A 57913-nucleotide genomic window follows, 5' to 3' on the forward strand; every position below is an offset into this window, starting at 1 on the left:
AGAATTGAAGAGTGTGGCACCAAACTCATTGTTCACATTTGTAGAGCCCTTGCTATGTGCCATGGACTGTATTAAACACCTTACACCCATGTCTGATTAAGTCCTTACAACAAAACCCCATGCAGTACAAATATCACTGTTATGTCCATTCTACAGATAAGGCAACCGAGGCTTGGAAAGGTTGGTTAGCTTGGGCATGGTCAAGACAACTAGTAACAGGGGAGAGAAAGGATTCATCTCCAGATCTGTTTGATGCACAGCCTGATCTCCCCACTCAGAGCTTCCAGTGTTATTTGTATCAAACATACATCCAAAGTGGTGGGAGCAGTCACCCAAACAGACTCTTTCTGTCTGACCGGATCCCCTCTGCCGGAGGCCCACTCTTTGGCGACCACCACAAAGGCATCCTCTTGAGGAACCCTCCCTTGAAGTCCCCTCTGGCAGAGCCTCCCCCTCTCTTGAGACCCCTCGACATTTTGTCTGAGTCTCTCCTCTGGCCCATTCTCTCTCTCAGGTGTGTCACGTGAGTGTGTACATGCGGTGGGGCAAACAGACCTGAGTGCAAATCTTCACTTTGTCACCCACTTACCGTGTGCCTGTGGGTGAGATACTCAGCCTCCCTGAGGCTCAGATGCCTCATCCTAAAGATAGCAGTGACATCTCCCCCATGGAGTTGTGGGGAGATACAAGGAGTTAGCCCAGGTACAGGGCTTAGCACAGGGCGTAGCACATAGCCAGGGTTCAATAATGTTTGCTATTATTACAATTATTATTATTATTTTAAAAATAAATTTATTTTATTTTTGGCTGTGTTGGGTCTTCGCTGCTGTGCGTGGGCTTTCTCTAGTTGCGGCGAGCGGCGGCTACTCTTTAGTTGTGGTGCGCGGGCTTCTCATTGCGGTGGCTTCTCTTGTTGTGGAGCATGGGCTCTAGGCGCACGGGCTTCAGTAGTTGTGGCACGTGGGCTCAGTAGTTGTGGCGCACGGGCTTAGCTCCTCCGTGGCATGTGGGATCTTCCTGGACCAGGGCTCGAACCCGTGTCCCCTGCATTGGCAGGAGGATTCTTAACCACTGTGCCACTAGGGAAGCCCTTATTACAATTATTTTTAATGGTGAAAGTGCCCTGGCTGGCACAATGCCAGGCACACAGTTGGGCATGTAGCACATGAAAAACATTTATCTCCTCCCCCCCATAGACTGCGAGCTCCCAGAAGGGAGGGCCCATGTCCTGTTCATCTCTAGCCCTGCCAGAGTAAATCTGTTTACTATGTAGAAAGGTTTTGTACATAGTAAATCTCAGTACATATTTGCTGAATTAATGTCTTTCTAAATAATTCCCTCAATTCACAAGAAAGGCTTGCTAAAAATGCAATGAAACAAAACTCCCAGCAACAGTTAATCTGTCAACCAACAACTCCCTTTTGAGCCCCTGCTTTGGGTTAGTGCTGCAGAGCACTGGCATAGCCAGAAGAAGTCTGGGGCACAACGTAGATGCCCCAGGACAGAGGGAATAATCACGTCTGTGAGTTCCGAGTGTGACTCCAGCCGTTTACCTGGTCACCCTCATCTGGAAGGATGATGGGAATTGAGTTCTTTCCAACAAGCCTTTGCCTTTTCTCTCTGGTGCAGAGTTGAGTTAGGTGTGAGTGGACCAGGTAGAGTTGACACCCTCCAAGGCTGGTGGCTTAGAGAGGAGAAGGCAGCATCTGGATCCAGACAGAGAGGGGTTTGCTTTCCAGAGCCAGCATTTACTGGCTGTGTGACCTGGGGCAAAGGACTTGACCTTTCTGGTCTTTGGCTGCACTACAATGGGGTCAGTAACCTCCTTGAAATACCATGAAGAGCAAATGAAAAACATTACAGAACTTTGAAAACTGAAAGCTCTGTATTAATATTAATAATAGAAATATATTCAGATCATTCTTTTGTAAGATTAAATGTGTAATGAGATGATGACTTTTAAGTAATTAAATGAGATTATGTATGTAAAGCACTTGAAGGGCACCTGGTACATAGCGCTCAATATTGGATGAACTATTGTTAATACTCCAGTACGGCCCTCCTGTCTGCTGCTCCACTACCTGATGGCTATTCCCCACCATGTCCACGTGGCTCACGTCCTTCAGGTCTTTGCTCCAATGTCACATTCACAGCCAGGACTTCCTGACACCCTAATTTTCACCACAATCCCCATCCCTGCTCCCCAGCACTCCTGATACTCTCTCTCCCTATGTTTTTTTCTCCGTAGCATTTCTCATCATTTACCATACTAAATATCTAGGTTTTGGATTATTGTGTTACATTCCCCCTCTACCACCTGAATCCACCCCAATAAGAATGTAAGTTCCATCCAGGAGGGCAGGATTTTTGTTTGTTTTGTTCACTGCAGGAGCCCCGGTGCCTATTCCAAGGGGCACCAAACTTTTTCTGCAAAGGGCCAGACAGGAAATATTTTATGCTTTGCAGACCATGTCATCTCTGTCACAACTACTCAACTCTGTTGTTATAACATGAAAGCAGCCATAAAAATATGTAAACAATGAGCACAGCTGTGTTTCAACAAAACTTTATTTACAAAAACAGGCAGTGGGCCCAATTTGGCTTGTGGGCTACAGTTTGCCAAAGCCTGGCCGAAATCATTGTCTGGCACATTACAAATGCTCAGTAAAGATTTGGTGAATGAATTAATTAGTGAATAAATGAATGAATGAGCACAAGACACCTGGTACAGGGACTGGTACTCAATAAATGCTTATTCCTTCCTATTTTGTACTTAATAAATACAACAAGGTAGGCCATGATGTACTGTATTAGAGGTACAAACAAGGTGCCATGCAAGTACTGGAAGGGGGCAGAGTCCTTCTCTTGGGATGAGGGAGGACTTCAAGGGTGTCTAAAGCTGGGCTCCCCTAGAAGCAGGCCCCGAGTCAAGGATTCGAGGGCAAGCAGTTTCTTTGGGAGGTGATCTCAGGAAACACTGGTAGGAGAGTAGGGAAATGAGAGAAAGAAGGGCCAGAAATGAATACAGTGTGTGATAATGAACGGGCAGATTACAGCTATGGGCCACTGGGTCTCAATCTCACATTCCTCCAAATTATCTTATCCCCCCACCCACCCCTGTTTATGAGGTTCAGGTATTTATCCAGTTTCCATTCCCCATTGGTTGAAGGCTGCTCCCAGGGGGGTCAGCTACCCAGTGCTTCCAGCCAGGTGGAGAGTGTCAGGAGCTTGCAGTAGGATGACATTAGTGGGTACCAGGTAGGTGAGCAGAGAGGGGGCGTGGAGGGGAATGAGGTGATACTTGAGCTGGCCTTGCAAGATAAACACACACCATCTTGTTTAAGATACTGTTTTCAGGTCTTTGATGCCCACAGCTAAGCCTAATCCTAACAGGGACAGTCGCTAATAGCTGTTCCAGTAGACAGACAGACAGAGAGCATCTTCTTCCTTCCTTCCTTTCTTTCTTTCTTTCTTTGGCTGCGTTGGGTCTTCATTGATGCACGTGGGCTTTCTCTAGTTGCAGCGAGTGAGGGCTACTCTTTGTTGCCGTGCGCGGGCTTCTCATTGCGGTGGCTTCTCTTGTTGAGGAGCACAGGCTCTAGGCGCGGGCTTCAGTAGTTGTGGTGCTCGGGCTCAGTAGTTGTGGCTCGCAGGCTTAGTTGCTCAGCGGCATGTGGGATCTTCCCGGACCAGAGCTCGAACTCATGTCCCCTGCTTTGGCAGGCGGATTCTTAACCTGCGCCACCAGGGAAGTCCCCAGAGAGCATCTTCTGTCCCTTGCACCCAGCTGGAAAACTTTCTGGGAAGGACTCTGATTGGCCCAACCTGGATTACATGTCTGCATTTGCAGTCAGGGGGTGGGGTATTATGATTGGCAGCCCTCTGCCACCACTCAGAGTGGGGAAGGAGTGCTTAGTAGCCCAGGAAGGAGAGGTTCTATTCCCAGCAGGGAGGGGCACTGGGCAGATGGAACCAGTAGCTCTCCACCACAGTTGGGGTTCTTAGGTTTGTTTCTTTTACTTTGTGGATGACAAATAAAACTCACAGAGGAGCTGCAATTTAATGAAAAAATTTACATGCCAAAATAGAACAAGCCCCAGCATAGAGCTATAGACTGGTTTGGGAACATAAATGTGAAAAGTGCATTCAGATTTTTTAAGTGTGCAGTTTATAGAGCAACATATGTGATAGAAGAGAAACTAATCTAAACCCCAAATAGTTAAAAAGCCATTCGTTAGTACTCTTTAGCCTGTCTGCCATTCAAGGCAGTGTGTTGGGTGGGGGGGGCACTTCCCTGGTGGTCCAGTGGTTAAGTATCCACTTTCCAACGCAGGGGACGTGGGTTCGATCCCTGGTCAGGGAACTAAGATCCCTCATGCCGCGGGGCAACTAAGACTGCATGCCGCAACTACTGAGCATGCAAGCCACAACTAGAGAGCCCACGCGCTGCAACTAGAGAGAAGCCCGCACACCACAGCGAAGAGCCTGCACAACTAAGACCCAACGCAGCCAAAAATAAATAAATAAAATAAATATTTTTAAAAAATCAAGGCAGTGTGGAAGGAACAGAGAGGTTATTGAACCTCTCTGAGCCTCAGTTTCCTCATCTGTAAAATGGAGACAACGCTGATACGTAGCTCCTGGGCTTGTGAAGGTTAAATGAGGTGAGGCGTATGAAACATGGGCCACAGGGACTGGTCCATGGCAAGTTCTCAGTAAATAGTTTTGATGATGATAATGATGACGATTTTTTTTTTTTTTTAACCTCCCTGCGGGAATATTCACTGCTCAAATTGTTCTTCTGTGGCCATCTAGAGGCCAGCTGGAGCTTTTCCACAGCTCCACAGGAGTTTTTGCTCACCACGCTCTCCAAGAACACCCCCCTCTGCTCCTCCTCCTCATCTCCAAGCTAGAGAGGTCATAGTCCAAACAGACCCGTGGGTAGGAAAGGTACTTCAGGTAAGTGGAACAGGGTGAGAAGAGGCGGGAAGCAGGACGTGGGGGCCGGTACTACCGATGTGCAGCCTGGAGAGGCTGCCTGTGGGAGGAGCCAGGGCACGAGCGAGCAGGTGGTGTCCCTCACCCCCTCAGCAAACCTTGCCAGTAACTTCAGCCCCGCGGTGCCAGAGCCAGAGCCGGGGAGGGTTTCTTGCTGGAAGCATGCCCATGATGCTGGGGATCTGTTTCCATCTGCTCATTTTACTGCTGAGTTGTAAAGTGCTAAATGTCATTATCCTCCCCTTCCTTAAACAAGAAAAAATGTTAACAGCCTGAGAAAAGGAGATATTTCACTTCATTTGGCATCCAGCCACCACCATCTACACAGGGTGCTCCCTCGGGACCTGATTAGAGACGGGAGAAGACCTGTTCTGTTCTGCTTTCAGCTGCTGGCACCCGCTCTGTGCAGGCTCCAGGGTGGGCACTGGCAGCTAGAGGCCAGGCCAGAGCTCAGCCAGGCTGCGGGCAGAGTAGCCAGCCACCTTCGAACAATTCAAACACTGTAATAGGTGCCACAACATAAAGTGAGAATGGGAGCCAGAGCAAAGTGACTTGATCAAGGTCACCTTGCTTATTCAGGTCTGTGTTCTATGTGGCAAGGGTGAACCTGAATCAAGACATAGAAATTACATAAAAGAAGGTTTCAGCTCAATAAAAGGACAAACTCAGAAAACTTAGACTGTTAAGAAATGGATTGATTCCATCAATAGGTAGTGAGCTGCCTGTGTGCCAGAGGCATGCAAGTGGTTTAGATACTCCTTTCAGAACACTCACTGTTGAGAGGAGTTCTGATTTAGATGGAGAGGCTGGAAGAGGTGATGATTAAGGTTCTTTTCAATACTGAGATTCTAAAAACCTATAACTGAAAAATCTTACCTGTTTTCATGATCTTTAACATGCCTAGCTCATGCTGGCTAAACAGGTTTCTAGCACCTGATGTTGGCTGCTAGACACAGAGGAAGGAATGGGCAGGCAGCACAAGGTGCGATTCACTTCATTACTCCGATTATGGGGTCATTAAGGCTTTTACTCTGCAGTGCTCCCCTAAGGAGCTCCTGCTGCTTCAGCTGTGTGACAGAGAGTTTTCCTCCCAGCTGCCCAGTAGGCAGGGGTGTTCCACAGGACTCAAAGCTGTAATTGAATAAAGATCAAACCAGCCAGAGCCACGATCCTGGGGGACTGCCAGGCCTGGCCTCAGCAGTGGCTTGCTGAAGAGGTGTGGCCGAGGACACGTCCTGAGCTCCAGGGACAGCCATCCTCTCCTCCCCACTGGGCTGGGGAAAGGCCACTAACTCAGAATGAGTGTGAACAGTGGGGAGGATGGAGTAGCCAGCTCTGACAGCTTAAACCTCCGAGAGCTTCCCATTGGTCTTCCAAAGTCCCCACTGTGGCCCATGAGGTCCTGCATGACCTGCTCTGCATGCTCTAGACTGTGAGCTCCCTGAAGGCCCGGGCAGGGTCTATTCTGTTCTGCACCGTAGCCCCAGAGCTTGGCACTATGCTTGCCACTTGGCCGGTGCTCGATAAATGCTGAGTGAATGACTGGTAGGCCTGTGGTCTTCCTGGACTTAACAGAAGCGAGCTTGGCAAAGGAGGCAGCCCCAAGGGTAGAGAACACTGGCCCAAGGGGCTGGAGGTGGGGTTCAAGTTTCTATCTGTCATTGATTCATTGCTTGACCTTGGGCAAGTCCCTGCTCTCTTGCCTCAGTTTCCCTACCTGGGCCTCAGTTTCCTAGCGGCAGGTTTGGGGATTTGGTCTAAAGCTGGAGAGGAGGTGGAAAGAAAGCCCACGCTCTCCGGTTGAGCTCTAGCCTGCAAAGTTCCCTAGGTGGCAGACCTGGCCCCAACCTCAGCCCTTGTGGACCCGGTGATGGAGTCACCTGTTTGGGACTGACGTAGCCACGTCCCTGCTGTGAGTTTACTCAGTTCAACAACCAAAACTGAGCCTGTCTTATGTGCCAAGCTCAGTGCTGGGCCATGGGGCTGAATCAGACGTGGTCCTTGCTGTAAAGAGCCAGAGTTGAATGGGGACAACAGACATGGTGACATCATTATGGTGCAAGGACAAGGGAATATAAGCAGTGCAGAGGGACACAATACCTTGAGAGTGTGCACAAAACGGAGTGATCAATGAGAGCTGGAGGATTTGGCAAGACTTCCTGGAGGAGGCACCTTTGAGCCTAGCACTCGGGATAGAAATTACAGGAAAAAAGGCAGTGGAGGAACAGGATGTACAAAGGCACAGAGGTAAGGCAGTTTTCGAGCAGGGAGACTAGTACACTGTGGGGAGGGAGCAGGGTAGTGACAGGATGCGTTGGGGACCACAGGCCCAACTCTAGACCACCCATGACACATCTCCCAGGAAGGGCTGTGTCCCAGGAGACAGCACACGCGGGGCAGGTCTGGTTCAAAGCCTGGTTCTTCCCATGCTTATATGTGACCTTGTTCAGTGTCTCAATGTCCTCATCTGTAATGAGGATCATGCCGCCTACCATGCAAGGCTGGTGAGAAAACTGCATGAGTTTACATGTATGAAGTGTATTGCACACTAGAGGCAGTCCCAGAAACAGGGTTTCCTTTCTCTTGTTGGCTTCTGTCAGTACCCCTGACAGAAGCCCTAGTGGGTGTTCGTTAGTCGTTTATATGATTCTGTGAATGAGATTATCAGAAAGAAGCTACATTGAAAAGGTTTGGCAGGAGGAGGAGGCAGTGGAGGGAGAAATGCATGACCTTGAGGACAGGAAGAGAGAGGAAGGAAACAAACTGGAAAGCCTGGGGAAGGGACAAACCTCACCAACTTCCCAACTTTGCCAGTAAACCACCTTGAATTCAGTTTGTCTGTCTGGGGAAGCAGGAGAAGAAAGAGATGGGTTCCTGTCGTAGGGAAGGTCACAGGTCACAGCCATGGGTGGAGAAAGGATGGGGGAGAAGTGGACAGGGCTGTGTATGCTGCCTGCCGACCAGTCACCTCCTGGACTCTCCTGCAATGGAGATGAGAGGAAGGAAGGAGGGAAAGAAAGTCACCACCTGAAGTGGTGAGCCATGATGAGCCCTGAGGTGGAATTCAGGGGCCTTAGGGTGGCCTCACTGTCTGGATTTCACAGGTGCCTGGAACGACAGCATTATCCCAATGGATATCAGAGTGCCCCAGGTGACAGGTGACATATAAACCCTTAACACGTAAACACTTAATGCTTTAGTGTTATCAGTTTATTAGTATTTTTCCAAACCTGAAAAATGCTGAGAGTAAGTTGGAGGGACAGGCGTGGGGAGGCTAGGAAGTGTGACTTTGAGCAAGCTACTTCCCTTCCAGGGCTCTCAGTCTTCCCAGGTGCACAATAAGAGATCTGGGTGCGTGATCTCTAGGGATTGCACTTTTCGGTCTGTTCTCCATCTGTCACTGGGGACATGAGAAGCGATGCAGGGGTGCTGGCCTATCCTTGGTACAGTCTGAGCATCAGGAAAATGAACAAAGCAGTGAGTATAACTCTTTTTTTTTAAAAAAGGGGAAAAGTGCAAAATAAATCACAAACCATTAAGGGGGTCTTGCCATTGCAGTTACGCACAACCAGCATTCTTGCAGTCAGGAAAGAACTTGATCTGGAATTTTAGGTTAAATTAGCTCTTGTAAGTAAGTAGGACCACAAGAATCCAGCTTGGCCGTTCTAAGATTTGCTGGCAATCAGAGCCTAAGCCTTTGACAATAAAATTCCACGTCTAAGATTCTATGACTAGGATTTCAAGAGTGTAAAATTCCAAGATTTTCTTCACTCTTTTGTAGAAGGTTTGAGATTGGGGGCAGTTGGCACTTCCTTGGGTGGGGCCCCTACTTTCCCCCCAGAACAGAGAAGTCAAGCAAAGGTACTACTGATGGTCTTTATTTCAGGGAGTTTGAGGGCCTTTCAGACCAAGCTGGCCCAGGATGAGGCCTGCTGCAAGGCTGCTAGAGAGGCAGGAAAGAGCCCTGAGCAGCCAGGTGTAGACTACCGCCCTTCCCTTACTTGCTCCTTGGCAGCTGTGCCCTCTTCTCTAGCCACGGCTTCTCTGGAGGCAGGACCTGAGACCTACTCCAGTCAACCTAAGTAAAGGGGGCCTTATTATAAGGATAGAGCGTGGCTCACGGAATCCAAAGACAGGCTCTTGGGTAGTAGAAAGCCACCAAAATGGAGGCAATTATCTTCTGTAGCTCTTGGGAGGCTCCATATTATGTTTTCTGCATATTTGTACAATTTGGTCCTTCAATTGACAGTTTCCTAATGGCCCCTCGCGTCTGCCCCAGCTGAATCAGGCCCTTTTGCCTCCGTGGGCACGTCAAACCGTCCTAGGGTCCCAACGTTTCCATTCCAATTCCTGAAAAAGAATCTGACGGGCTCCCCTTACCCGCCAGTTTACGGCAGTGAAAGCCGGTGTGCAGCGCCCCGACCAGGTCCAATCACTTGTGGGCGGGGCCTCAACGCGGCGGGGCCTCAGGGACCTCCGAAGGAGAACGCGCGGCGGCCCCGCCATGGGCCAGCATCCTTGCCCTCGCGCTCCATCGTCTCGAAGAGCAGCCGCACCAGCGCCGGCCGTCCCTGCGCCACTAAGGCCCGGGCCAGCCCCAGCACCTCGCCCGTGTGGCCGCGCCACACGCGCTGCAGCTCCTGGCGGAGGCGCGCCGCTGGGTACTTGTCCTGGGCGCAGCGCAGCCACGCGTCCACCTCGCTGCCCAGCTCGCCGTCGCTGAGCTGCGCCTGGCTCCACTGCGCCAGCAGCGCCTCGAGCAGGCAGCCGAAGCCCTCGGTGTGGCTGGAGCCCGCGTCGTCCAGCTCCATGGCGCGCTTGAAGCAGGCCGCCGCGTTGGCCTCCTCGCCTTTGATGCGCAGGCACTTGCCGCGCAAGAGCTGCAGCTCGGGCAGCGTGGCGCCCAGCTCCGACTCACCGGCCTTGGACAGGAAGACCAGCGCCTGGTTCAGCGCCGCCTCGTCCACCGCCATCAGCTCCTGCACAGCGTCCACGCCCATGTAGTAGTAGACCTGGGGTGGGGTCTTTGGGGTGAGCCTTTCTCCCCTGCCGTCGCTGCTCACGCCCCCCCCACCCCCGTTCATTCCATTCCCACACTTGCTGTCTTAAAAATTCCACACATTCATTCCCACCCTCCCTCCCTCGACAATTATTCATCGCAAATTTTGGTGCCCCTCTCCTGGAAAAGGAGACAGTACTCTGATTCCAGTTCCAGCCCCAGTGCTCTCGGCCATATAACCTTGAGCGGGGCAATCTCTGGGCCTCAGTGTTCTCATACGTAAGATATTGTAACCTCTGGTAGTCATTCCGTGTGCACGGAAGGCACAGAAGGATACAGAATAATGGCCCACACTTTCTGAGTGCTTAGAAAGAACTGGGCCCTGTTCTGAACGCTGTAGGTGCATCATCTCCTATAATCCTCACCAATGCAGTAGGAGGCAGGTACTGTTATCAGGCCTGGGGATGCCCCGCGTTCCTCCCTGTGTCCTCAGTGCCCAGGCCTGGCCTGGCAGAGAATTAATAGGTTTTTAGTCAGCTATTGGCTACCCTAGCCAAGAGGCTACCTTACCTGGCCGATGTCCAGGTAGGTCTTGAGGCCTGGACACACCTTGACCACCTCCTCGAGGTCGGCCTTGGCGCAGGCCAGGTGGTTCCTGTCCGGCATGCCCCCGAGCCCCATCTTGCTTCGCTCCAGGTCATGCAGGTAGGCTCTGACGTGGATCTGCCCACAGAGAGTCAGCTCAGGGAAGATGCTCCAAGCAAGGACCCTTGCCCTCTTTTCTATCCTAAATAAAGTTTTTTTCTTAACAGCAACTCAGGGAGATTCTGTGGTGCAGTGGAAAGCCCCTGTGACTGGAACTCGGGAGTCCGAGGTCCTAGTCCTGTGCCAACTTGGGCTAGCCACTCCTCTTTCTGGGCCTTAGTACACTGACCCCTCTCTGTACAATGAAGGGCATTGGATGAAGTTAAGAGTCATTCATTCATTCACTCATTCATTCAACAAATATGTATTGAGTGCCCACCATACGCCAGGCCCTGTGCTAGGTACTGGGGTACAGTGGTGATAAGACAGAGGAGGTCCCTGCCCTGGCAGAACGTTCTAGTAGGGGAGATGATCATAAACAAGTACATGGTACCACTTCAAGTGGTGACAAGTGCTATGAAAAAATAAACAGGTACCACTTCAAGTGGTGACAAGTGCTATGAAAAAATAAACAGGGTGATGGGATAGAGGTGACTAGGGGAGGGGGTTGAGATGGGATGGCAGCACCGATTTTGTGAGAGACTGTGTAAGCAAGCAGTGTGGGAAGAATGGCAGGTGGCCCCAGCTTACAAGCATCAAATTACAAATGATTCCAGACCCTTGCTTTCATCACCACTTCCTCCCTTTTTCCCCACATCTATTTGGAGCATTTAGAAAATCTAGAGGTTCAGGAGGGTAGGGAAGGGGTGGAGAAGGAGGAAGTAAGGAAAAAGGGGGTCACTGTCGTTGAAGGTATTAATGCTTTATAGCCATTGGTGGGCTCTGGTTCTAAGACAGCTTCATGAGGTGGGGGTGGGGTGGGAGTGGGAAGCTCTGGCTTTGGAGCCAATTGAACTTGGCTGAATTCCAGCCCCTGCCCCTCTTTATTAACTTGACCTCTGTGAGCCTCATTTTCCACATCTGAAAAATCAGTACACTAAGATCTTCCTTGGAGAATTACCATGACAATGGAGAGAATATGTTCTAGCCAGGACCTAGCACATGGTAGGTGCTCAGTTCATTCATTCATTCTTTCAACAAATATTCATCAAGAGCCTGCTACGTTCCAGGAACTGAGGATATATAGTAGAGAGCAAAATGACAAATTCCCTGCCCTCGTGGAGCGTGTATTTCAACTGGGGGGAGAGACACTAAACATGATAAATCAGCAAACAGTGTGTTAGGAAGTGATAAGTGCTAAAAAGGAAAAACAAACAAAGACAGGAGGACATAAAGTGTTGGTGAGAAGCTGACATTTTCAAGAAGATGGCTGCTAGCAGCTCTGCCTTTTCTTCGAGCCCTCCAGGAAGTGAGGGAGGAAGCCAACTGGATATTTGGGAGAAGAGCATTCTAGGCAGAGGCCCTGAGGCAAGATCGTGCCTCAGGAGCTGCAAGGACCCCAGTGTGGCTGGGAGGGAGGGAGCTGAGCCGGGGTGGGTCAAGGTCATGGGCCAGGTAGGGCCTTAGGGTCACAGCAGGGACTGAGGCTTTTACATAGATGAGTTCCTGTCCCTTCTGTTCCTTCCTCCTCACTATGCCCTGCCTCCATCCTGGTGCCAGTCTGGTCATCTGAGTAGTAAGTGTGATCCTTGGAGCTACAGGGAGACAGCGAGCATAGGCTACAGGCCAACCTGTGATGGCGTGAGGAGAGTGAGGTTTGGATTCCTACTAACAGAATGCAGGACCCCGAGAAAGTCACTGCCTCTCTGTTGCCTCATTAGTAAAATGACACACGTTTGGCCTCTCACAGGATCTTGCGAGAATTCAATCAGGCCATGAATATGAAAGTGCTGGGTGAAATGCAGAGTGTTATAGAAAGGTGTTATTATTTACTATCAGTCATGAGTAATATCACTACTATTGATAATGACCACATCAACTGCCATGAAGGAACTGACTGTCTAGTACCTGCTGGCAAAATGATTATGTCATACAGACCAAGACCAAGGGAGCAGATTCGCCATCATGTCCCATGAAAGGTAGTGGAGAAGGGCTATCCAGCCTGGAGCAAAGTGAACTCAGAGCTCCAGCTCTTTGCCCCCAAGCAGATGGGTTCTGTAGGGGCTCCAGAAGGCAGATCTGGGACCAGTAGGGGGAAGCCAGAGGCAGGCAGCTCTCAGTTAAATGAGTAATCTGCGGAGCTCAGTGACCATAGTGGACTGCCTCAAGCGACAGTGAGCCAGTTAAAAATACACCTAATAATACTGCTCAACCACTTATGAACTCTTACTATGTGGTCAGTACTGAGTCTTACACAAGAGTCTAATTTAATTCTCATAACAACTCTGTGAGGCAGGTACAATCACCTCCAGTCTATAGAAGAAGAAACTGGGGCTCGGACTTTGGGCAAGAGTGTTCTGTCTACAGTCCCGTAGCGTGTAAGCGGTGCTGTGGGCTTTGAACCAAGGCCAGCGGTGTTGAGAGCCAGAGCTCTGATCTACGACATCAGACTTCCTCCAATATACCCTCTGCCTTTCACAAGCACCTCTCATGCTCCAGGCACCTGCTTTAGATGTTACTTCACTTAGTCTTCTGACAACCTTTTAAGATAGATGTTATTATCCATATCTTCCAGATTTGGGAATGGAGGTTTGGAGGGGTAAGTGGCTTGCCCCAAGTCTCACAGTGATGAGTGGAGAGGCCAGAATTACACCCAGGTCAGTATGACTGCCTAAGGTTCTAATCAAAGAGGAGGCTGGCAGGTTGTTGGCCAGGTCATTGCAGAAGGGATGAGAAGTGGGTGGGAAGCTCCTTCATTCTCTCACTCAACAATCTTAGAGAACACAAACTGTGAGCCTTGATGACACCTAAGCTCCCTTCCACCATGAAGGCTCCCTGACCTCCGGGCTCTGGCCACAAGGTCTTGGCCCTTGTTCTCTGATTCTGGATGGCAGGATGGGGTGGAGCTGCGGGTAGACTCACCTTGGCTCTTGTGCAGTATGCCTGCCAGTTGAGCTCCGGATCTCGTAGGATGTCCAGCGCCATGTTGCAGGTACCAATGGCCATATCCTGCTTTCCGAGGAAGTGGAAGATTTTGGCCAGGTGATTCAGGATGGGGGGTTGGTCCTTGGCAATCTCAATGGCCTGGGTAAGGGAGGAGGTAAGAACAAACCATTTGTCTGGCTGTTTGCCAGAACTGGAAACCCTTCTCTCAGTAGAGCCATATTACCCCAAAGATCTTATTCCTCATATCCACCACATCGTGGGACCCAACACTTTGGGCACAGCTCACTGGCACTCAACTCCTGAGAGCCTGACTCACTGCCATGCTCTCTGCCATGTTCACGGGACATGTCCAGGGAATCCCTCCAGATCCCAGGCAAACCCCTCTTCCTCAGACACGTTGCCGTGTGCTCCCCCATTTTCCTGGGGCAGGTAGGGGGAGGGGCCAGAATCAGCCTCTACCTCCCCCAGACTCACACGGTGTTTCTAGCTGGGCACAGCACTTCCCCCACCACCACCCCAATATTATTACTGGCAGCTGCCTGCCTTGTGTTTGTTGCTGCCCCTGAGACGGTGAACTCCTACAGGGCAGGGGCCTCATCTGTCCACCTCTGTGCCCAGCACAGAATAGGTTCCCAAGGAGGGGCAAAGGCAGTGCGTTAAATTGGACACAACTCTCGGAACACACGTGAACCAGTGTTTATGCTCTGCTCTCACTAAGATCTCTCACCAAGAAATTGCTCATTATTGACCAGCAAATGCTAGGAACGTACCCTGGGCAGAGCGTCGTGCTGACCGCAAGGGGAACGAAAATCACAGGGTCCCTGGCCTCCAGGAAAGTCTTCAAAAACTGAGCTAAGTGTGGCAACTGCCACAGAAACGAGGTGCCAAGAATAAGGCTTGAACAGCACTTTACAGTTTACAGTGAACAGTTTCATCCATTACCTCCTTTCAGTCTCTCAATATCCTAGATGGTGGACAGATCACATAATTAACAAATAAGGAGGTTCAGAGATGGAAGTGACTTGTTTTAGGGTCACAAGGCCTATGGGCAGAGCTGGCATCCAGACCCCAGCTAACCTCATCTTCTTTCCACTTTGCCCGGCGGGTGTGAAGGGACAAAGCCTGAGGGTATATCTGGGAAATCGTGACTAGCTTAGAAGACAGGCCTGGAGGAGTGGAGAAGGTCTGACTCATAGGCCAAGAGGACAAAGGAGCACTTTGGCTTTGTTTGGGATGGAGAGAAAGGTCTGGAGTAAGGGCACTTCCTGAGTAAGGCAGGGAGGTGCGGATGACACCCAGAGAAGCAGCGGGTTCCGGGAGAGGAGGCTAAGGTGTCAGGCTCAATCCAGGTTTGGAGAGCTTCTGTGGCCGGGGGCACATACCTTGCCAAAGCAGTCCAGGGGGTCGGTCCCTGAAAACCCGCAGTCATGGATGCCCATGGGGGTGATGGAGAAGGTGTCCTTCCTCTCCAGCAGCATCCCGAGGTAGCACCAGGCCAGAGCTGGGGGTGAGGCCAGGAGAGGGGTCAAAGGCAGCATCGGGGAGGCGAGAGGGAGGGGAGCCACGAGGAGGCAGGGGGCCAGCGTCACCCCAGGTGTCAGCCCCCAGGAAGACAAAGGGAGGGGAAGTGGCATGAAATCACTGTGGGCCAGCCAGGGACCGAGGGAAACAAGGGTGGGGATAGGGACGTGTGAGTGGAGAGATGAACAGTCTCAGTGCTTGTTCTGTGTTTACTGTGTCACGCAGGACACCCCGCTCTCTGACTCCAGCTCTCCCCAGCTCTGGACCTCTGGTCCCTGTGGAAAAATGACTCGACTCCCCTCCAGAACAGCCTTCCCTTCTCCCACCACAAAATGGGGATAAGAAGCTGCAATGGCAAGAACTCTTGTCTCTTACACTTTCCGTCACAGACAGGCCTGGACATGTGCACCTGGAGTGATCTGCAGGCGCCCGTTCACCTGTGCGAGGTGTGCGAGCTCCCGGAGGTGAACAAGGGAGTGGATGAGACAGAGGGTGAGGGACAGCGAAACAGTGCTAGAGGTGGGGACAGTGACAAGACTGGCAGGGCTGGTGGCGGGTGCAGGGAGGACGGGGCAGAGGCTCCTCTCCCACCCGTCCCCACGGGTCCTGCCTTGGTGGTGGGGTTCCGAGGACTTGAGGACTTGCCGGAGCAGGGCCAGCGTGCGGTTGAAGGCCGGCAACCTCTTCTGCTCCTTGCTGCCCAGCTCCAGTAAGATGCCATCTAACCTGTGGCAGAGAAGGGGACGCGGCTGGTCAGCACCCTCCCAGCCGTCCCCAGGGTGCTGCGAGTCCTCCCCAGGCCAGTGGGCAGGGAGGGGAACTCGGGGAGCCCTTGCCACGAGATGGGCTCAGCCATTTTTCCCCTGGCTTCCAGGCCCCACCTCTCCCCGTCCCTCCCCACCATCCCATCCCCAACCCGTAGCCTGACCTGATGAAGAGCGTTGCCATGGTGAAGTACCAGCCCCTTTTTTCCTCCTTCGGGATCTAGGGAAGCAGAGAATGGCTTGTGCTGCTGCTTTTGAAGCATGTGGGACATTGTTCCTAGACTCCCTTGCTTTCCCTGAACCCTGAGAAGCAGCAAATACACTCTTGGTCATAGTCCTGGCTCTGCCACTGGCTGGCTGGGTGACCTTGGGCGAGTCACTTCACTTCTGTGACCACAGAGGATTTGACAAGATGACCTGTGTGAATGCCCCGAGCAAGGTGTCCATCACAGAGCAGGCGTGGTGTCCATTCCCTTCCCTCCCGTCTTGCCTTCCAGGCTAAGCTCCCCTCCCCTTGGCTCCCCGACCTGTGCCCTGGATCCACCCCTACCGCAGGGCCCACACTCCACCAGTCACCTTCTCTCTCCCCTGCTTCTCCCCTTTGGCACCATCCCTCAGCTTCCACCTTCCTGAGAAAAGCCCCTTTGGGCATGTGAGTGAGTTCAGCTGAAGCCCAGGACCCCACCCTGAACCGTTTTCCCATTGTTTTTCTTGCCAACTTTGCTGTGCATTTAGACTGACTTGGGCACCAGATAAAATATTTATGCCGTTATTTATGGGAGTAGCTGCTCCTGCCTTGGGAAGGAATTTTAATGAAAACCAATAAAACCCCCAGTGCATATCGGCGGCTCTGCCTCAGGCTCCAGACCCTCCCTCCACATTCATTTCCTGTGGTGGACCAGGCTCCATTCTGCACTCACCACTCGCCACCCGCAGAGGCCTTCTCAGCTCAGGGCCCCTATTATCCCTCCACCCCACCCTCAGCAGCCAGGATGAAGCATTCAGTCCAGCCAGCATTTCTATGGTGTGAGGCATCTATGGTGTGAGGACCAACTATGATGTGTTGGGTGCTATGGAGCTGTGGCACTGAATGGGACCTGCACCCTGGCCCAAACGGGCTCACAACTCGGTTGGGGAGACCATAAATAATGGGGTTTGAAGGAGCACCTGCCATGTGCCAGGATCCTGACACTTATCATCTCAATCTCACAACAACCTATGAGGTAGGTGTCATCCCCATGTTACAGAGGCACATATTGAAGTTCAGAGAGGCAAAATGACTTGCCCAAGGTCACACAGCATGCAAGTGTCAGAGCTGGGATTTGAACCCCATTTGTTAGTCTCCAAAGCCCTTGCTCCCCTCATTACACTGGCTTACCCATAACGATAATATGAAGCAGGGTTTGATCAAGGCTGAGAGGGGGATGCAGACAAATGCAGCAGGATGAAGAGGCCACTTCCAGCCAGAAGACTCTGAGAAGGTCTCATAGAGGATGGGCTGTAAGGTGGGCCTTGAACAGCAGTGGTATTTGCGAGGGTGAGGTGGGGGACAAGGGCATTCCAGACCGGGGGCTCAGCACGGACACGAGTGGGCAGCTGGGGAGCATGGGGCACGGTATGACTGGGGTGTGGCGGGAGCTAATGTTGCCAAGTTAGGCTGCGACTGCTCTGGGGTGGCCTTGGATGGTTCGGAGGAAGAGAGGAAGGGGGACCTGTGAGTAGATGTCAGTGAGCAGTGTGATTGCCCGTAGGGGAGTGTCTTGAACCCTGATCCAAGCCAGGTCTGGCAGGAAAGCCAGACCAAAGACAAAATTAGAGTAGAAGCAACACCAGGGGCTATGGGAGGAGGTTTCCTACATGATCCGGGGGCCCCCAGACTCCTAGAGGAGGATGTGCTCGAGCAGGGTTCTCAGGGACAAGTAGGAGCCAACCAGGTGGATACAGTGAGAGAGGGCATCAGATGGAGGGCACATCATGTGCAAAATCTCAGAGATGAGTGAGCAGGTGTGTCAGGGGCTGCATGCAGCCCGGAGCGGCTAGAACCCCAGTTGTAAGGGGCGAGGGGATGAGCCAGCAGGGGAACATCAGGAGGGGCCCCTGAGTGTCAGGTTCAGGACCTGGAAGTCATCTGCAAGGCAATGGGGAGGCATAGAAGGGGTTAGAGGTGGGGAGTGCCAGGATCCGGTGTGTTTTTGCATCCATATCACCTTGAAGAGTTATCCTGTTACTTAGGTTGGAATACGTGTATGGGGGCTTGGCTGGGAACAGGGCTGTCTGGAGGGGAGAGCGGCGGGACCCAAGGATTAAAGGGCATCCTTGAGAGCGCAATGGAGAACACTGGCCAAAGCAAAAAGCTGGATGGGCTGCCAGATGACCTTACCTGCTGCACCTGCACGGGACCTGGGACATGGGAAGGGGACTCAGATTCATGGGGCACCTACTGTGGGCCAAGCTGGCCAAGGACCTTGACATAATGTCAGCACCTGTCTGTGTGAAGGACTAAAGGCATGTGTGCCTCAGTCTCCCTGGTTGCCTGTGGCTGTGATCTTGTGACCTCTGGCTCCATGCCTGCTTTGAGGTTGGCCAGATTGAGTCATGGTGGGGAGACACAGAACTTGCTCCCCCTTTCAGGCTCCTGACAAGGAGATGTGACCACAAGGGACAGCAGGTATCCTAGACTAGGGGAGGGCTGCAGTGCAGAGAGCAGAGGTTCGGGTGGCCAACAGGTCTGGCCACAAGAGGGGGGTGACCCTGGGTGGATGTGTTACCCCTCAGGGGCTGTGTCCTTATCTGCAAAGGGGCATTGTGAGGCGGTGACCAGCCTGGAGACCGTGCCCATAAACCTCCATAAACGTTTGCCCCCTTTCTCCTGGTTTGGGTTAGAAACGTGTAGGGTTAGGTGTGTCTAGGAGGCTGCTTTGCCCTATTTCAGTTCTAGGTGGGGCATCGAGGTCTCAGGCTCTGGAGTCCGGGGCTATCCTGCCTCACCCCACTCTCCACCTCTCCACCCCCTCACTGTGCTCCTAGGGCCTCACATGCCCCGTGGGGTCCACAGGTCCCCAGTGTTGAAGAGCAGTGTGTTGTCCTCAGGGCTCTCCCTGGTTCATAGCCACTTTCTGTTTGGTATTCAAGATGCAAGAAATTAAGTTATGTGTCCAAATCACACAGTTAGTACATGACAGAGTTGGGCCATAAACTCATGCCTTCCTAGTCCTAGCCCGAAGCCTGTCCACAGCACTCAGTTATCTTGATCCATCAATCCCCTTATTATGTCTCTGAGAACACTGAGACCACAGAGGTGAAGCAGCTTGCTCAGGGTCACACACTAGTTAGTATCAGGACTTAAAACCCAGTGGTTTCACCACCATACTGATAGTCTTGAGTAAGTCAAGCCTGGTTATGGTTTGCACTAAGTAAGCAATACTACCACCTGGTGGCAGAGTGCCTGAATTGCAGGGGCAACTCCTAAAGGTTAACTCTCCTCCTTCCCTTCTACTTGAAGACTAAAACTGATTTTCAGAGAAGTAGCTAGCTGAGTGACGTCTCTATGACAAATCCCAAATGTAGCCCCTCCTCAGATCCCACTTAAGAGTAACATTTGCAGGAGGGCTTATGGGGTTGCGAATCAGGAATGGAGTTAATGGTATAAACAAACCTAGTCTGAAGCCTCACTGTGCTTGGGTTCCAATCCTCCATCCCTGTGATGGAGCTAGTAGAGAGAGACCATTCATTTTGCTGTGCAATTCTGGTCCTAAAATGGGCTGTCTCTTTAAAAATCCTTCTAGTTGTAACTGAAGCAGCAGCCGAAGCTGTTACCAGGGGCAACCTGGCAAGCCACATATGTTAAATTAAATTAAACAGGCCTCTGACTGCCCCCTCCTCTCCTCTCTCCTGGAGAATGAAGTTGCTGTGAAACCTCTTATGGCTGCAAGGAATTCACTTCCAGAGTTGATGGCTCCCAGAGGCGATATATTTGGAGGCAGCCTGGGAGGGGCTGACAGGACCTCTGCCAGGAGAGGAATATTGACTGAGGGCCTCCCCGTGTGGGCTTTGGCAGGACACCACACCTCTTCTCTTGTTCATCCTCATCAGGACCCCGTGAGCTGGGGGTTCTGGGGTCTATGAGGGGGCACTGGCCAGAGCATGAGCCCGCGAGGCTTCAAGCTGGCAAGGCCCAGGCACCAGCACTGCCCTTAAGTAGCTGGTTAGATCCTGGTACTAGCTGAGGGTGAGAGTGAGGCACAGACTTCAGGCAAGGGGTTCTCAGGACATCTCCCAGCTCCTCCGAGGCCCTCACCGGTATTTCCCTCATTACAGAGATGGGGAAACCGAGGCTCAAAGAGGCAGAGACGTGCCTACTTCACCTGATATTTCAGGCCAGGTCTCTGACTTCAAGTGCATGTTACTCCCACAACACCTCACTGCAAGTGTTTGTACAGTGCTTACCATTTACAAAGTGAGCTCATACTGATGCCACATGATCCTCAGAAAGCCCTTTGTGGAATGTAGAGTGGGTTATCATCACCCCCCTAGTACAGATGGGAATACTGAGGTGAGAAGGCATCCTCAAAGACACACAGCCAGTGTGAAAGCCTGGACTGAAACCTGGAAATAGCTATACTAGTAATAGTGCATTTTACTGAGCACTTACTATGTGCACATAGTAAGGCACATAATTTACATGTGTTAACTCCGGGGTTACCTAGGAGGTAGGGACTACGATTATCCCAGTTTTACAGAAGAGGCACCTGTGGCCCAGAGTGGCATAGCTAGAAGGTAGCAGAGCTGGGAACCCAGCAGCTTAGCCCCAGAGTTCCTGCACCTGACTACCCCAGACGAGTGGTCCTCGAAGTAGGGTCCCCCGACCAGCAGCACCTGGGAATCTGATAGAACCACTGCACTCGAGTCTAGCACTGCAGAGAGCCAGGAGAAAATGGCAGGCCAGTGCATCTCTCTTTTTTTTTTTTTTTTTTTTTTTTTTTTGCGGTACGCGGGCCTCTCACTGCTCACTGTTGTGGCCTCTCCCGTTGCGGAGCACAGGCTCCGGACGCACAGGCAAAGTGGCCATGGCTCACGGGCCTACCCACTCCGCGGCATGTGGGATCTTCCCGGACCGGGGCATGAACCTGTGTCCCCTGCATCGGCAGGCAGATTCTCAACCACTGCGCCACCAGGGAAGCCCCTGCATCTCTTTTTAAATGAGCAAAAGGATCAGCAGTTGTGATACTCTGGAAGCCTGAAGATCCAAGCTGCTACAGCTGGGTGGGTAATTGACAAAGGTGGGTGATCTGGCAGTACCTGCAGAGAATATCAGGATTAGGATTAGACATTACAGAGCAGGTCTGTGTTAACTTGGCAGATATAAGGATGGGTCTCAGCTGGCTACTCCATTTACTTCAAAAGGTGGTCCCCACAGAAGGAAATGTTGCAGGTCTTAGCTATTTTAGAGGATTTCAATAGAAGATCTCAATATGCTAATGGTTTATGAATCTATATGTGTCTGCATAGGCTATACAGAGACTTTATTGGTTCTTAAGGAAAACGTTTGCCTTGCAGTTTGAACTCTGCCCCTGTGGACGTTGTATTCTGTGTTTCAGAGTCAGTTCCTGAGAGCTGACTGATTCTCTTTCAGGGGAGGGGGGATGAGAAGGAGGAAAGAGAATGAACATTTCTCAACCATCAGCTGTCCACTGGGCACTTTCATGCGTCATGGCACTGAATCCACCCACACAGCAGCCCGAGAAGGTGTAATGCATCCTCCTCCTTTTACAGGTGAGGAAACAGAAGCTAAGAGAAAAGCTGCCCGGCCAGCCCCACAGCCCAGGGGGAAGTGCCAGGATTCAAGTTCAGATCTGCCTCCCTCCAGTGCTCCTGTTCTTTCCACCTCATCAGGCTGACTCTGTCTGTGAAGGCTGATGCTGCAGAAATAAAAGTCACCAGGTGGCAGGCCTCAGGACTATGCTCTTCCTGCTCAACTGGAATGTCCTCTGTGATGACACAGAGCAGCCTCGGGCTCTGCACGCGGAGCTCCAGCCCCAGCCCACCTGGCTGGCCTGGCACCCCTGGGGGTCTGCCCCAGAAAGACTGGGCAGGGGTTTCTCCTCATCCAGCTCCTGCCTCAGTGGCGGTGGGGAGTAAACAGAGGGTTGAGATTGGAGTCCCACCACTGCCTCTACCTCCCCCAGGGTTCCTTGAAAGTCCGCTGGCCCAGCCTGGGCCTCAGCTTCCGCATCTATAAGCACGGATGATCGACTGGGTTTGCCTGTGTCACAGGCACATGGGTGGGAGTGATCAGTGCGACTGGGCAGGGGGGACTGGGGGGATAGGTGCTGTGCCATGGAGCTGAGTCACCTATTCAGCCCTGGCTGGGTTCCCTGCATGGTCTTTGTGGATTTTAAGAGTGGAGCAGATCGACTGCAGCTCCCCATTGTCACCCCCTTTCTGGTCCTAGATCTGTAACGCAGACGCAGACCCTGTGAGCCAGCTTTGCTTTGCACTGGTTCCATAGACTCGCAGGACTGAATAGAGCCACTTCTCTATTCCATGGTCCCTAGAGAAAACGACCCTGTCCAGTCCTGGGTACAAATCCAGCTCTGGCACCGGGTAGGTCTGAAGAAGTCCTGCATTTTCTCAGCCCCTCCCATGGGTCCGGGCTGTGTGCACCCTTAACACACTCTATCTTTCCTCCTGGGAAGAAGGCAGTTGGGTCAGATGATGCTACAGGCAACTTTGGCTCTGGGGTCCTGTATCAATAAGGAGGGGAGACCCAGTTCCCAAAATTGCCAGGTGTGGAGGGAAAGAAGCCAGCAGCAAATTCAGAAGGTGCTGTTATGCAAATGTGAGCAGCACCGAGGCCATCAGAAGGCTGGGGCTAGAGTATCAAGACAGCTGTCCCTCAGCCTGGGCTTTATGTTGGAGAGAACTGAGTTCAGTTCCAGCCAGCCACTCATGGCTGTGTGCCCTTGAGCAAGTTGCTACAGTTCTCTGAGCCTCAGTTTGCTCATCTGTAGAATGGAGTTAATAACAGTTCTGATTCCCCAGCATTTCTAGGAGGAGCAAGTGAGATAATCTGTGAAAAGCACACAAGTGCACAGTCCCTAGCTCATCGTCCAGCATCATCCAAATCAAACCACTCAGATTTGTGGAGCTGTGTGTGTGTTTGCAAGCACCATGGGAGAAGAAACCCTGCCCATGATCTCAAAAGTTGGAGATCAACTCTAAAGTCCTCAAAACACCGTGCCTGACATTCCCCAAGCTGTGGTTTCCTACCTCCCTCTGTGTGTTTATGTGTTTTCTTCTGCCAGGAGGTTCATTCCTTCCCCCACTTCTCTATTATCAAAGTCCTTCCTGTCCCTGAAATCACCCTGGCCACCACCTGAGTCCAGTGACACAGGAGGAAATGTCCACCGTCCACAGAGGGCTTGCCCACTGTCCCACAGCCAGTCGGGGCAGGGCTGAGGCAGGAACCCAAATCCTGACCCCTGGCTCCGAGTGGGGTCTTCCCTGATGTCATTGTTCTTTTCCCAAAGTTGGTTCTGGGCTGGGCTGAGGGCGAGCTCAGGAAGGGGCAGGAGGAAGTGGGAGGAAGCAGAAAGAGGGCGGGAGCTCACTTAGAAGGAGTCCTGGCAGCCCCATCAGGGGATGAGGATGAGAAGGACGCATCCATCAAAGCTCGCTGGGGCTGGACCTTCCCTCCGTGACCCCAGTTCCTCCTCCCACACCCCTGCCAGGCTGGTACCACTGTCCGCATTTCACAGAGGGAGACATGGACCCTCAGAGAGGTTACACAGCCAGCCCAGGTCACCCAGGGCGTCCCTGCAGCCTGCAGATTCCCACACCAACGCTCTGACCTCGGTCCCAGCAGTGCATCTGCCTGCACCGCGTGCCTGAGTTGTCAGGGTTTGGTGCTGGGGGACTGAGGGGAGCGGGAGAAAGGGAGGCTGGGGGAGAGAGGGGGGCATGTGGGAGGCGGAGAGCTGTTGGGAGGGCAGCTCCTTGAGGAATTCCCCAGGTCCTGGGGCTGGCCTTCCCGCTGATGGCACAGGTGTGTGTGTGTCTCTGTGTGTGTGTGTGTGTGTGTGTGTGTGTGTGTGTGTGTGTGTGTAGCTGGATCAATGGCACCCACTGTGGTGGTGTTTCCTATTACCACCCTGAGCCTGCTCTGGGCCAGGAGCAGGGGTGAAGGATCTGCATGTGTGTGTACCTGTGCGTGTGTGTGCAGGTACGTGTGTGTGTGAAGCCACACAATATTCCGGGTAAAGGGGAAGAAACTCAAATGATTGAGTTAGCTTGGGACAGAGATATTACTTGTTTAGAGAAATATAAGTTCGAGTTACTTTATTTTAGAAAAATAATGGGGATTTTAAGACTACAAAACCAAATTAAATTTAGCAACAGGCACAAACCCCTCTTGGGTGTCCAACTCCGTTCCAGACACAGGGTGGTAGGTAGAGATAGAGGGTCGCCCAAGACAGAGGGCTCACCCTCTAGGGGGCAAGACAGAAACCACTGTTACAGAGCAAAGCTGAGGGCTGTGGCGGCCAGAGGGTGGGCAAGGTGAGGGGCTGGGCCCCAACACGATCTACACTCTGCCTGGAGCCCTTCACGGTCTCTTGCTTAATCCTCACAGCAACCCTGTGAGGTGATGTTAGAATCCCACCTTGCAGATGAGGAAACTGAGGCTCAGAGATGTGAAATGACTTGTCCGTAGCCACCTGGTGATGGAGGCAGAACTTTAACCGAGTGCGTCTAACTGCAAAGTGTTTGCTCCTAATACCCAGTCAGCCTGGAGACTCCATCAAGAATCCCTCTGTGAGTGTGTGTGGAGAGGTGATGGGGATGGGGAGAAATAACGGATAAAGCAATCTGCCTCATCATATTTTTGTAACTTGGGGACGAGGAAAGGGAGGGAACGAAGGGCTGAGAGGGAAGGCACAGACACTCATCCACTCGCACACAGACATGCTGCTTATTTTGGGATTATGGGCTGAATTACTAACTTTTGTAATGTTTTCTCTTGTAACTTTAGTTAGCAGATGAGCAGCCGTCATTGGTTCTTTGGCTGCTCTTTATTCTTTGAGCTCCGGGGGCTCCTCCTTGCCTGGGACAGTCCCAGCCCCCTCAGGATGGAAAATCTCCTGGAGCTGCAGCACCAAGTGGGTCAGACTCCTGGCCGCCCACCCCCAGCTGTGCTCCTGTGGGTGGCGACCCTCTCAACTGGAGGTCCCTCAGCGGCTGCTCCACTCTCCCCACGCCTCCTTCCCTGACCCCATGCTGACTTCACCTCTGCCCTCATCCTTCCTATCCCCCCCCCACTCCCTATACACGGCAACCCTCTCTCTACTTCTCCACACTTCCACCCTAGGATTCCAGGAGGTGGCCGGTGTGGGGGGCTCCCCTCCCCATCCTGCCGGCCATCAGCTTCACACTTATTGCACCCCAATTCTCCCACCTCTACAGAAAGAGCAAAGGCTTTGGAGTCAGAGTGGCATAAACTCAACTGCCACTTACTAGCTCTGTGGTCTTGGGCAGGTTACTTAGCCTTGCTCTGCCTCAGTTCCCACATCTGTAAAATGGGATCAGGGGATTCTTGTGAGGACCAAGATGAAGTCCGCAAGGCACCCGGAGAAGAGTGTTCATGAATATTACTGTGTGAAGGTGGGCATTGTGTGAAGGAAGGTTTTCAAGGGGGAGGTGACATTTGAGCTGGGTTTTGATGGATGGAGTTTGCTTTCTAGGCAGAGGGAAAAGTTCCTGCACAGGCAGCTGTGAAACAGCACAGCATGTCTGGAGAAGTATGAGAAGTTTAGAGTCCCTGGGAAGTAAGGTTCAAGGGACGTAAGAGGAAATGCGGCTGAGAGGAGGGCAGGAACCAGACCTCAGAGACCACATCAGCAGTTCCTCAGGGCCACCACGTGCTCTTCCCCATGAAGCTTCTGGCTGCCCTCTTTCCAGGTCTCATCCCCTGCTCCAGTTCAGTTGTCACTAAAGCCCCCACCGCAGGACCTTTGCACACACCACGCCCCTGTCAGGATTGCCCTCCTCTCATTCCTGCCAGTACACTACTGCCTCTTCCAGAAGCCTCCCTCAGTCACTTGTGCTGAAGGGAAGTGTGTCCTCTCTGAAGTTCAGTTACTGTCACTCTATCCCCAGGACCTGGACTTGCTAGGTCCCTGCTGACTCCAACACGGGTCCTGATGTCCTCGAAGTGCACTTCCCTTGTCAGCCTCTGGGGGGGTCCTGTTTTTGGTTCAGAAACCATGATCTCTGGTGTACAGCACTCAGAGATGATTGTCACCTGGCACAGGCCATGTAATGAACGCCTGTGACCTCAGCCAGTCATAGGCACACCTCTGACACGCCCCTTTGGCCCCCACTCCCAGAGAGGGGGCTCAGGGAAGGCTAGTTACTGAAGGAACTAATGTTTGTTCTTCCCTTTGTCCATGAGCTTCTAAAAGGCAGGAGTTCTTAACGATAGGGCCTGGCACACAGTAGGTGCTCAATAAATGTTAAGATGCTGAGCATGTGTGTCTCAGACATGCCCCAGAATTCTCCAGTTTATGGGCACTTTTACCCCATGATTTGATTGGATAATCATAGTAAACTGAGACAGAAATCACTATTGTTTAATGTTTATAAAGCAGACACTGAGGCCAGAGATGAAAAGAGACTTGTACAAAGTCACACAGAAAAATAATAAGTGACCTGGGTGCTTGAACCCAAGCCTCCTGCTCTAACTATACAAAATCATCATTGTCATCCTGACTGCGACTATTTCTTGAGCATCTACTCTGTGCCAGGTACTTTATAAGCATGATCTCTCCTAATCCTCAGATGATGAAATGGGGGAACTCCAAATCCCCACTTTCTCCTGGGATTGCGGGGGGGAGGCTCTGACCACAGACACTCTGTGCAGACCTGGGGAGCAGCCGCTGGGCCAGGCCCAAGGACACAGCACAGGCTGCCTCCCACCTGAGACAGTCAGCTCCCTCCCTGGAACACAGGGCAGTGCCCTGCTTGACACTCTCTCCTCTGGGCGGTCACTGAAGGGGACGGTGCGGCCCCCACTGTGACCGGGCGGACCAGCAGCAGGGAGGGAGGAGTCGGCGCCCATTCCTTCCCTACGTCCAAAACTTCGCCTCCCTGCTCACCTCCTCCAGAAAGCCTTCTCCTGAGAGCAGGAAGGGACCTCAGAGACCATCCAGTCCCCCCTCCCTCACTTTCACAGATGGGGAAACCACCACCCAGACAGGAGAAGGCCCCACCGTGGGTGGCTGCAGCTGAGATGAGAACCCACAGGACTCCTGGCTCCCAGTCCAGGGCTTTTCAGGCCCTGCTCTGAGACTGTGACCATACTCAACATACACCAAGCTGGCCACGCCTTCCACTCAGGGCGGCTGGCATTCAGGACCTTGTGCTCAGGCTCTAAAACAGGAGACCTGGGTTCCTTTTGGCCCCAGGGGATAGCCACAGCTGCACACAGTTTAGGGGGGAGGAGGCTCTCCCAGGTCAGGAGAGGCAGAGGTCGTCTGTGATCCTCCTGTTTCTGTGCAGGCTCTGTTCCTCATTTTACGGATGAGGAATCCTAGGATACAAGCATCATTATTATCCCCATTTCATAGAAAGGGAAGCTCAGTCATGCTACGGACTAGTTGGAGGTGAGAGCATGGGGAATTGGGATTTGGACCTGGACTGTCTGACCCAGAGTCTACCGTCTTAACCTCCACCCTGCCCTGCTCCCCTTAAGTCAAGTCCGTGCCTCCCACCCAGCACTCCCTGAGGTCTTGACTCCACATTTCCTCTTATGGGGGAGCCACAAGCTTTGGTGGAAAAGGCTCCAAGGGGTGTGCAGAGGCTTTGTGAATGGAGCCATCCTACCCATGTGTGAAGGCTTGTTGTCATTTAACTGTCACAAATAGTCATCATTATCAGCTCAACCCTGCCTATGCTGTGCCTTCAAGGAGAAGTCATGGTACCTCTCTGAACTGTGATTTCCTCTTCTGTAACAAGAGGATAATGCCTCTACATCATTTGTCTGTCATCCAATGCAGGCAGCCTTTGGGATGGCCCCCAGTGATCCCCACTGCCTGGTATTCGTGCTCTTGTGTAACCCCCTCTCTCTGCCTGTAGGCTAGACCTACTGACTTACTTCTAATGAAGAGAATATAGCAAAAGTGATGGGATGTCCTTGTGGCAAGGACCTGAGGGAGGCCTCTGGCCAACAGCCAGTGAGCAACTGATTCTCCCAATAGCCATAAGTGTGAGCTTGGAAGCAGACCCCCACCCCACCGCCCCCAGCTGAGCAAGCCTTCAGATGAGACCACAGCCCAGAGGCACCCAGCTAAACCATGCCTGGGTTCTTGAGCACACAAACTCTGAGACAATCAGTGCTTATTGTTTCAAGCTACTAAGTCTCAGAGGATATGTGTCATACAACAATGGGTAACTAATAGACCTAGCATTTGTCTATTTAGCTCCGGGCCCTATGCTACACATACATTCACTCAAGATGCATTTACTGAGTGCCACTGTGTCCAGGCACTGGCCAGGTGTTGGCTTTACAGTGGGAAACCAGACAGATGTTGTCCCCACTCTTGAAGATCTCAAGATTGAGGTGGGGAGACAGACTTGTAAATGGACAGTGTGGGCAGTGCTGTGGGAGCCCAGGGGAGATGCCTGACCCAGCCTGGCAAAGTCAGCGGAGTGGATGCCTGAGAGCGAGGGCAACCTTCCAGGCAAGGGTAGAGCAAAGGGCATCTCCGAAAGAGGCCAAAAGAGTGGCAAGGTGGGCTGTAAGGAGACCTGGCCCACGGGGAACAAGGGGAAGTAGACGGTGGCAAAAGCCTGGCTGGAAGGGGGAACACGGCAGAGGGAAGGCAGAGAGCAAGGTCACGGAGGGTCTCCAGTGCCCACCGGAGAGCCTGGGACTTATGTGCCAGGCAGTGGGGAGTCACTGGGGGTTGTAAGCAGCTGACGGATATGGCCAGCAAGATTGAGCAACATGACACTGGCAGCAAGGGTGGAGGAGGAGGCAGAAGGGTCAGGCCGGAAGGCAGGAACCCAGGCAGGGAATGATGGAGGCTGGGCTGGCAGGGGGAGGCAGGAGAGGAGTGGATAGACGCTGGAGATATGAGGAGGCGGAGCGGACAGGATCTGGGGTCTGAGTAGATGGCTGTGGTGTGTGAGGGGGAGAGAGGAGGCAAGAATGCTGCCTGTTTCTGGCGGGATGTGGAGCTGTGCCTTATACTTAGGTGGGTGTGGACAGGTGCAGGGACAGGTACTTGCTGGGAGGAGCAAGATGAGAGGCATGAGTTGGTGTGTTGAGTTTGCAGTACTGCCAGCAAAGAAACTTACGCAAGCTAACCCGCTGGGAAGTGGGTCCACGCCCTAGTCATCCCGCAGAGAAAAGCTACAAGCCTGGTCTAGGACCCAAGGTGGGAGGGGCACGCTGGAACGGTATTCGGGAAGCCAAAGGGCCAGGGTTCGGTGAGAATTTGGAGGCCGGGGGCATCCCTGCAGACATTGGGGGCCGCGACCCCAGCCCTCCCAGCCTGGGGAGGGGTCACCCACCTGCTGCGCGTGGCCCAGCGCCTTGTCGTAGAGCTCGATGCCGGCCTCCAGCACCCGCGCCCGCTCCTCTGGTCTGGCGCAGCCCATGTCGAAGCCGTGCGCGTAGCCCTGCTCGGCCAGGCAGCGCGCGGCGCGGAGCGAGGGGTCCCCGGCGGCCCCGCGGTCCCCCGCCAGGCCCATGAGGCCGGCCAGCCTCCCGGCGCACGCCTCCTCCTCTTCCTTCTGCCCCAGCCGCCCATACACGTGGGCCAGATTGGCCCAGGCGTTGAGGTTGCCCGGGTCCTCGCGGGCCACCTCGAGGAAGCTCTCGCGGGCCTCGTCCAGCTCCTCCAGGTAGAAGGCGAAGGCGCCCAGGAGGTGGCGCACGGCGGGGCGCTGCGTGGCAGCCGCCAGCACCAGCTCCTGCCGCAGGCCGTCCCGCTGCAGCTTCAGGTCCCGGGCGTGCAGCGAGGCCGGCGAGCGCGGCTCGAAGTTCAGCTGCATCTCCAGGTGGAAGTGGCCGGGGAGGTAGTCCAGGTCGTGGATGAGGGCGTCCAGGTCCTCGGCCGCGGCCTCGGGCTCCGCCATGGCTGCCCCGCGGCTCCCCGAGCCTTGCTCCGGAGGCCGCCGTGGACGGGGGCGCCCCTCAAGCGAGCCCGGCGCGGGAGGCAAGGGTCAGCGCGCAGAGGCCCAGGGCGCAGCCACCTCCCATCCCGGGGCGCCGCCCGCCAGTGGGTGGGTCAGAGCGTCGGCTTGGGAGCGCCCTGTGGGTGTTTACGCTTTCGCTGCTCAGCGGCTTTTAGACGCCCGCATTGCACAACCAGGTGTGCCTGTTAGGTGCAGTGCCAAACGCGGGGCGTGTAACCCCCGGTGCATGGCAAAAGGAGTGCTTTTACTCTCTTTGCTCAGGAGATGAGGAAACTGAAGCTCAGACGAGGAAAAGGACTTGCCCAGGTCACAGAACTGGGTGTGCCCAAGCAGGCCTGGCACCCAGTTTGCTGAACCCCAAAAAGCCAGGCCCTTCCTCCTTGAGCACTGCTCCACCCTGTGTGAGCTCACTGAACAGGAGAGTCAGGCCTGGCCCTTCCAACCCAGCGCCCAAGCCACCCTCCTGCTGCTCTCCCACCCCTGCCACAGACCCTCAGTGTTCTCCTTCCTCTGAGTGGAGCCTGCCCCCTCCTGCAGCTCTTCCTTTGGCCATTATTTATCAGGCTTCCCACTTGGGATTTCTCTGCCTCCTCTCTGCCCTGCAGGCGGCCCCAGTGGAAAGACGGGGCTCCAGGTGCTGGTTCTAATCCCTAATAATGTGTGACCTTGAGTGAGTCGCTGCATCATTTCACACTTTATTCTTTCCTCATCTGTGACATGAGGGTGATATTCCCTCCCCAGGGCCAGAGTAGGTGTGGTGGGTAAACCTGGTAAACGTCACTCTGGATAACTATCAGCTCCCACTCAGTCTGCGTTCCCCCTGTGGCCCAGTTGGCTTGCTCTTGCCAGTCTTCCCCCAGGCCTGGCATCAGTCCCCTATCCTCCAGAAGACTGGACTGTGCTCCCTGACGCAAAGCTGCTAGTCTTCCAGGACTGGATTTTGTAGCAGGTCTGAACTTCTTTTTTAAAATATTTATTTACTTTATTTATTTATTTATTTATTTAGGCTGCGCCGGTGTTAGTTGCAGCATGCGGGATTTTTTTTTTTTTTTTTTAGTTGCAGCATGTGGACTTCTTAGTTGCAGCATGCATGCGGGATCTAGTTCCCCCACCAGGGATGGAACCCTGGCCCGCTGCATTGGGAGCACAGAGTCTTACCCATTGGACCACCAAGGAAGTCCCAGGTCTGAACTTCTCAGTCCCTCCCACCCCTCATTCCATCTGGGGCTGGGCTCCTGAGACCCTCTTGCTTTATCTTCTTGAAAAACAGACCAGCATTTTCAGAAGAGGAAATAGAGCCAATTTGTAAACTTGGAAAAAATATTTGACTTGAGCAATAAAAAGGTAAATTAAAACAACATTCTGTAGATATTTTTCACTTGTAATTTTATTTATTTATTTATTTTTGGCTGCATTGGGTCTTTGTTGCTGTGCGTGGACTTTCTCTAGTTGCGGGGAGCAGGGGTTACTCTCTTCGTTGCAGTGCATGGGCTTCTCTTGTTGCGGAGCATGGGCTCTAGGTGCGCGGGCTTCAGTAGTTGTGGCTCGTGGGCTCTAGAGCGCAGGCTCAGTAGCTGTGGAGCACGGGCTTAGTTGCTCCGCAGCATGTGGGATCTTCCCGGACCAGGGATCGAACCCGTGTCCCCTGCATTGGCAGGCGGATTCTTAACCACTGTGCCACCAGGGAAATCCCTCACCTGTAATTTTAAATGTAAAATTTAATAACTTTTAATTAAAAATTGTTACTATAAATTGCTGGTGATCATGAGATGAAACTTGGGTTCTTGACCTGCTTGGGAGGATCAGAGACAGATTCCCAGGGAGTTCGGCTTTTTTACCCCCTTTTTATTGTCATAACATATACTTTACATAAAAGTGACCATTTTAACTGTACAGTTCAGTAGCATTAAGTATGTTCACATTGTGCAACCATCACTACCATCCATCTCCAGAACTTTTTCATCTTCCCAAACTGAACCTTTGTACCCATTAAACAACTCTCCATGCCCTCCTTCCCCTTGCCCTGGCAACCATCGTTCTGGTTTCTGTCTCTGTGAATTTGACTACTTTATGTACCTCATATGAGTGGAATAATAATACAATATTTGTTCTTTTGTGTCTGGCTTATTTCACTTAGCATAATGTCAAGGTTCATCCATGTAGTAACTTGTGTCAAAATGTCCTTCCTTTTTACGGTTAAATAATATTCCATTGTATGTTTATACCACATTTTGTTTATCCATTCATTCATCAGTGGACATTTGGGTTGTTTCCACATTTTAGCTGTTGGGAACAATGCTGCTGTGAACATGGGTGTACAAATATCTGTCTGAGTCCCTGCTTTCACTGCTTTTAGCTATGTGCCCAGAAGTGGAATTGCTGGGTCATATGGTAATTCTATGTTTATTTTTTTTGAAAAACTGCCATATATGTTTTTCCACAGGAGCTGCACCATGTTATATTCCCACCAACGATACACAAGTGTTCCAATTTCTCTATATCCTTACCAACACTTGTAATTTGTTTCTGTTTTTGTTTGTTTGTTTGTTTTTATAATGGCCATCCTAATGGGTGGCTTTGGCTTTTGATCTGACTCTGAGAAGATGAGTAGGAGTTGGATGGGGAGGTTAGGTTGCTGGTGCACTTCAGCAGTAGGAAAGGCACATGAAAAGGCTAGAGCTTTGCCAGGGCCGTGTACGCCTAGGGACAGAGTAGCCCCATATGGCTGAAACTTAACAGAGCATGGGGACGAGATGGCAGCAGATGAGGACACAAGGCAGCAGCCATAGCCCCATCACAGAGGCCTGAACCCTGGTTGAGAAACTTGACTTTATTGACATAATAGACGGCTCTAGAGGATGGGTTAGAAACTCTTGCAAACTTAGTTATGAGCTTTGTTTCTGCCGTGTGATGCTCACTAGATGTGACCAGGGCAAGTTACTCTCCCTGTCTGATCCTTAGTTGCCTCTTCTGTATAATAGGGGTTGGAGAGGATTGCAATAGTACCTACAAGAGAGAGTTAATGGCTATGAACAGTAAGTTGCTGTGATGGGAAGGCTTTGGGCTGATTACAGCAGGCTGCCTTGCTGCAGAGCTGACTCACTCTGGCCTGCTCTGAGCTGCCTGGCAGCCAGAACTCCCAGCCCAATGAACCTTGGCCTATATCCTGTGGTTATTCCTCCATAAGTCCCAGAGCCAAGGCTCTCATGCTGGGAGAGAAGCAAAGCAGCCCCAGGCAGGGCTGGGCCTGAGTACACCTGAGCAGCCCTGGGGCTGGTTGCAGGGCCTCCCCAGCACGTAGGATGTGGTAGTGGACACAGTCACATGTCACTCACTCCTCAAAACAGCTCCTCCAGGAGACTGCAGTCACATGTCACAGACGAGGAAATTGAAGCTTAGCGAGGGTAACTTGCCCAAGGCCACCAGCTAGGAAGCAGCAGGGCTGGGATTCGAACATGATTCTCTTTGAAGATTTATGCATTACTGGGAAGTTGGGTTAGATTCATTTATTCGTTCACTTGTCATTCAACAAATATTTGCTGAGCATATACTATGTGCCACGTACTGCACCAGGAGTGAATGACACACAATCTCTGCCCCTGGACCTTCTGTAAGGTCCCTTTCCAAGGGCTGGGAATGACCTCTCGTGCTTCTGCTGTGTTCCAGGAGCATACCTAAATTAGCTCATTTAATCTTCACAGCAGTCTGGAGATACAGAGATTACTGGCTTTATTTTATAGGTAAGAAAGTTGAGAATCAGAGAAGGACGTGACTTGCCCAAGGTTGCATGGTTGGGAAGGGGCAAAGTCCATGCTTGGATGACCTGGGGTGGCTGTTCTGTGTGTGTTCCTGAGGCCTGACGCCTCTGACCTTCAGCTCAGCAGTGCAGGGTGGATGCTCTGCCAACCGTGACCATGTGCCTGCCAGCCTGGGACCCGTGAGTCCAGCTCATAGCTTAAATGCTATATTGGGATGTCAAAAGGATATTGGGTGGGGCCTGGAAGGAGACCCACTGTACTGGTAATCCATTTCCACCACAGGCTGGATGCAGGACCCCCCGGGAAGGTCTTGTTTCTCTCTGGTTTCAGTCTTGTCATCGTCAAATGGCATATGGCCCTTTGCCCTACCTTAGCCTAAAACCCTTGGAGGGATCAAAGGCAATCGTGGGAGATGATATTAGACAGTCTGTAGCATGACTGTGGGGCATTGGTGGGAGATAAGGGAGGATGAGAGGAGAGAGCTGATCATGCCCTGTTGGGGGCACATACCCTCAACCCCTTTCTTTACCTAGCAAGCCACACACACTCTTCAATGTTGAGTTTGGAATTCTCCTCCTCCAGGAAGCCTTCCCTGACTTACACACCCACAGTCTGGGTCAGAGGCCTCCCTATCACACTGACCTGGTCACACTGTGTAGTCATTGTTTCCCCCACTAGACTCTCCGGGAAGGGCCCATATCTGGGTCCCAGGCACCCTGCACAATGTCTGCCCAGAGTGGGTGTCCAGGTAACTGGGGGAGGAATGAGTCCTGACACCATCCCTGCAACCCTACCTCTCTCCTGACCACCTTATTCTTGCCCTCCACGCTCTGGCCCCCCTTGCCCGTTCCCTCTTTCTCCTCCTCCCCTCCCCAGAGTGGAGAAGGAATGGAATGCCCTTTGCCTAAGTCGGGCCCTTTCTGTGTGTCTCACTGGTCCCACCAGCATAAGGTGAACATCAAGAGGCCTTTGCGCTCCACCAGGCCCTGCGCGGGGCTCTGCCATAAAGCAAGAAATCGGAAACGGTTCCTCAACAAGTGACTCTAAAACCCGACCAAATGGCATCCATATTAACCACCGCGAGGGGCCATTAAATCTGCCGGGCTCAGGGAAGGATGTCCGGTAAGGCAGCAATGAAAGTGTGCATAGCCGAATGGAAAAGTCGAGGACCCTGCGGGCGCGCCTGCAGGGGCGCAGCGCGGGCAAAGACACAGCGCACAGGTCTGTGGAGATCACAGATCGCAAGGCCTGGGTTGCCGTGGCAGCGGTGGCAGCACCGGTCTGGCCTGCCGGCGGGCGCGGAAGAATCCCGCAGTCCGAGTCCCGCGAGGACCTCGCCGCGGCGGGCGGGTCAGCGCCATGGCCACCAACTGGTTCACGGGCGCTCCCTTCGGGGTTGCAGAGCCACAGGCGGGGCGGGGCGGTGGCTCGGGGGAGAGAGGGCCCACCTACGGGAGGCTGGAGCCTGGGGGAGGAGGAGTGAGGGGGTGTTAATGTGCGGGGTGGGGGTAGGTAGGGCTGGCAGTGAGGGGTGGGGGCGGGACTTTCTATACCTCTCCTGCCTGCCGCACTTCCCTGCCCAGAGTCTTTTACCACCGTTATTAAGTTATTTAAAATCATTTCAGAAGCACCTACTATGTGCTGCTCAGACAAACCGAGTGGCCTGGCTCATAGTAGGTCAATCAGCCCAAAAGTCATAGGTAGAATTTCAGCCCAGGTGTCTTCTTTCTTCATTCATAAGTATGACATATATCGTGTGTATATCATGTATATATACCACCTATGATATATGTATCATATCATAGGTGGTATATATATATATGTGATAGGTGATATATATATATGTGATAGGTGAGATATATATATATATCACCTACTATGTGCCAGGCACAGTTCTAGCATCTGGGGATAAAATAGTGAAAAAAACAGCAAAGCCCTTGCTCATGAGCTTGCCTTCATATGGAAGGGGTGGTGGGAGTGGATAATAAACAAAAAAAGAAAAAGATATAAAATGTTTGCTGGTGATAAGGGCTATGGACAAAAAGGAAGTGGGGAGGAGGAGCCTGCGAGTGCAGGGGGTGGGGCGGCTGGTGGTTGCACTGAGAAGGTGATTTTGAGTAAAGGTTCCCAGCAGGGGGTTAGGGGACCAGACAAGGGTAGAATCTAGGGAGAGGGAACCTGGAAGGACGAAGACCCTGAGGAGGCAGCAGCCCTGCTCATCCTTCATGGGCCAGCTCCAAAGTCACCTCCCGTGGGATGCCAGCTCCCCCACCGCCCAGAACTGCCCTCATCAGGGCTGGGTGCCTCTCACTGGGCATCTGTCCCTCCCAGGTTTGACGTCTCCGCTGTCTATCCCAACCAGAAGAAGGTCAGCACCTTCAGGGAGGCCCCGTACTCCAGGGTTTACTCTGTGGACGTGGTGAGTTTGCATAGCTTCCCGAGTCTCGCACGTGGTCTGGCCACTGCCCCTCCGAGTCCCTCACCGTGACAGATGAGCTGATCTGTGTAAGGGGCACACCCCCTACGTGCCCTCAGCCCACAGCTCAGAGCTTGACTCAGAGCTGGGGCCTCAATGTGTTTGATAAACGCAGGACTGTAGTGAAAACAGCATGGGTCGGATCCACAGAGACCTGGGTTCCACTTGCAGCCCTTGCACAGACTGGCTGCGGGCCCCCTCTGAAGTGTAAGGGGGCCAGTGACAGAGGACGTCATGGTTGCACCTTGAGGGCCAGGCTCGGGGCTGGGGGAGGGGCCCCCAGAGGGGTATTGCCTGTCCACTCCCAGGTCAGGGTGACAGCTTGGCGAGGACTTGCTCTGTGGGTGGACTTGTGGGTGAGGCTGGCCTCGCTCGGACTGTGCTCTGACTCAGTCCCACATAGGACCTGGGACCTACGACTGCAAGGAGACCTGCTTCAGCATCAAGAAGTTGAAGAAGAAGGTGGGCACAGGCTGCGCCAAGGCCCAGGAAGCCACCCGGCTGACGCAGCTGCCCCACTTCCAGTACCGGGCCATCCTGAAAGAGAAGCGGCAGCAGGTGAGGCCCCTGGGGCCCCACCCTGCCCTACCGCTGGTGCCAGGTCCTCCTGCCCAGTCCTGCCTGCCCCCAGGATGGCCTGCAGTGTCCTCCCAGGCCCAGGTAGAGCTCATTCTTTAAGGAACACATCATCGCCTGGGCTCCTGCCCGCGTGGACACTCCCAAGTGTAAAGTTTTCACCTCTGCTCTCTTGGAGCAGAAGGAAGAGCTAGGGCCTGGCTCCTACAACTCCAAAGACTTCTTAGAAGAGTTGCAGGAGAACCGGGCAGCACCCGGGGGCTGCTCAGCTCTGGAGAGGTTCGCTTCCGAGGACTCATTGGGGTAGGTGTGCTCATACATGGAGTGGGATCCCTCCTACCCTCTGCTCTGTCCGAAGAGCATGCAGCCTGGGTGGGGCTGGAAGCGCCCTTTCTCCTACCGTTCTTCTTCCCAGGCTTGGCCAGGCTCTCCTCTGGGACCCGACAGCCCCTCTGCTTTCCAGTGCCACAGCTTTCAGCCCACTGGCTGTCGTAGGTTTCTGCGTCTCCCCCACCAGACCAGGAGCTCCCTGCCGGCAGGGATGGGTCTGGTTCATCTTTGAGCCCCTGACACAGAGCCAGGCATACATTAGGTGCTCAACAAACTCCTCCATATCTATAGCCATCCAGCCAGCCAGCGAATAATGGTTGAGCACCCTCTAGAACCACGTACTGTTCCAGGCCCTGGGGATCCAGCAGTGATGAAGACAAGGTCCCTGCCCTCACGGAGCTGTGATCCTAGTGGTAGAAACAACGGTACAGAGAAGCAAATCGCATATAATGAGGGCCATGAGGAAAAATGAGACAGGGAGATATGGCGAACGATGAGGTGCCATTTATAGGGTAGTCAGGGAAGACCTCTGGGAGGAGGTGGCATTCGAGTGAAACCTGTGGTAGGTGAGCAATGGAGACTCACGGAATCTGTGAGTGAGGGTGGAGGAGGCAAGAGCAGAGGGGTGAGGACCAGGACATGAGGCCCTTCTGGCAAGGTGAGGGCCTCGGGTTTGATTCCAGGTGCTGTGGGAGGACAGCGGAGGGGGCTTTTGATGGGTGGGGGTACTGAGTGGCATCCAAGGCCACCAGCTAGGAAGCAGCAGGGCTGGGATTCGAACATGATTCTCTTTGAAGATTTATGCATTACTGGGAAGTTGGGTTAGATTCATTTATTCGTTCACTTGTCATTCAACAAATATTTGCTGAGCATATACTATGTGCCACGTACTGCACCAGGAGTGAATGACACACAATCTCTGCCCCTGGACCTTCTGTAAGGTCCCTTTCCAAGGGCTGGGAATGACCTCTCGTGCTTCTGCTGTGTTCCAGGAGCATACCTAAATTAGCTCATTTAATCTTCACAGCAGTCTGGAGATACAGAGATTACTGGCTTTATTTTATAGGTAAGAAAGTTGAGAATCAGAGAAGGACGTGACTTGCCCAAGGTTGCATGGTTGGGAAGGGGCAAAGTCCATGCTTGGATGACCTGGGGTGGCTGTTCTGTGTGTGTTCCTGAGGCCTGACGCCTCTGACCTTCAGCTCAGCAGTGCAGGGTGGATGCTCTGCCAACCGTGACCATGTGCCTGCCAGCCTGGGACCCGTGAGTCCAGCTCATAGCTTAAATGCTATATTGGGATGTCAAAAGGATATTGGGTGGGGCCTGGAAGGAGACCCACTGTACTGGTAATCCATTTCCACCACAGGCTGGATGCAGGACCCCCCGGGAAGGTCTTGTTTCTCTCTGGTTTCAGTCTTGTCATCGTCAAATGGCATATGGCCCTTTGCCCTACCTTAGCCTAAAACCCTTGGAGGGATCAAAGGCAATCGTGGGAGATGATATTAGACAGTCTGTAGCATGACTGTGGGGCATTGGTGGGAGATAAGGGAGGATGAGAGGAGAGAGCTGATCATGCCCTGTTGGGGGCACATACCCTCAACCCCTTTCTTTACCTAGCAAGCCACACACACTCTTCAATGTTGAGTTTGGAATTCTCCTCCTCCAGGAAGCCTTCCCTGACTTACACACCCACAGTCTGGGTCAGAGGCCTCCCTATCACACTGACCTGGTCACACTGTGTAGTCATTGTTTCCCCCACTAGACTCTCCGGGAAGGGCCCATATCTGGGTCCCAGGCACCCTGCACAATGTCTGCCCAGAGTGGGTGTCCAGGTAACTGGGGGAGGAATGAGTCCTGACACCATCCCTGCAACCCTACCTCTCTCCTGACCACCTTATTCTTGCCCTCCACGCTCTGGCCCCCCTTGCCCGTTCCCTCTTTCTCCTCCTCCCCTCCCCAGAGTGGAGAAGGAATGGAATGCCCTTTGCCTAAGTCGGGCCCTTTCTGTGTGTCTCACTGGTCCCACCAGCATAAGGTGAACATCAAGAGGCCTTTGCGCTCCACCAGGCCCTGCGCGGGGCTCTGCCATAAAGCAAGAAATCGGAAACGGTTCCTCAACAAGTGACTCTAAAACCCGACCAAATGGCATCCATATTAACCACCGCGAGGGGCCATTAAATCTGCCGGGCTCAGGGAAGGATGTCCGGTAAGGCAGCAATGAAAGTGTGCATAGCCGAATGGAAAAGTCGAGGACCCTGCGGGCGCGCCTGCAGGGGCGCAGCGCGGGCAAAGACACAGCGCACAGGTCTGTGGAGATCACAGATCGCAAGGCCTGGGTTGCCGTGGCAGCGGTGGCAGCACCGGTCTGGCCTGCCGGCGGGCGCGGAAGAATCCCGCAGTCCGAGTCCCGCGAGGACCTCGCCGCGGCGGGCGGGTCAGCGCCATGGCCACCAACTGGTTCACGGGCGCTCCCTTCGGGGTTGCAGAGCCACAGGCGGGGCGGGGCGGTGGCTCGGGGGAGAGAGGGCCCACCTACGGGAGGCTGGAGCCTGGGGGAGGAGGAGTGAGGGGGTGTTAATGTGCGGGGTGGGGGTAGGTAGGGCTGGCAGTGAGGGGTGGGGGCGGGACTTTCTATACCTCTCCTGCCTGCCGCACTTCCCTGCCCAGAGTCTTTTACCACCGTTATTAAGTTATTTAAAATCATTTCAGAAGCACCTACTATGTGCTGCTCAGACAAACCGAGTGGCCTGGCTCATAGTAGGTCAATCAGCCCAAAAGTCATAGGTAGAATTTCAGCCCAGGTGTCTTCTTTCTTCATTCATAAGTATGACATATATCGTGTGTATATCATGTATATATACCACCTATGATATATGTATCATATCATAGGTGGTATATATATATATGTGATAGGTGATATATATATATGTGATAGGTGAGATATATATATATATCACCTACTATGTGCCAGGCACAGTTCTAGCATCTGGGGATAAAATAGTGAAAAAAACAGCAAAGCCCTTGCTCATGAGCTTGCCTTCATATGGAAGGGGTGGTGGGAGTGGATAATAAACAAAAAAAGAAAAAGATATAAAATGTTTGCTGGTGATAAGGGCTATGGACAAAAAGGAAGTGGGGAGGAGGAGCCTGCGAGTGCAGGGGGTGGGGCGGCTGGTGGTTGCACTGAGAAGGTGATTTTGAGTAAAGGTTCCCAGCAGGGGGTTAGGGGACCAGACAAGGGTAGAATCTAGGGAGAGGGAACCTGGAAGGACGAAGACCCTGAGGAGGCAGCAGCCCTGCTCATCCTTCATGGGCCAGCTCCAAAGTCACCTCCCGTGGGATGCCAGCTCCCCCACCGCCCAGAACTGCCCTCATCAGGGCTGGGTGCCTCTCACTGGGCATCTGTCCCTCCCAGGTTTGACGTCTCCGCTGTCTATCCCAACCAGAAGAAGGTCAGCACCTTCAGGGAGGCCCCGTACTCCAGGGTTTACTCTGTGGACGTGGTGAGTTTGCACAGCTTCCCGAGTCTCGCACGTGGTCTGGCCACTGCCCCTCCGAGTCCCTCACCGTGACAGATGAGCTGATCTGTGTAAGGGGCACACCCCCTACGTGCCCTCAGCCCACAGCTCAGAGCTTGACTCAGAGCTGGGGCCTCAATGTGTTTGATAAACGCAGGACTGTAGTGAAAACAGCATGGGTCGGATCCACAGAGACCTGGGTTCCACTTGCAGCCCTTGCACAGACTGGCTGCGGGCCCCCTCTGAAGTGTAAGGGGGCCAGTGACAGAGGACGTCATGGTTGCACCTTGAGGGCCAGGCTCGGGGCTGGGGGAGGGGCCCCCAGAGGGGTATTGCCTGTCCACTCCCAGGTCAGGGTGACAGCTTGGCGAGGACTTGCTCTGTGGGTGGACTTGTGGGTGAGGCTGGCCTCGCTCGGACTGTGCTCTGACTCAGTCCCACATAGGACCTGGGACCTACGACTGCAAGGAGACCTGCTTCAGCATCAAGAAGTTGAAGAAGAAGGTGGGCACAGGCTGCGCCAAGGCCCAGGAAGCCACCCGGCTGACGCAGCTGCCCCACTTCCAGTACCGGGCCATCCTGAAAGAGAAGCGGCAGCAGGTGAGGCCCCTGGGGCCCCACCCTGCCCTACCGCTGGTGCCAGGTCCTCCTGCCCGGTCCTGCCTGCCCCCAGGATGGCCTGCAGTGTCCTCCCAGGCCCAGGTAGAGCTCATCCTTTAAGGAACACATCATCGCCTGGGCTCCTGCCCGCGTGGACACTCCCAAGTGTAAAGTTTTCACCTCTGCTCTCTTGGAGCAGAAGGAAGAGCTAGGGCCTGGCTCCTACAACTCCAAAGACTTCTTAGAAGAGTTGCAGGAGAACCGGGCAGCACCCGGGGGCTGCTCAGCTCTGGAGAGGTTCGCTTCCGAGGACTCATTGGGGTAGGTGTGCTCATACATGGAGTGGGATCCCTCCTACCCTCTGCTCTGTCCGAAGAGCATGCAGCCTGGGTGGGGCTGGAAGCGCCCTTTCTCCTACCGTTCTTCTTCCCAGGCTTGGCCAGGCTCTCCTCTGGGACCCTACAGCCCCTCTGCTCTGGGACCCGACAGCCCCTCTGCTTTCCAGTGCCACAGCTTTCAGCCCACTGGCTGTCGTAGGTTTCTGCGTCTCCCCCACCAGACCAGGAGCTCCCTGCCGGCAGGGATGGGTCTGGTTCATCTTTGAGCCCCTGACACAGAGCCAGGCATACATTAGGTGCTCAACAAACTCCTCCATATCTATAGCCATCCAGCCAGCCAGCGAATAATGGTTGAGCACCCTCTAGAACCACGTACTGTTCCAGGCCCTGGGGATCCAGCAGTGATGAAGACAAGGTCCCTGCCCTCACGGAGCTGTGATCCTAGTGGTAGAAACAACGGTACAGAGAAGCAAATCGCATATAATGAGGGCCATGAGGAAAAATGAGACAGGGAGATATGGCGAACGATGAGGTGCCATTTATAGGGTAGTCAGGGAAGACCTCTGAGAGGAGGTGGCATTCGAGTGAAACCTGTGGTAGGTGAGCAATGGAGACTCACGGAATCTGTGAGTGAGGGTGGAGGAGGCAAGAGCAGAGGGGTGAGGACCAGGACATGAGGCCCTTCTGGCAAGGTGAGGGCCTCGGGTTTGATTCCAGGTGCTGTGGGAGGACAGCGGAGGGGGCTTTTGATGGGTGGGGGTACTGAGTGGCATGCTTGTGGGGGAGGGGGTCGGAGGCATCCAGATGGGAGGTGACTGTGATGAGAGCTGGGGGTGGCAGGAGGGCTGCCGTGGCATCGGTGTGGGTCAGGCTGAGTGGGGTTCAGGCTCCATAGGGTCGTGCGGGCAAAGGCAGGAGTCACGCCCACAACGCTGCCGGTGCTGCCCCTCCTCCCCTGCCCCTCACGCTCTCTGGGCTGGACACTCACTCCTCAAAGTGAGGCAAAGCACTCGCCCTGTGCTTTGCTCCTGCTCTTCCCTCTACCAGAAGTGCCATTCCGCCCCCAGCGGCCCCTTCACCTAAGGCCCCCCCACTCACCCCTCAGCTCTCAGCTCCGAGGTCTGACCTGACCCCATGAGGTGCCATCTCCCTTTCGCAGGAGCCCTGATTGTGGCTGTGGGTTCAGTGTCTCTCCCCCAGTGCACAGCAGCCCCCGAGGGTGGACCACATCTGCCCGGTTGGTTCGCTGCAGAATCCCCAGGTCCTAGCAGCGCCTGGCACATAGTAGGCACGTGATAAGTCTTTGTGGACTAAGCCCACGCCTGCCTACTAAGTACTGGTTCTCCAAAACACTCTAATTTTTTATAACCACTCCAGACGAGGCCCTGGAGGCTCAGAGAGGATAAACATCTTGCCCCAGTGGGCCAAATGGGCAAACCCCAAGCCGGGGCCTTTCCTCCACACCTCACCACTGCGAAACCTTCTATGGAGCCTGGGAATTACTCCTTGCCACGTTCAGGGGACGTGCACATGCATCCTCAGGTGCAGAAGCTGTAACTGCACTGTGGGGAGAGGGGCTGCCTGGAGGCACTGAAAAATGAATGATTACCTTCAGGTCGAAAGGAATAATAGCCGACACTTAATGCAGCACTTGCCATGTGCCAGGCACTGTTCTAAGCACTTGAGTGTACTAAGTAATGTAAACCTCACCACAACCCTGTGAAGCAGGCGCTATCATCGCCACTTTACAGACAGGAAACGAGCACAGAGAGGTTAAGTGACTGCCCAAGGTCACAGAGCTACTAAACAGCAGAGGCAGGACTGAGTCCAAGGTGTCCGCACATAGCAACTGCACTTGACCCATAGGCTGGGCTCACTTGGATTGTTCCTTGACCATCTGTGGAGGACAGGATCTAATGGCAGAGCCCAGCCCCACTGCAGGCAGAGGAGTTGGGGGAACAAATCAGATGCTGTCTGTTTCCTCCTGTGCCCGGTCCCCAGCGCTGGAGCATCTGCGAGGGTTGGCTGAGCAGGGTGAAGGTCCCACGGCCTGTCCCTCCGTTCCAGCTGTCTCTTCTCCTCTCTGGTCCCCACATCTGCTCCTGCAGTAACCTCACTGGGCCCTGCGGGATTTCCCCGAGCCACTCTCCTGGGCTCAGGGCTGGACAGAAAGTTCAAGGAGGTGGCACTGCCCCAGTGGGCAGAAGGCAGCCCTGGGAGAGCTCACGTCCAAGGCCTGATTTTCTTAGCTGTCATCTTGCTCTGGGCTGGGAACCTGATGGCCTCCTCTGGCCTCGGGTCCCTCCAGGTGTCCCCCCAGTGTGGGTGGGACAGGCCTACAAATGCCACCTGTGCAGGGTGCTGACTTCTCCATGGGGGCCTCCCCAGTGCCAGTGCCAAAGCTGTGGGTGCCTGCTTTGGGTCCTGTGAATCCTTCCCCAGAGCGGATGGGCTGCTGAAGCATACCCCTGCAAAGCCAGCGCCTTCTCTGCTGGCGCTGGGCTCTGCCTCCATCCTCCTCCTAGTATGCTCTGCCCTCCCTTGGCTTTGGGGACACTGGGCTCTGTGTCCTTGGAGCTCCTCCGCCAGCCTCCCTCCACGGCTTCTCTTTCCCAGGCCCTGCCCTCCCCACCGCCCTCTGTGGGGTGTTCTCTCTTGCACAGCCAGGCTCCACGCACATGGCTTCAGATCCCCACCCCGGGGTCCTCCAGGCTCCTCAAACTCTGCATGCCCCCCTCCCGCCACGTCAGCGTCTCCCACAGGCCTGCTCTTCCTGGGCAATGGCGCCGCCCAGAAGCCAGAGCCAGAGACCCATGGGCACCTTGTTCCCCTGTAGTCACGGGGGTCTGTGCTTCTGTCTCCCATCCTCCTCCTTCCATCCCCTTGATGGGGGGATGAAGGGAGAGATGAGGCTTTGCCGACAGAGTGCCGGCACTGGGCTCCTCCTGGTCTGTGAGCTCCGGATCAGCAGCTCCACCCCTTTGTTATAACCCTGCCTTCTGAGGTCTCCCTAGACACCGTGGTGCTTATTTCTCTCCCACCTCCGGTGCCTGCACAGTGCCTGGGAAACAGTAGAAGCTCAGAAGGATCATGCATGGATTTTGAGGTTAGAACCCTTGTGCTGCCCCTTTCTGGAGGTGGGACCTTGGACACAAGGTTTGCCTCTCTGAGACTCAGTTTCCCCATCTGTTGATTGCAGGTGGCACTGGTTTGATCTCATCAGGATGTCTCTAGGACCAAGATATTAAGGCTAGTAAAGCAGCCAGCACATGATGTTGAGACCCACCTTCCTACTTTGGGGCTTTTCTCCTGAACGTACCTGGAAACCCTGGGCCCTGGAAGGAGGCAGTGTGCATTCTGGTTCCTCTGAGGGTGAACGAATCTGTTGCCTGCCACGGCCTGACTACCCACCCTCTCTGCCAGGCCTGGTTCTGGGCTGCTTCCTGGGAGGTTCCAGGGACTGGAGGTAGGCAGGGCTGAGGCATCTGTGGAGTGGCAGCGATCCCGTGTGGCTAAAAGGTGCAAAGCAGCAGAAAACCTCCTGCCGGGTCTTGACCCAACGATGGCTACCCACTCACCCACCTATACTGCAGGGTGGCTCTTCTCATTCCACCTACAAAGGCCATATTTCTGACCCTGGCAGTCGAGGCTCCAGTTGCTCATTCCAGCCACAATTCTCAACCTCTCCTACCTCTTCCTCTCCTATCCTGCCCCGCCAAGACAGCCACCCCACCCTGACTTATTAGGTGTTGGCACCCACTATGGGCTGGGCACGTGCAGGAGGCTTTATAGACGTTATTTCATATCATCCTCATTACCTTGGAAGAAAGTTCCACTATCCCTGTGCTTGAAATTTGGACCATGAGGCTAAGAAGGATTAAGTGGCATGCCCAAGGTCACTCAGCTAGGAAGCAGTGGAGTCAGGATTCGAACCCAGGACTCCAGATCCCTCCAGGTCGCTGTTCACAGCACGGTGGGAAACCCATTCACGTAAACGTAGGGCTATAACACAGGGGTGTAATGGTTGGGATTTCCGAGACCACCAAAGCAAGCAGCTGTCTGGGGTGATCAGGGAAGGAAGGCTTCATTCCCAGGAGAGATGACATTCGAACTGGCTTTGCAGGATTAGAAGAATTTTCCAAGGCCAAGAAGGCAGGAAGGGCATTTTGGGTGGCAGTAATGGCACAAGCAAGCAAAGGCCAGGAGGTTGCCAGAACGGCATAGGTTTGGGGACCAGCAAGGACCTCACTTTGGCTGAAGCATCAGGTGTAGGAAGGGAACAGTGAGGGGTAAGTTGGACAGACCAGTGGGGCCCCAGTGAAGGCTGAACTTGGAACTGAAGGTCTGAACAGTGGCAGAGGCTCAGAGGCCCACAGTGCTGTGTGTTTTGGGGGGCAGTTAACACACAAGGGCTCTGAAAATCCCGTTACCCTCTGGGGGGCATCTCTTCCTCAGGTGCACTCAGCAGCACAAGGAGTGGGACTGACGGCCTTTATGTCCCTCCCTCTCGCCCCCAGAACTACTATCCAGGCCCTGGAAATTATGGGGAGAAGGGCAACCCATACACGAAGCTGGAGGAGGGTGCCTGGAACTGGTCTCCTTCCAAGGGCCTCATGTGCAGGATGACCAACAAACCGCCCCCCTTGGCTCATCAGGTATCCCCCTACCCTGGCCGGGCCTCGCCCACCTTCCTGCGCAGACCTGGGGGGGACTCCAGGGCAGATGGGGAAACCGAGGCCCCGAGGGGGTGATGGACCTGCAGGGATTGTCCTCTGTGCTCTGTTCCAGGGGAGCAGTCTGGCACTGGGCACCTACACTTTTAAAAGTGGCATCGAGGCATACCTGCCACGATCCATGGGCACCCGCGGCCTCTATGACACTTTCTCTGGTGACCGAAGCAAGCCCCAGCCTTATGGAGATTACTCCGTGCAGGTGTGTACCCAGGCGGGCTATGCCTTCCCTGGCAGGAAAACAGGCCTCACCTATCCACAGCACCCTGTGTGCCAGGCTCTGCGCAGGACTCTTCCCCCTCCCAGCTAGGGCAGGGTAAGGCGCCCTGTGTTAGAGGAGGAGACTGAGGCTAGCCACGCAGCTGGTAGGGGCAGAGCCGTGATTGAACCCCACGGCATCTGTCTGGCTTCACCTCCAGTCCCCTCTCCTCTGTACCAGCACGAATTGCAGGGGAAGTGCAGGGGGCCACAGTGCCAGGCCTGGATGGGAGACAGGCTGCCAGGCCTGCAGGGACCTGGATGGGGCAGGCCTGGGTGTCCTGCTGTTTTGGAGACACTTCCCAGCCATCTCAGACCCAGCTAAGCTGACTGGGTTAGTGGCGGAGAACTGGAGGGCTGGGAGGGGAAGCTGAGGTAGAATTTTAGCTCGATGCCCCACTTTCCTGCACCAGTCAAATTCCTGTTGTGTGATCCCTAGCACCGTGGGCTTTGCTTTCATAGTAATTGGACTTAAGTATTTGTCTAACTGTTTATTTTGTCTCTACTGTGCCCTCACTCATGTGTGCCTTGGGCCAGGTAATCGTCTAGGTGCAGGGGAACCTGTCCCAGTGGTGCTTACTTTCTAGTAAGTGCTTACTTTCTAGTGCAGAAAGAAACACAATCGCAAGTGAAAACAATATAGAATGCTAGCAGGGAGTGGGTGCTGTGGTAAAGGCATCAGGAGCTCTAGGAAGCGGGGGTGGTGAAATGTTGAAATTCTTTGGGACCGGCTGGTAAATAGCCACTGAATGAACCCTGCAACTCGGCTCCTCCCTGGGGCTTCCCAGGCCTCCCCATGACCAGCTACTAAGGTGTCCTGCCAGCATAGCAGGGGCCTCAGACGCTCCGTAGGCCCTAGAGCCCATGCCCAGGCCACAGGATATTATTTTGTGTTATCTAAAAAATAGACATTTTAAAGAGCAGTTTTAGGTTCACAGCAAAACTGAGCAGAAAGTACAGGGTTCTCATGTTCCCTCTGTCCCCCCTACATGCCCAGGCCCCCACTATCAATAATCAGCACCAGAGGGGAACATTTCTTACAGTCAGTGAATCTACATTGACACATTATTATCACCGAAAGTCCATGGTTTACATTAGGGTTCACTCTTGGTGTTGTACATTCAATGGGTTTGGACAAATATATAATGACATGTATCCACCATTATAGTATCATACAGAGTAGTTTTGCTGCCCTAAGAATCCTGAGTGTTCCCCCGTCACACCGGTTTTTAAATATTTGGACCATCGCTCCTTCTTAGAACAGTGCCTGACTCAGTAAATGTCCACAAAACAAGCGAAATAAAGAAGAAATGGATGAAGGCAAGCTGGGCTGCAGGGCACCGCACGGAGGAGGGGCTGTTAGAGACCCCATCAGACTGACCCCACCCCTGGCTGGGGGGCTTCGTCTCTGTCGCCCAGGTCAGGGTGGACTGGCCTGGCCATGGGACAGTGGCAGGCATGGGGGAGAGTGATGCCTCATTGGACCACTGCTTGTCTCTGATTGTGGTAAGGGTCCAGAATCGCAGCTCTTGCTTTTCCTGACATAACAGATATTCTTTTTCCTCCTCTGTTTCTCAGAAAAAACGGCCCAGGGAACTGATGAACTTCAAGAGCTTCGTGGAAGAACTTAACTCATGTCACAGTAAGAAGCGTGGAGTTTTTTCAAAAGTTCCCCGCAACCCGGAAGCCCCTCCAGAAAGAATTTATTGGGCCACCCTTAGCCAGTGTCCCCCAAAACTAGTCACTGTCACCCTATGGCCTTCCTTCCTTCTTCTCTTGGAAGGGGGCTTTCCTGCGGGGGCAGGGTGGGGTGGAAGTGGCTATTTCAGCCGAAAGCTTACCCTTGGGTACCAGACTCACCTGGTTCCCAATCCTGGTCTTGTACTTACTAGTCACATTGGATCAGTGTCTGTCACTCTCTGAGCCTTGGTTTACATGCTTGTCCCATGAGCGTGACCAGGTGGCTGTGAGAGTTCAATGAGGTTAGTACTAGAGCCTATGGCATGGAGCCTGGCACCCGGGAAGTGCCCAGTGGGCATTGATCTCTGCCCCTCCCTCCCCTGCAGAGAGGATGAGGGGGAAACTGGAGCGGGACCAAGTGAGAATAAGGGGTCTGCCCGACAGAGGGCCGCACACCTGTTCTGTTTAGGGGAGTGGTGGGCTCCTTTCTGGGGGCTCGGCAGCCAGTGGTCTGAGTAGGCTCTGGACATTAGTCGACCCCCAAGCAGGTTCTGCCCCCCAGGGAGGGAACTGCTAAGGGCTTGGGAAGGTGGGCGTGTCCAGAGGAATGAAAAAGGGTACCAACAATTCCTGAATACCTGCTCTGGGGCGGGTACCTTTCAGCCCCCTGGAGGGAGGGATTGTCTTTTGCATTTCATGAAAGGAAACTGAGGCCCAGAGATAGGAAGGGATTTGCCCAGGCTCCCAGCAAGAGGGAGAAGGAGCCAAGACTGGAGCCCAGCTCATTTAGCTGCCAAGTCCGTGTGGCTTCTACTCCCCAGCCTGGGGTCTGGAGCACCTCTCTGGACCCTGCCAGACCGGGAGGGCCCTTGGGAACCTGGAAAGAGGTTTCAGGCTGATGGGTGGGCATAGAGTGGGTGGCAGGGGTCATGAGAGTACCGCAGGGCCCCTTCACCCCCAGAGGATGGGCTCCTGGTAAGTTGGGAGGTGACCAGGTACCTCCCACCATCCTTGGCTCAAGTCTCAGGGCTGCCGGGGGGGTGAGGTCAGCTGCCCGGAGCCCTCATCAGGCCTGGCCCCAGGCTGACCACCGCCAGACCTCGCCAAGCTTTCAGCCTTTGTTCCTCACCTCTTGGCCACGTCTGGTCCCAGTACGTGGCTTCCTCCGGAGAAGGAATGCAAACACATCAACCAACCACCATTCCTTCTGTCTCCCAAGCGGATAGGCATAAAGGCCTCCCAGATGATTCTGGGGACCTGAGTGAGTGGGTCTGGGTAGGGGATACACAGTGAGGAGCAGGGAACCCTCTCCTAACTCTACAGGCAGCCCCAAGTTCTCCTTCCCCGCCAGGAACTGGTGCTCTGAGAGAGCCAATCCCACCTCTTTTTTTTCTACCAGGGACTAACACCCACTCCCACTGTCTCATTTCTCTAAGGCAGTGGTTTTTCAAACTTGAGCGGGCATTAGCCTCACCTGGAGGGCTTGCCCCACGCCAGAGCTTCTGATTCAGTAAGCCTGGAGTGGGGCCTGGGAACTTGCATTTCTAATGAGTTCTCAGGTGATGCTGATACTGCTGTTCCAGGGACAAGTTTGAGAACCACTGTGCTAATGGACATCACCCAGAGCCATCCCACTCTCTTATTTTCTAGGGAAATGCTCCCTCCATTCTCTTCATATTTGTCTTGAGGCCTCAGGGGGCAGCTCGGGGAGTTGGCCCATTTCTCATCTCTGGTTGAGCAAGGACCCTCTCCTTCCCCTCCCCTCTCCTCCCCCTCGCCTCTCCTCCCCCTCCCCAGAGGCAGCCATCCCCCATATATGATGTAATCTTCGGTTTGTTGGTGTTCTTGTAAGACAGCTAAGCTCTTGCCTTCGTGTGCCTGCCTTCTTCATTCACCAGATGGCACTGGGCACCGGCTTCATTCTGTTGCTCATTCCTGTCCTTCATTTTTTAAGCCCACCTTTTACTGGGGTCTAATAACCATACAGAAAGGAGCATGAATCCTAAGTGAAGAGCTCCATGAATTGTCACAAAATGGACTCACCATGTAACCACCCCCCAGAGGGTTGAAGGGCACGTTTCCAGCACCCCAGGGCCACCCCCCAACCTCCCTCCCCATCAGGTGGTTCCTCTCCTGACTTCCAGTAGTGCAGGTTAGTTTTGTGTGGTTTTGAACAGCTGTTTGTTTTTTTAATTAATTGAGATATTTAATAGACAGTGCAAACCATAGTTTCATCTGATTATAAATGTATGAGTTATCTATCAGTTATCACAAACAGCAACAAGGACCTTAGAGCTACGTTAGAAAAATGTATAGCTGGGATTTAACTCTAACAATCTCACGTGCTCTCAAGAGAACACCATCCGTTTCAAATCAGTGTCACAAACTCCAAAAAGACCAGGGGAGTGGGAGTGAGGAGTGGGCCAGAGTGGGAATCACAGGGACCATTACACAGGCGATGGACAGAAATACAGCTCTTGAGGAAACCAAAATCAGATGCATTATTACAGCTAAGGACAAGGAAAAGCTTATGGCTTTTAAAAAACAACTCCTGGGCTTCCCTGGTGGCGCAGTGGTTGAGAATCCGCCTGCCGATGCAGGGGACACGGGTTCGTGCCCCGGTCCGGGAAGATCCCACATGCCGCGGAGCGGCTGGGCCCGTGAGCCATGGCCGCTGAGCCTGCTTGTCCGGAGCCTGTGCTCCAAAACGGGAGAGGCCACAACAATGAGAGGCCCGTGTACCGCAAAAAAAAAAAAAAAATTAATTACAATAAAAACTCTATATCAAAACCTAAGTAATATTGTCAAAGCACCCATTAGAGGAAAATTCATAGCTTTAATAGCTTTTAATATTAAATATGAAAGATTGAAACCAACAGAAGCAATTATTCGATTCTAGAAGTTTAAAAAAGTCAAAATAAATTTAAAACTAAGGCAGGAGTAAAGAATTAATGAGAACAAATCGAGTCTGGAAGGATGGAGGTGCTCTCACTGGGGTCTCACAACTCCTCCATGTTGATGTGCTATTGTCAATCCCTGCTTCGGCTGTAGGGTGTGGGCCACGACCCAGTGTGGGTGTGGATGGAAAAGTGTAGGGTCCACAGACTGCGAGGCTGCTGTAGAAAGGCAAAGAGCGATTGTCAGGGCTGTCTTGCCATCTTATACGTGAGTGCCTGCAGAGGTGGGTGTGATGGAAATAGCTCAGAGGCCCGCAGCCAAACAGGCAGGGCGGGGACCAGGGCTCTGACTCAGATCCTGTACTTCAGCCTCTCCTGCTTGGCCAGGTTTGCAGAGGCCATGGGTGTGGAACACAACTTGGCCTTGAACAATTTGCTGTCTTCAGTCCAGGCGAGGGAGGGCGTGTGTGGGAGAGTTGTAAAGTCTCCTTCTGGAATGTGTAGTGGCAGCTAATCTTTCTCACCTGTCACTGCCAAGCCTCACCTGCTTCTTCCTGCCAAACCGCTGGTTCTGGGCTTCCAGCTAGGCAGCCTGGGATTTGACTCCTGTGTGGAAAGGCAGACTTTTGCTTTCCATTATTTAGAGCTATACACATAGTAGGTGCTTCATAAATGTGGTTGATGGACCAATGGAGCAAGTTTTCCACCTGGTCACCTTTCTGGCTCTTACAGCCTGGTCTCTTTACTCCATCTGGCCACCCTCTGGCCGTGTGGACATGCTCACTTTGCACTCCAGCCAGGCCACGCTTTGGCCACACTGTGATCTGTTCTTGAAACACTCTTTTCCTAGTTTCTGTCTGGAAAATTCCTATTTATCCTCCACAACTCTGCTTAAATATGAAGGCTTCCCTGATTTTTCCAGACAATGCCTCTTTATTCTCAGCCTCTTGTGCATTCCCCGTTTGGAGCACTTTCCCTTTATATTGTAATTATTTATTCACATGCCTGTGGTCCCTACTAAACAGAACTTCTCTATTCTCAAACTCCAGTGTCTAGCTGGCACGTGTAGAAGCTCAATGCATATTTGTTAAAGGATGAGTCAGTGCTGCACGCAAGGAAACTTCCAGTTCGATCTGGCAGAAGCTTATTTTTCCTAAGTTTTTTCACTTGACATTTTTTTACAAAAAATTTAAACATACACCAAAATAGAAAGGATTTTACAGTGTACCCTTGTATATGCATCACTTAGATTCTACCATTAATGTTTTATTCTTCTTGTTTTATGACATATCTTCCTGTCTGTTAATCTATTAATCACCCATCTATTATCATCTTTCTACCCATCTATTAATTACCTTACAATCTGATAAATTTCAAAGTAAATGGCAGACATCAATACTTTCTCCTACATACTTCAGTAGGCATACTAACTTTTTAGTATTTTTAACTAAAGTCACATTCCTTGTCCAGAAATCTGAAATTGAAATCATAAGTATCCATTTTTATAATAACAATAATAATAAATTCTTATATCACTAGAGTATATTTATAATATTCAAAGTGATTTTATATGTATTTACTATATACAATAACTTTAAAAGTTAGGAAGGGCTTCCCTGGTGGCGCAGTGGTTGAGAGTCCACCTGCCGATGCAGGGGACACGGGTTCATGCCCCGGTCCAGGAAGGTCCCACATACCGCGGAGCAGCTGGTCCCGTGGGCCATGGCCGCTGAGCCTGCGCGTCCGGAGCCTGTGCTCCGCAACGGGAGAGGCCACAACAGTGGGAGGCCCGCGTACCGCAAAAAAAAAAAAGGTAGGAATTACTCTCAATGTTTTTCAGTTGAGACAACTGAAATTTGGGGAGAGAAAGGGATTTCCTAAAGCTGCTGCTAGGCAACAGCATTCATGCATGTAATCTTCAAAAATTAATTGAGAACTTGCTATGTGGCAGGCACATCTTGGGACATTGCAGAAGAGAACCAGACAGACAGCAGTTCTGTCCCAGAGTGGCTCCCACCTTTCTGGGGAAGGTACTCAACCCCCGTTCTACAGTTACAGGGCAGTGTGAGAAGGATGAGGGCAGGAGGGGCCTGGGACTTTTCTATGTCCAGAATGCTCTCCCCACTCTTTTACCCACAGCGTTCTGGAGGGCGAGACCAGGAGAGAAGGCCCTTTGAACCCAGGAAGGCTAAGGCACAGATAGCCTTCACCATGACCAGTCTTCCTGTCCTTGTCCCACCTGCTCACACCCGGTCACTCCCCTTTTACCTGCTGGGCCTCTGTGCATGCTGCTTCGGTGGGAGATTTGGAAGTTTGAACAGGAAAGGGGGACTCTTAGGAAATTCAGCACAGAGTCCCCCTTCCCCAGGGTTCCAAGCTGTGTTCTTTCCACAAGTGTTCACTTCTTTCAGGGAGGAGAAAAATTAGGACAAAGGAAAGTGCATGAACAAAGGAAAGGAAGCCAAAAAGCTCAGGACCTGTCCGGAAAACCCTAGATGGTTCGATTTGGATGATGCATGGAGTGTGTAAAGGGGAATCGCAGAGAATAAGGCAGGTGGGATTGGTTAGGTCAGTCCTTAGAGGCCTTGATTGTGAAGCTAAGCTGCTCAGACTTTATCTGACCTGTGAGAAGCCACAGAAGGATTTTTGTAAAAGTTAGGTTTATAATAGTAAAACTTACAGCCAGTAAAATTCACCCTTTTTAGGTGTATAGCTCTATGAGATTTTTTTTTCCAGTTCTGTGAGTTTTGAAAAATGTATATAGTCATGTAATTAATCACCCAAACAAGCAAGATAAAGGATATTACCATCACCCCTAAAAGTTTCCTTGTGCCATTTGTAGGCCCCAGCCCCTGGCAGCTACTGATGTGATTACCAGCCCTATAGTTTTGCCTTTTCCAGAATGTCATATAAATGGAATCATGCTGTATGTAGAATCTTGTTTCTTTCATTTTGCATGGTGTTCTTGAGCTTCATCCATACTGTTGCTTATATTAGCAGTTTGTTCCTTTCTAATGCTGACTTGTGTTCTCTTGAACGGATATACCACAGTTTATCCACTTGCAAGGAGAGGGACATTTGGGTTGTTTCCAGTCTGGGCAATTTTGAATAAAGCTGCTATAAGCAGTCCCATATAGGTCTTCATGTAGACATATGCTTTCATTCTTCTTTGGTAAATATCTAGAGTAGGATTTCTAGGTCACTTGATAAATGTATGTATAACTTTATAAGAAACTGCCAAACTATTTTCTGAAAAGGTTCTATTCCCAGTAATAATGTATGTGAGATCTAATTGCTTTACATCCTTGTCAACATTTGGTATTATAAGGCTTTTTTTCCTTCCAAATTTAGCCATCCTAGTAGGGGTATTTCCTTGTGGTTTGAATTTGCATTTCTCTAATGACAAGATGTTGGGCATTTTTTCATGAGCCTCCTCCATATCTCTTCTTTTGCACATTTTAAAAAACGGTTACTTGTTTTCTTCTATTAAGTGTTGAGAGTCCTTTATATATTCCAGGCATACATCCTTTATCAGACATGTATTGTGCACATATTTTCTTCCGGACCCTCAAAAGGGTTTAAATGGGAAGTAACTCTTGTGTTTTAAAGATGTACTCTGTGGCATTGTTGGGTGGGGGAGTGGGATGGGGCCGGATGGAGACAAGGAGGCCGACTTAGTGTCAGGTGAGAGCTGAGGCTCTGAGCCAGGCCAGGGGCAGTGGTCTGGGGAGGACTGAAGAGCGGAAGGCACGGAGACCCACCGGATGATCATAAAGGCCTCTTTGACCCTGTGAGCCTGCCCTCCTGCCTTCCTTCCCTTGACAGATATTTGTGGACACCACCTTTCAAGCACCTGAAACAGTCTAGGCATAGGAGAAATATCAATAAAGACATCAAAGTCCTGCCTTCATCAAGTTTACGTCTCAGTGGGAAAGACAGACAATGCACAAACACATACATGTGTGCACCATAATGGCTGGTATATGCTGTTGGACACACAAAGCAAGGGGTTCTTATAAAATGCCACCTTCCAAATGGCTTCTGAGATGAAACCAGAGAGAGTCCTCGTGGGTTCCACTCTTAGAAAAGAATCCGAGCAATGAGAGGGATGCTGGACTGTGGTCAGGGCCTCTGGGCTGGAATTCTGGTCATCAGGGTGACCTCAGGCAAGTTCCCTCCTTTTTGTGACCCTCAGTCTCCCTCTTGGGATGATCTTTTAGGTGCTAGGATTTTGTATTTGAAGTTCTTACAAACCGATTTGGGGGCTCTGATGAGCCAAAGTAGGTGCATAGCAGAGGAATTTCCTCCTTAGAACCAGGCTGTTTTGTTGGAAGAGCTCTAGAGGTCATCAATTTTGGCCTCTCAACTAACATAGGATCCCCTAGGAAGCACCCTGTTCATCCCCTCTGGGTGCCCCTCCAGGGATGGGGGGCTCACTCTCTTCCAAGGGACCAGTTCCATTCTCTCTTTCTCTGTCTTTTTAAAGGGAAAGAATCACACCCTTTACTAGGGGGAAGTGCCCGCCAGCTGTGGATTACAATTCAGATCCTATTCCTTAAAGCCGCACATGAAGGACAGCCTGCAGTGACCAGAGGACCCAAAGGCCTGAAGACAGATCTGGGGATGGGAGGGTAGGAGTGGGAATGGGGGGTCTTGGAGAAAGGACACATGGGAATGCCTGGGAGAGGGGAGAGGTGTGATGGGATCACTTGTGCTGGAGGTGTCTACCGGGAGGTCATGATGTCTGCTGGGCCAGATATCTTTTGACACGAGAGATCAATTATCCTGAGAATCGGCTAGTGACATGAACATGGGAGCCAGACAGCAGATGGACTAAAGGGGTGGAATGTGGTTGACACTCTTGGAACCCCTTTTATTCTAAAGCCAAAGTCCTTGGATCCCTGATCAGTAAAACCCAAAGAGAGTTGGGAGAGTGGAGCATACGTCCTAAGGTGGCTGTAGGCCCTCTCTGGGAATACTCCATCTCCATCCCAGGATGCTCCTGGAAGCTCAGCAGGGTCAAATGCCATGAGGAGGCTGCTGACCTCCAGGAATCATGCAGCCATTGGGAACAAACAGTTCCACTCCCAAAGTCAGACCTTGTGGGCACGCCAGTCTAGCCCAGAGGTGGGTCTGTGCAGGTTGGTCACAGTGTCCTGAGCTTCTGCCCTCACTGTTTTTGGACAGTGAGAGATTGGGTGGGATGGCAGGAGTGTGTTGTCTTTAGAAAAGAGGAGACAGACTCACAGCCTCAGCCACAAAACTCACATAATGATAAAAAATACTTCAAACAATCTTAAGAGCATGAGTGCCTTACAGAAGTTACTTCTTCACTCATGTCAAAATGACTGTTTTGGGAGAAGTAAAACTGACTTTATTCACAGGTATGTTGTCTATTGAAAGAAAAATACTACTGAATCCTCAAAAAGGCTGATAAGCCAAACTAGGTGCAAGTAGGTCTAATAAGTCTGCAAGGTTTTAGGAAATAAGATCAACATACCCAAATCAACTATTGCTATACACTAGCAATAAACAACCAAAAATTGAAAATTGAAAATGCCATATATAATAGCATCAAAACTATCAAATACTTAGGTATAAATTTGACAAAAGAGGTGTAAGACTTGTACAGTGAAAACTATAAAATTTCTCTCTGCTGAGAGAAATTAAAGAAGACCTAAATAAAGGGAGAGATATACCATAATCATGGATCAAAAGACTCAATGTTGTTAAGATGTCAATTCCCTCAAATTCATCTATAGATTCAATACCAATCAAAATCCTAGTAATTTTTTTTAAAACTTTTTTTATACAGCAAGTTCTTATTAGTCATCAATTTTATACATATCAGTGTATACATGTCAATCCCAATCACACAATTCAGCACACCACCATCCCCACCCTCCCAGGGTTATCCCCCTTTGGTGTCCATACGTTTGTTCTCTTCATCTGTGTCTCAACTTCTGCCCTGCAAACTGGTTCATCTGTACCATTTTCCTAGGTTCCACATACATGCGTTAATATACAATATTTGTTTTTCTCTTTCTGACTTACTTCACTCTGTATGACAGTCTCTAGATCCATCCACGTCTCAACAAATGACTCAGTTTCGTTCCTTTTTACAGCTGAGTAATATTCCATTGTATATATATACCACATCTTCTTTATACATTCGTCTGTCGATGGGCATTTAGGTTGTTTCCATGACCTGGTTATTGTAAATAGTGCTGCAATGAACATTGGGGTGCATGTGTCTCTTTGAATTATGGCTTTCTCTGGGTATATGCCCAGTAGTGGGATTGCTGGATCATATGGTAATTCTATTTTTAGTTTCTTAAAGAACCTCCATACTGTTCTCCATAGTGGTTGTATCAATTTACATTCCCATCAACAGAGCAGGAGGATTCCCTTTTCTCCAAACCCTCTCCAGCATTTGTTGTTTGTAGATTTTCTGATGATGCCCATTCTAACTGGTGTGAGGTGATACCTCATTGTAGTTTTGATTTGCATTTCTCTAATAATTAGTGATGCTGAGCAGCTTTTCATGTGCTTCTTGGCCATCTGTATGTCTTCTTTGGAGAAAT

General features: G+C 52.3%; 2 protein-coding genes across 4 annotated transcripts; one reads left to right on the top strand and one right to left on the bottom strand.

Annotated features, from left to right (window-relative positions):
* Positions 1 to 2598: 2598 nt before the first annotated feature.
* On the bottom strand, positions 2599 to 30237 carry TTC22 (tetratricopeptide repeat domain 22). Of its 3 annotated transcripts, none has more exons than XM_055084600.1 (7): positions 29542 to 30237; positions 16137 to 16192; positions 15819 to 15934; positions 15070 to 15188; positions 13664 to 13825; positions 10568 to 10720; positions 2599 to 2977 (listed from the first exon to the last, which is right to left on the bottom strand). In XM_055084600.1, exons 1-7 carry the CDS (start codon positions 30106 to 30108, stop codon positions 2894 to 2896), a joined length of 1257 nt encoding a protein of 418 aa, XP_054940575.1. In that variant the 5' UTR covers positions 30109 to 30237; the 3' UTR covers positions 2599 to 2893. The 3 variants fall into 3 exon arrangements, with proteins under 3 accessions (XP_054940575.1, XP_023975692.1, XP_054940574.1); XM_024119924.3 differs by lacking the exon at positions 2599 to 2977 and adding an exon at positions 6859 to 10010; XM_055084599.1 differs by lacking the exons at positions 2599 to 2977; positions 15070 to 15188; positions 15819 to 15934; positions 16137 to 16192 and adding an exon at positions 6859 to 10010.
* A 4842-nt stretch (positions 30238 to 35079) lies between these two features.
* On the top strand, positions 35080 to 55888 carry CIMAP2 (ciliary microtubule associated protein 2). Its single transcript, XM_024119955.1, has 12 exons — positions 35080 to 35147; positions 35192 to 35321; positions 35613 to 35626; positions 36258 to 36345; positions 36796 to 36960; positions 37160 to 37209; positions 41675 to 41747; positions 46282 to 46419; positions 46553 to 46696; positions 48331 to 48492; positions 49541 to 49689; positions 55816 to 55888. The coding sequence occupies exons 1-12, from the start codon at positions 35080 to 35082 to the stop codon at positions 55886 to 55888; spliced, it is 1254 nt and encodes a 417-aa protein (XP_023975723.1).
* Positions 55889 to 57913: the final 2025 nt, after the last annotated feature.

The sequence above is a fragment of the Physeter macrocephalus genome, chromosome 4 (genome assembly GCF_002837175.3).
Source record: "Physeter macrocephalus isolate SW-GA chromosome 4, ASM283717v5, whole genome shotgun sequence".
In the NCBI taxonomy this organism is placed as follows: Eukaryota; Metazoa; Chordata; class Mammalia; order Artiodactyla; family Physeteridae; genus Physeter; species Physeter macrocephalus.

Excerpts from the sequence above, each read along its gene's own strand:
- TTC22 (XM_024119924.3), bottom strand. The coding sequence starts at position 30,108 with ATGGCGGAGCCCGAGGCCGCGGCCGAGGACCTGGACGCCCTCATCCAC. Across the intron at positions 15,935-16,136 it reads ATGGCAACGCTCTTCATCAG|GTTAGATGGCATCTTACTGG; the intron begins GTCAGGCTACGG and ends TCTCTGCCACAG. Across the intron at positions 13,826-15,069 it reads CCCTGGACTGCTTTGGCAAG|GCCATTGAGATTGCCAAGGA; the intron begins GTATGTGCCCCC and ends TCCCTTACCCAG.
- CIMAP2 (XM_024119955.1), top strand. The coding sequence starts at position 35,080 with ATGGAAAAGTCGAGGACCCTGCGGGCGCGCCTGCAGGGGCGCAGCGCG. Across the intron at positions 37,210-41,674 it reads TCCAAAGACTTCTTAGAAGA|AGTTGCAGGAGAACCGGGCA; the intron begins GTTGCAGGAGAA and ends ACTTCTTAGAAG. Across the intron at positions 49,690-55,815 it reads TCCCAGATGATTCTGGGGAC|GGAAAGAATCACACCCTTTA; the intron begins CTGAGTGAGTGG and ends GTCTTTTTAAAG.